Source organism: Pinus tabuliformis, chromosome 5_2, assembly GCF_031772625.1.
Source record: "Pinus tabuliformis cultivar Carrire ecotype Pingquan chromosome 5_2, CPIR1, whole genome shotgun sequence".
NCBI classification, from domain to species: Eukaryota; Viridiplantae; Streptophyta; class Pinopsida; order Pinales; family Pinaceae; genus Pinus; species Pinus tabuliformis.
This window is the reverse complement of record NC_142306.1, coordinates 22638603-22710691: the sequence shown is the minus strand read 5'-3', so window position 1 is coordinate 22710691 and position 72089 is coordinate 22638603. Positions and strand designations below refer to the sequence as shown.

General features: G+C 43.5%; 3 pseudogenes; all 3 read left to right on the top strand.

Moving 5' to 3' along the window:
• The first annotated feature begins 23734 nt into the window (after nt 1-23734).
• Nucleotides 23735-25386, top strand: LOC149157410 (18S ribosomal RNA; annotated as a pseudogene).
• A 9671-nt stretch (nt 25387-35057) lies between these two features.
• On the top strand, nt 35058-36177 carry LOC149157409 (25S ribosomal RNA; annotated as a pseudogene).
• LOC149157408 (25S ribosomal RNA) lies at nt 36178-37696 on the top strand (annotated as a pseudogene).
• The last annotated feature ends 34393 nt before the right edge of the window (nt 37697-72089 follow it).

The following is a 72089-nucleotide window of genomic DNA, read 5'->3' as shown; positions in this document are numbered from 1 at the left end:
TGCCGGGTAGGTGTGCAGGTGACACGGGTGGGTGCCCAAGTTGGGAAAATGGCACGATGAGCTGAATAAGTGCATTCAGGGGTAAATGAAGAGTTGGGCAGAATGTGCGACGACCGTTCAGAGGTGATGACGAGGCTGGGCAACCGAGTTTGCCTAATTTGAAAAATTAGCTAAGTGTAAATTTGGGGTTTCCTCCAAGATTTAGCTTATACATGAAAATTATATATATTGATATATGGGCAGACTCACATTTGGGAGTTGCTCCTCCCTTTATACTATTGTGCATTTCTATGTGTTAATGCTGTTATGATGAATGCTCATGGTTTTCGTCTTATATAAAGGATAAGTTAATACTTGGTAATGAAAAATAAACTAAGTACAAATGTTAGGCGTAGTCCACGACTGTGAGTACTGGTGAAAATGAAAGCTTCGGTGGTGCTGCACCTCGCTATAGTGCGGTTGGAAGATTACTGCCAGTGTAGGGACATGACAGTTTCATTCGTTTAGATGCCCATGTTAACTCGTTCAGGCGGGTCATTTGAGGGTGTCTGTGTCAACTCATTCGGGCGGGTCGTTTGAGGGTGTCTGTGTAAACTCGCTCGGGCGGGTAATTTGAGGGTGTCCGTGTAAACTTGTTCAGGCGGGTTGTTTGAGCGGGTCAGGCGAGGACGTCTGTGTAAACTCATTCGGGCGGGTCAGGTGAGGGTTTCTGTGTAAACTCATTTTGTCGAGTCGTTCAGTGTGAGGGAACACTAGGCACATGAGCTCGTATAAAAAAATCTAAGTTGTGACCCAGGGTGCACTTTGTTCACATTAGTGAAACTCGTTTACCCAGCTCTCCCTTGTCCCTTCACTTCAGTAGTGTGGGTGCCGATGTAAACTCGTTCAGGCGGGTCGTTTAAGGGCATCCGTGTCAACTCGTTCGGGTGGGTCGGGTGAGGGCATCCATGTAAACTTGTTCGGGTGGTTCAAGCGAGGGTCTCCATGTAAGCTCATTCAGTTGGGTCATTCAGTATGAGGGCGCGCCCGAGTACATGAGCTCGTATCAAAAATGCTAGTTGTGACCCAGGGTTGGCTTTGTGCACGTTCATGCAACATGTTTGCTTGGCTCTCCCTTGTGCCTTTGTTTCAGTCATGTGGACGCCCATGTAAACTCATTCAGGTGGGTTGTTTGAGGGCATCCGTGTTAACTCATTCAGGCAGGTCATTTGAGGGTGTTCGTGTAAACTGGTTTAGGCAGGTCATTTGGGTGGGTCATTTGAGGGCGTTCATGTAAACTCATTCAGGTGGGTTGGGTGAGGGCATCCATTTAAATTTGTTTGGTCGGGTCGGGTGAGGGCGTCTATGCAAACTCGTTCAGGCGGGTCGAGCGGGTCGGCCGAGGGTGTCCGTGTAAACTCGAACAGTCAGATCGTTCAGTGTGAGGTTGCGACCAGGCACATGAACCCGTATCAAAAATGCTAAGTTGTGATCCAGGGTGAAATTTGCACATGTTCGTGCAGCTCGTTTGCTCGACTCTACCTTGTGCCTTCATTTCGGTTGTGTGTGGAAATCCATGTAAACTCATTCAGGCCAATCGTTTGAGGGCTCCCATGTAAACTCATTCGGGTGGGTCATTTGAGGGCATTCATGTAAACTCGTTTGGGTGAGTTGTTTGTGGGCCGCTATGTAAACTCGTTTGGGCGGGTCGTTTGGCTCACGTGTTAACTCGTTTGACCGAGTCATTTTAGGGCGCCCGTGTAAACTCGTTCGAAAGGGTCATTTGAGGGCGTTCGTGTAAATGTGTTCAGGTGGGTCGTTGGAGGGAGCCCATGTAAACTCATTTGGCTAGGTCATTTAGTGTGAGGGCACACCCAACCACACGAGCCTGTATCAAAATTGCTAAGTTGTGACCTGGGGTGGGCTTTGTGCACGTTTGTGTAGCTCGTTTGCCTGTCTCTCCCTTGTGCCTTCGTTTTGGTCGTGTGTGAGCACCCATGTAATCTCTATTGGGTCAAGTCATGTCATGTCGTGTGAGGGCACCCATGAAAACTCATTCGGTTGGGTCGGGTCGGGTCTTGTGAGGGTGCCCATGTAAACTCCTTTGGGCACGGTCTTGCTTTTTGCGTGAATAGTTGGTTGGTAATTGAGATGTTTGTTCGTTTTTTCCTGAAGGATGGCCTTGGGTCATTCATAGGGTGGTTTATTCTTATCTACTCTCCATCCCCACTAAGTAGTAGACGAGAGGTAATGTTGGCCATGCTCGTCTTGGTCCCTGGGTCGGATTTTCGTGTGAAAGGTGGGTTGGTAATTGAGTTGTTTTTTCAGGCTTTCCTGAAGAATGGCCTTGGTTCATTTGTAGGGTGGTTGATTTTCATATTCTCTCCATCCCCACTCAGTAGAACATGAGTGGTAATGTTGGCCATGCTCGTCTTGGGAGGCATATATGAACAATTCCCCTTCTGCTCTCCAAGTTCTTTGAGTTGTATGGGCTATTATGGTGTGGCTCTCAGACTCATCATGGTCCCTTGTGCCCATCCAAATGATACAAGTGATAGGTTTTCTTTTCGTGTGAAAGGTGGGTTGGTAATTGAGTTGTTTTTTTGGGTTTTCCTGAAGAATGGGCTTAAGTCATTTGTAGGGTGGTCGATTTTCATCTTCTCTCCATCCCCACTCGGTAACACATGAGCGGTAATGTTGGCCATGCTCATCCTTGGAGGCATATGTGAACAATTCCCCTTCCGCTCTCCAAGTTCTTGGAGTTGTATGGGATATTGTGGTGTGGCTCCCAGGCTCATCTTGGTCCCTCTTGCCCATCCAAATGATACAAGTGACATGTTTGCTTTCCATGTGAAAGGTGAGTTGGTAATTGAGTTGTTTTCTTGGGCTTGACTGAACAACTGCCTTGGGTCATTTGTAGGCTGGCTGATTTTCATCTTCTCTCCATCCACATTCGGTAGCACATGAGTGGTAATGTTGGCCATGCTCATCCCGGGAGGAATATGTGAACAATTCCCCTTCTACTCTCTAAGTTCTTGGAGTTGTATGGGTTGTTGTAGTGTGGCTCCCTGGCTCGTCCTTGTCCCCTCGTGCCCATCCAAATGATACAAGCGATAGGTTTTCTTTTCGTGTGAAAGGTGGGTTGGTAACTGAGTTTTTTTTTGGGTTTGCCTGAATAGTGGCCTTGGGTCATTTTTAGGGTGGATAATTTTCATCTTCTCTCCATCCCCACTTGGTGGCACATGAGCGGTAATGTTGGCCATGCTCATCCCGAGAGGCATATGTGAACAATTCCCCTTCTGCTCTCTAAGTTCTTGGAGTTGTATGGGTTATTTTTGTGTGGCTCTCGGGCTCATCCTGGTCCCTCATGCTCATCCAAATGATACAAGTGATAGGCTTTCTTTTCTTGTGAAAGGTGGGTTAGTAATTGAGTTGTTTTTTTGGGTATTCCTAAAGGAATCCCTTGGGTCATTTGTACAGTGGCCGATTTTCATCTTCTCTCCATCCCCACTTAGTAGCACATGAGTGGTAATGTTGGCCATGCTCATCTCGAGAGGCATATGTAAACAATTCCGCTTCTACCCTCCAAGTTCTTGGAGTTGTATGGGTTGTCGTGGTGTGGCTCCCAGGCTCGTCCTAGTCCCTCATGCACATCCAAATGATATAAGTGATAGGTTTTCATTTTGTGTTAAAGGTGGGTTTGTAATTGAGTTTTCTTTTTTTGGATTTCCTGAAGGATGGCCTTGGTTCATTTGTGGGGTGGCTGATTTTCATCTTCTCTCCATCCCTACTCAGTAGCACATGAGCGGTAATGTTGGCCATGCTCATCCCGGGAGGCATATGTGAACAATTCCCCTTCTACTCTCCAAGTTCTTGGAGTTGTATGGGTTGTTCTGGTGTAGCTCAGAGGCAAATCTTGGTCCCTTGTACCCATCCAAATGATACAAGTGACAAGTTTTCTTTCCATGTGAAAGGTGGGTTGGTAATTGAGTTGTTTTATTTAGCTTTCCTGAACGATGGCCTTGCGTCATTTGTAGGGTGGCCGATTTTCATCTTCTCTCCATCCCCACTCAATAGCACAAGAGCGGTAATGTTGGCCATGCTCATCCCGGGAGGCATATGTGAACAATTCCCCTTCTACTCTCTAAGTTCTTTGAGTTGTATGGGTTGTTGTGGTGTGGCTCCCTGGCTCATCCTGGTCCCCTCGTGCCTGTTGTGGAGGTAAATCCCCTCTGCGGATAGAGGCAATCCCTACTAGCCCAAATGGGGTCTAGAAATAATCAAACAACGCTAACACGCAGGTTCCTAATTGCAAATCAAAGACCGATGATGAGGGCCTTCCTGGATTCCAACGCTAGTACTTGTAGAAGAGTCGTCGCTCCCATTCCTTTGCTTCGGCTAGTCACAATCCCCACGATCCTCATGAACAGACACCTGCACATGCAAAGAATGACACAAACACAAGCATAACACAAACACAAGCATAAAATCCAATAGATGCAACTATATATCAGTCAGAAAGGATATAACTCAATCATCATTACAAAGACAATAAGAGTGGAACCATAATGATAGTCGTCTATTATTGATAAACAAAGAAGAATACAACCATAGTTCTGATGTCAAATCCTTCTTAAGAGGGTCCAGCCAGCATGTTCCTCAAGCATTCACCCTTGAAGATAGATCTCCCAAAACAAATCTCTCTCACTCACAAGTTTCACACAAGATCAAAACACTTCACAACCTTCCTCAAGCTCTCAAAAAATCCCACACTTGTCACACCAACTACCTATCAAGCTCACAACACTATCAGCAACACTCCAAAGACTAAGAATTCCAAACTAGCCACTCATAGCAATGGTGAAGGCTTAAATAGGAGAAGGAGTCTCCATGAATGGTGGGAAGATGAGCTTATCTCCAAGGAAGGTAGCTCAAATGACGGAACAGTCATGCCAAAGAAGGGAGGGTGACATAAACAAGGCCAACAACCAGGTCTGGAGTCATCTGGAAGGCCGACTGTTAGAACAAACTCACCTAGACTGGATCATCGTGGGTACATAACTGTACTGGAGCGCTGACATCGCCACTTCATAACGGAAAAGGTCAGGTCATCGCGATCAAATAAAAGCAACAGTCGCACTGTCTCATGAAATCCGACCATCACGGGAATCACATGTACTTCCGCGATGGAAGCACGTGTGGTCTGTTTTGGAGCACTCATCAACGCGTTTATTTTGACAACAGTCGCGATGATGCAGAAACTTTGGCAAAGTGGGTCATTTGGTAACAACAGAGAGCATGAGCATGAATGACTTGGACTCATGACACAGTAGGAAGACTGGGATGAAGACAGTGACAAATTACTGTGTAACAGATGCCCCCTAAAGTATGAAGCCCGAGAGAGTGGGAGGGGTGAAATGCTTTATGAAACTGACTGAACTGGAACACCACCGGGAAGAACCTGCACGCAAGTACAACTGATATCTCCGATAAGGAATTACATGTAGTCTAGGCATGGGCACAGCCATCCAAAAGACATACGAAATAGGTCTGTGGTGTGGATGCAGGCACCCAGCTAATGAGACCATGATGGCAATAAAGGTATGGTCACAGCCATCCATGAAGACTCAGGCATGGTCGCAGCCATCCATTAATGGGTCATGTAATCATAAAAACAATCCATGCAGCCCGAACACGTGTATGCTGAGTTCGGGGTCTTGAACCCATCCGATCATAGTACAAATCCTACCATGCGAATAGAGGTGCTGAGGTTGAGCATGATAGAATATCACTTGATTACCGGTCAATGGTGAAAACCATTAGCAAGCGCGAGAGAAACCACCAATAATGCCAATGGCTCTCAAGGTACTGCCCAGTACAATCCACAAAGTGTGAAAAAGGGAGCTAAAGTTGAACACTCGTGGAATCACCCAATCGATGACTAATAATGAAAGTCGACTGTTAGGCGCGAAGAACTTGCAATTGAGGCATGCAAGCTCTAAGGTACCAAAGGGGGTCTCTAGGTCAAACTCCTCGATAATGAGCTGATGTCGACAGGAAGTGACCTTGATCGAAGGTGGGCCATAATGTTTCCCAAATCATCGACACGAGACAGAGAAGGATAAGATGTTTGGTGTGAGGTATCAGAGGGAGGTTGGGTATTCTGTAGAGGTCAACTTTTCTTGAACATATTGGCGGCACGACAGTGGAATTGGCAGTATTTGACATTAAATGATCAGGGGTCATGGTGACAAGGCAATGAGCAGATGAGAGGTCAAACAGGATAACCCAAACCCACGGAGGAAAGTGTAAAAACAAGATGAAATGTTCCCACCTAGACATGAATGTAAACAAGTGCCACGTTCAAGAGTGACATACTGCCGTCACGACAACGATTTTGGTTCCATTTTCCCCACCATTTCTGGCAAGTACCCTGATTATTTTTGATGGCAAGCTTGACGGGGATAGCATATTCTTGAAAGGCGTCATTTCGATGGAATCCGATGTCATTAAGTTTTAACGAGTCTGACAAAGGAAGAACTTGGCATCTTTTCCTATTTAGAGAGTTTGAAAATACAACAGAAAAGTAAACTCTAGGGGGGGTCCTTTTTCATAGAGTTGTGTCTCTCGAGCCCGAAAAAGTATAAAACAATGCTCGAAAGAACTGCCTGACCAATATGATCAAGGAGTACTTTTCGTAAGTAGTAACTTCGACCCGAAAAAGTAAAAAAGTAGCCAGAAGCATGTCGTTTCGTAGCCAATAACGAGTCTGAAACGACAAAAATCCGGCGATCTTTTTAAGTTTAAACGGTCGAAAAAAGAGCTTAAAGGCGACCGCCTCTCGGTTCTTTTAACGAGTTGAGAGGGAAACTCGGCTATATTTTCATGTTTCATGTCGGAAAAGAGCTTAAAGACGACTTTTCGGGACCAAGTGCGTATAAAACTGTCATAATTCCACCATCTGAGATCCTGCACAAAGAACACTGCACACGTAAACCCGTTCAAGATAATACAAACAATGCGCATAAAAACATAGTGAAAAACCATATTTTGACCATGCATATAGTAAAAACCATGATAAAAGCCAACATTTATGGAAAATAATATTTAATTTCACAAAATTACCATAAATAGGGGGGGTTAAACAATATTTTTTACCATTGTTACCATTGAGCCATTGTGGAGCGACTTGGAGCATTGAGGTTGGCGAACGAAATTCGGCCTCGTACATGCATCATTCGTCCCAAAACTAGTTCCAGGTAGACACACATTGCCCTAAGCTCTGATTTGATGTCTTTTTTACTGCATTTGACGGTGGAATGTGATTATTTGGGTGGTTTTTCCAATTACGTTCTGATCTCGGTCATCGCAGGTTTCGCTATCGGGTCCGCGATGACCGATTAAAAATTACACAAGCCGTGCCTGGATCAATGCGGAAAAGTGATGTACTTCCACACTGACCCAGGAAAAATAACACAGGCGCCCATTATCAGCGCGACTGTTTTAAAAATAGTCGCGATGACACCGCGCGACAAATTTTTAGTAAAATTTACGTTTGAAACTGTGCAAGCAGGGCACTAATGAGATTTTTGGTCATACAGTGATAATGGCGTTCGTCTGGCAAGAACGAGCTCATGATAACGATGATATAGCGGCTTTTGCTGATGTCGGGTGCTAGAACACATTGCGGGGGTGTGGATTACTCAAATTTTTCTTAACTCCACGCTTACGGGAACAACCTGACCTTTTGGAGCTACTCATCAGGGCTTGGAATCCCACGGATGGGAAATTTGTCATCCGAGGCCGGGATATTGAGTTCGATTCTACAGACATCTAGTTTTTGACCGGGTTGTCCCGTCGACGTGAGAGGCCCATTCTGGAGGGCCAGCGAGCCGAGGGTGATACTTTAGATATGCTGATGGCTCAGGTGTGCCCATAGGCACGAAAGTCGAGGAGCGCAAAAGTGGCAATCCCTACAGTGGAGGACATCATCCTTCATGTGATGCTCTTCATGGTGACATGGGTAGCAGGCTCCCAAGCCCAACACAAGGCCTTGAAGACTCATCTCCGACTAGCCCTCGAATGCCTAAATCCCACCATGTTTAACTGGGCAGGGGCAGTAGCGGCAAGCATGAAGAGGCAACTAACCAATTGTCGTCGCGGTGAGACGAAACAGTTTGGTTATGGATCGATCTTACTCTCGCTCATGCTGGAGTAGGTGCCGGCACTGTAGTTGCAGGACATGGCTTTGGACCCACCCAGGCCACGCGAGACGAGGGCCACACGATGGGCCCACGTCATGCCACGAGGAGGTGGCGGCCGACCAGTGGCATGGGGGACATTTTTCTGAGAGTGGTTGGAGCGACAGACGATCTTCGTGGAGGATTGGCCGTATGCCGGCTTGGACTTCCGCGGAGATCCTGACATGCTGCTGCCTGCTGGAGAGTAGTGGGATGATGGTGGTAAGACACTTGATCTCATTTTTTGATTTTTTATTTTTATGATGTTTTTGATTTTTTCATGTACATGTCCTAATGACGAACGCTATGGTATGCAGATGTAGGATCGGTAAGACCCCTTGGACTGGCTCCAGAGGCGCGGAGGGATGCGCAGGGCGTCGGAGGTCTAGCCTTGGCTCCTCCGGGAGATGACACGATGGAGACAGTGATCCGAAACCTTGAGGGCCTGCTAACATGGATTCCAGACTACATGGAGATAGAGGAGGTCCCCATAGCATCCCAGATCCATACAGTAGGAGTAGAACCCAGGATGCACCAGCTGTTGAGGCGGGTGGCATGAGCGGCTGTGCAGTATATGGAGCACAACCCGCTGCAGTAGATACCTAGGTCTTTATTTCCTACTGGTGATTTTTTTAGAGATATGTGTCTCAGATGTACAGAGAACACAGACTCTATTTAGACATGTACACTTATTTTTGAGCGCCTCGATGCGCCACATGATATATATATATATATATATTGTGTTTTATGTGCTTGCTTGTATGATGTTTTGATTATATGTTATGCAAATGTCTGTCCAATACATGATTAGCCAATGCATCAGATAACATGTTCAATCGTCATGGAATATGCTGATATGTAATGAAATCAAAATTCCTCTCTAACAATTTTGACACGTAAATACAACCTTAAAATGGGATGGTCTCTAACGGAATATCGCCCATTGAGCTGGTGGACGACAAGTTGAGAGTCCAGGTTCACAACCAATGTACGAATATTGAGATTAATTGCCTCGGCCAGTAATTCAATCACAACACTATATTCAGCCACATTGTTTGTGGTGCAACCTAAACACACACCTTGAAGTTCTATCAACTCACCGTGAGGATCATAGATGACCCACGCCGTAGAAGACAAATTGCGAGTGCTGCGGCAAGCACCTTCAGCGAAACCAATGTAAGGTGCACCAGACATCTGCACAAGAAGCAAAAGACACAATAAGTGGCAATCATGTCTTCACACCAAGCCAAAAACATGAAAACACACACACACAACACACCTGCTAAATCACACGCATGTACAAACCGAAGTGCAAGGAATTCACGCATAGTACCTTTTCAAGTACAGCCTGTTTCGGGGCTTATCGAGAGGATTACCTTTGTAGTCAATTAGCTCATATGCCCCTTTCTGCAAAACTCTCTTTACAATATAAGGGCCTAGCCACATGGGCTTGAGTTTGCCTGCCCCCAGCTTATCATTCGCTTGGTCATATAGCAGGACTAAATCTCCCTCAACAAAGGAACGAGGGTGGATGGTATGGTCGAAGTGAGTTTTCACTCTCTTCTTCTGTGCTTTGATAGCTAGAGAGGCTAGTCGATGGGTCTCGTCCAGCCGTTATAGGTAAAGAAGGCGTTCCTCTACTAGAGTAGTGTTGGGAAGTAACTCGACGACCAATTTTAACGAAGGGATCTCGCATTCGATAGGAAGGATAGCCTCTAGTCTATAAACTAATTGAAATGGAGTGAAATCGGTGGCATCCTTCACAGAGGTTCAATAGGCCCACAAGGTGGGGAACAACATCAAATGCCAATTAGACTTATGCATGCCAACGGTACGTTGAAGCGTCATAACCAAAACCTTGTTGACGGCTTCAACTTGGCCATTAGACTGAGGATAGTATGGAGTCAAACTATCATGTCGTAAGCCTAGTTGGGTTGTTAGTTGGGTCATCATGTGATTACAGAAATGCTTCCTGTGATCCGTGATGATGGCCTGAGGAACTCCTAACCGTAAAATAACATGGTTGAACAAAAATTGCACCGCTGTGTGACCGTCTTCAGTTAATGTGGGCATTGCCTCGGCCCATTTTTTAAAGTAACCGACGACAACGATAATATACCCATGCCCCCCGGCCAAGTGAGGGTTACAGGTCATATAATCAATGCCCCATTTTGCAAAAGGGCCAACGGTAACAATAGGGTGCAACGGAGCGGGAGGTACACGCATCTTCCACTGGTATATCTGGCACTCATGATAAGAATGGACGACAAGAATGCAATCCTTAAAAATGGAGGGCCAGAAATAACAGGCGCGGAGGATTTTTTGAGCAGTGGCATATCCAGACATGTGACCACCACAGGCGCCAAAATGGCAGTCATTCAAAACTCACTCAACTTCCTCGAGAGTTAGACATCGGCGGAGGACGGAGTCAGTGCAGAGACAGTACAGGGTGTCCCCAATAATACGATAGGGCTGAGACTGATGACGGATCCGTCGCCGAGCATCCTTGGACACAGCGTGACGGAAATAGGACGTCTATAGATATACAATGATATCCCCATACCATGGATCGAGGGTGCTAATGAGGAATAGAGTTTTGTTCTGGATATGGTCCTCTGACTAAGAGGGCGCAGTAGGGGATGGCAAAGAGTAAAGTAACTCAGCAAAGACCAGGGACTTCTTAGACTTGGCAGTGGTGAATTCCAAGTCAAACTCTTGGAGGATGACGATCCACTTTGAGTACTTGCTCCCCAGCAACTGACATGACAAAATGTACGTCATCGGTTTGCAATCAAAAATCACGGTTGTAGTACGCAACAAGATATAATGCCGGAAATGTTGGACGACACAAACGGTGGCCAATGCCAACTTCTCGATGTAAGCATATTGAGTTTCCATATCTAAAAGGTTGCGGCTAAGGTAATATATGACATGCTTAGTGTCATTATCGTCATCTTGAATGAGAACCATGCCGATAGTGGTATCGGCGGCAGCCAAGTACAGAGTATAATCGCGATGGTAATTCGGGTGACACAATAATGGAGCAGAAACAAGGAGACCCTTGAGACGCTCGAAAGACTCTTGAGCGATGGCATCCTAATGAAAAGGGGTATCTCGCTTCAATAACCGTGTAAAGCCTTTAGCCACTTTGGCATAGTTCAAAACAAATCATCTTAAGAAATTTGCTTTGCCCTGCAAGCTCTGCAATTGCTGCAAAGAAGCAGGGGGAGGAAGATTCAGAATAGCCTCGACTTTAAGGGGATCCAAATGGATGCCCTCTCGGGAGATGATAAACCCGAGCAGTCTGCCTGACTCAACGCAGAAGACACATTTATGAGGATTAAGCCTGATGCGGTAGTGTCGACAGCGGAGAAATATTTCACGAAGATGAGTGGGGTGGTCCTGGCGTTTGACTGAATGAGCTGGTAGATCATCCAGGTATGGTTGTACAATGTGACGGATGTCATGGAAAGCATAGGACATTGCACGTTGGAAGGTAGCACCGGCATTCTTCAAACCGAAAGGGAGCTTTTTGTAAGAAAAAGTGCCCCAAGGACAGATAAAGGCAGTCTTATGCTGATCAGCGGGCGCAATATTGATCTGGTTATACCCAGAAAAATCGTCCATAAATGGATACATTTCGCTCCCAGCACACTCATCAATGAGCTGATCAATGAAGGGTGTGGGGAAGTTATCCTTAGGACAGGCCCGGTTAATGTCACGGTAATCAACACAGACTTGAATGGTACCCTGTTTTTTATTCACAGGGACGATATTGGAGACCCAATCCGTAAGTGGAATGGGGTAAATAAAGCCAGCCTTAAGAAGCTTTTCAAATTCTGCTTTAATGGTTGTAACCTTTCGGGGGTGCATGGGGCGTAGACGTTGGCGAACAGGCTTAGCACCCGAATACGTAGGTATCTCATGCACCACTATGCTAGGGTCAATGCCAGGCATTTCTTCGTAGGACCAGGTGAAGACGTCATGAAATTCATGAAAAAGGTCGGTATAGAGCTGAATTTCCTCTGGAGTGCAATTGACTCCAATGTGAATGTGCTCGACAATCCCTAGTTTCGCAGAGATGTCGATGGGTTGGGTCTACGTGATTTTTCCCATATTTCCTTCAGAGGACACTTGATAAACTTGAATAGGTGTTTGAAGGGGTTGAGATGGGAGACAAGGAGCAAACCGCTCGAGACAGGTGAGCATGTCCTGATGGGCAGGGAGAAACGAGGAACGATGGTGATAATCAGACCAAGTAGGTTCCTCGAGAGACATGGTCTCGATAATGGCTTCATCAGAAGGAAATATTTCCTTTAAAGGATCCGAAGAAGCGTCATCTCCAAGCCAAGGGGAATGAACATACGAGTTGGGAGCCTTGCTCGAAGCAACAGGTTCAGGAGGGGGAGCCGATGCAACAATGATTTCAATGTAGTTGAGCTCGACAGGACTCAATGGCATCATATCGCCCCAAGATTCTATCTGATCAGTGGGGGGAAGAACCCATGGATCAGAGCGAACGAAAATCATATTAATAGGAGCGAGGTTAGGAGGTGGGAGGGAAAAGGCACCCATCAGGGCAGGATCTTTAAAAAGTCCAGCTCCCACACTCTCATATTATTTGGAGGTATTCTCCACAAAAGTCACGTTGCCTTCGGAAGAGGAGGCAAAGAAGGAGAGATGGTCTACGGTGAGAATCTTCCCCTGATGAGGGAAACAAATGACACAAAAAAGAGACAAAGCCACAGCTTGCATGGAGTATGTCCAACTACATCCGAGGAGGAGGTTGTAGGTAAGATTAGCATCAACAACTTCAACTTCCACTTCGACTATATTCCCTTCCAAATAAATGGGCAAACATTGGAGTATACCATAAGGGCAAGACTCTCTTCTGTCAAAGGCTTCCAAGGTTGTAGGAGACTGGCTCAACGTCGGAGAACCAATAGCCTTCCAACAGGCAACAGACATGATGCAAGTTGAAACACCTTCATCAATGACTATATGATGAATCATTTTGTTGTTGATAATGACTTCTATGAGGAAGGCGATTTGGTGAGGTAGTCTCGGCATATGGCTTTCCAGGTCAAAAGTAATCAGATCTGAGTCGGCCGGGTCTATGCCATCGATGGCCGATAGCAAGGACTTCCTCTGGGAGGGGCAGCTCTAGAGTACTTCTAAGGCGTACATAGCAGACGGAGCCTGAGCTAAGTCCTCAACAATGCTATAGTGCTGGGTAGCACGAGCATTAGGGTTGTAAGAAGATTTTCGGAGTACACCTTTTGGAGGGGGTCGGATGGGCGCCTTAGTGATAGGTCTCTCAATATGGAGCGGACCAGAACTGGACGGAGGAGCGCTGGAGGGGACCTCAAGCTCTTTCCCGGCATGCGACGGACACCCTTTTGCCTGAGTACTGATGTGGACGAGGATCGTACCATCCATAAATACTTGAGAGCCAAATGAATAAGAGGGTTGTGATGGATCAGCCACCATTTGTGTTTGGTGCGAGGGGAAAGGTTCTTTGAGCACATAGGAGTCCCGGGAGCACCTTTCAACAATCGACTAACTTCAAACCGCCTCGGGTAGTCTTTGGTATAGTGATCCTCGTCACAAATAAGACAAGGATACTTGGGCTTATGTTTGTCTCCTTCCTCGGGTGGAGGTTTAGGAGAGTCGTGTATGGGCTGCTCAGATTTATTCTTCGCTTTCCCGTTCTTCTTTCCTTTCGAGGCTTTATCCGCCATGGTGGACTGGATGGCATTGACCTCGGAAGTATTTTTGGAATTAGATACACCTTGAGAAGTGTTTTCGTTTAAAGCATTCGATTTTTTCTTCCCAGGGTTCATGGATGATTTCTTCGAAGACGAATTTACAGAGCCAATAACACCGTCAACAGATGGCTTTGGCCGAGCTTTGGATGTTCCGGGTCTTGGGGCATCAGGCAAATAATCATATAAGGTACCTGACTGAGAATAAACTAAGTCAAGGTACTGAGCGCGCGCAATAGCTTGCTCTTCAGTTACACAAGCTCCCATAGCAATGTCTCGTGGGATTGTGGGGACAAAGGAGGTCGTAAACCAATTGGTCAGGAGCTGATTAGGAATCCAGAACTTGATCAAATGACGATGCTGTCTCTATTCATGTATATGATCGGATATGTGTGTGGCCGTGTCCTGTTTAAGAGACATGAGGAGATGCGTTCCTGTCTGATACTGAATGGGCAACTGAAAGTGAGTTAGAAATGCCATTGCCAACGAGTTGAAATCTTGAAAGGATCCGCGATTGAACTCAATGTACCACTTAGCAGTCGAGCCAGTGAGAGTCCTTTGGAAAAGGCGGAGCCGGATGGAATTTTCAAGCCACAAATTTGATGAACACCAAAGGTGATAAGTCATAACATGGGCTTGAGGGTCTGTTCCAGCTTTGCCATCGAATTTGGGACAATCACCGGGTATCTTGGTTGGAACTGGTGGCCAGAATGGATTATGAAGGATAGAATCATTAGTCAATTTGGACACATCCAGTAGTTCCAATGTTACTAAGAAAGGTAACTGAGGATTGAAGGACATATGTGGCCGTGGATAAGGAATAGCACCAGGGTTCCAACCAGTTGTTGGTTGCCCCCATTGGTTTTGTCTGGACGGACCTGGCCCATAAGGGTTCTGTCCGTAGGGATTCTGTCCATAGGGGTTGTAGCCATAACCGGACGGTTGACTCTGGATTTTCCCCCCAGCACCCCATTGATTACCAACTTGGCCTGCAGGAGCAACATACTGTTGCTGGTAATTATGATAAGGAGTGACCTGCATTTGTTGATAATTTTGGTACGGGGCCAACTGAGCTTGCCCCTGGGGTTGCTGGTAACCATACGGTTGCTGAGCTCCATACTGAGCCTGGGGACCAGGATGCACTTGGTAAGAAGGTTGGGATTGAAACCCACCTTGCATCTGAAGACCAGTTTGAGTTTGGGGCCCAACCTGGGGCTAAAAAATAGGTTGAGCTTGAGAAGCAACCACCATTTGAGTGCTCGGTTGAGCAGGCCCAGAAGGATGTCCTTGAAAGGATGGAGATTGGGCCACCTGGTTGGAAGGTTGCCCTGGTTGAGTTTGGGATGGACCCATTTGCCCAAAAGGATTTCCTTGTTGGGTGTTAGGTTGTCCTTGTACAACCGAGGGTTGTCCTTGCAGGACAGATGGTTGAGCGGACTGGACGGTTGGTTGACCCTGGGGTCGACCAACTTGTCCAGATGGATGACTAGGCTGGGCAGTGGGTTGGCCTTGCTGCACGTAAGGTTGACTGCCCTGCCCAGAAGGGTACCCTTGCTGGATTCCAGGTTGCATATAAGGTTGTCCCACTTGTGAAGATGGGTAACCTTGCTGGACACCAGGTTTTGATATTGTTGGATGTAAGGTTGTCCCGGATTACCAGAAGGTTGAGCAAAATAATTAAAGGACAGACCACCAGAAACCGAAGGTTGTCCCTGAAAGGGTTGTCCTTGTGGGCCCCCAGGTTGCCCTGGATAAGACTTCCCGTAATACTGCTGCCCTTGAGAGGTTTGTACGTAATAAGGTTGGCCTTGATTAGGCGGTCCCTGAGGCTGTGTAGGCGTTGCTTGACCACCATGATAAGTGGTGGCACCCCAAGCAATGGATAATGGCACCGAGACCTCAACAGTAGGTTGAGATGGCAAGGGCCTGGAAAGATAAAGGTACTGCCCTATGGAATCGTACTAATAGAATGGACCTTGCGAGCTCGGATCCTAGACAACTTGCAAATACCAATCGTATGCCCCCCCTGCTGGAGTGGGACCAGAAGACGGTGGGGAACTTTGTGCAGGATGAACAACTCTCGGTGTATGTGCCGGCTGGCCACTATTTACTAGGGCATGAGACAGACCAGTAACAGAAGTCACAGCCGAAGATGTCGTAACAACACTAACAACCGGTGTCGAATACGCTACACAAACAGTCGGAATGGTCGGAACTGAAGTGATGGCTGTATTGTGAACTTGTGGAATAAAAGATCCTGTAGTGGGAGTGATGTGGTGATCCCACATGGTTCCTGAAGATGGGTTCCTAGATCCCATATTATCCCTCAAAGCCTTATAGCGTGAGGGTACCAGGGATGTGTCCAGGATAGGAGTTTTGATACTTTACAAAACAGGTGTCTCACTCGCTCTAGGAGATGTGTCATCCATGTCAAAGGAAGACATTGGGACCGAAACACCAGTAGGAGTAAAAGGAATATCGTCTTCGTAAGGCTCCCAAACAGGGTTCCAGTGAAGTTCGTAAGCCTTGTCGTATGGAGCGCGAGAGTTAATCAGTTGGATACTCAGAATAATAGGGAGAATATCACTCACAACCGGTACCTCAGGAGCAACAAAAGAAGGAGACCCTTGGTCACTCGGAACAGGAGACGGGATCGATGATTTCGCCAGGATGACAACTTCAAAATATCCTAGGGAAACTAATAAGAAATGACCCTACTCAAGCTAATGCAAACAAGATCTAACCGGGTAAATGTGAATCGTGGCCAAATAAATTTTAAGACGAAAGGACATAACTTGACCTTTTAATTTTTAAAGAGTCGAGAAAAGGACAAAAGATGACTCTAGTCACCTTCGAATGTTTAATGAGCCTGAAGTGACAAGTGCTCAGATGGACCTTTTCTTTTAGGGAGTCCAAAAAGGAACGAAAGTGACTACTCTGGAGAGCTAGGCAAGAGGGTTTACCAAACAAATCCATAGAAATGCATATACACCATGGCAGTCATATGTAAACCAAGGACTTTCCGTACGGCAGTCAATCTTCCTAAATGCTGTGTTCGGTGCATTACGCCTTGTAAGGCGGCAGACACGACTTCCTATGGATAAAGGATGATAACCTAGTGGGGTCTCCCCATATACTCGACGGTACGTGGGAGCTCAAATCTGTGTTAGACCACTATTGAGTCACGGAAGGAGGAATCACCCAACCTTGAGTGAAACAAAAGTGACTAGGTTTAACGACGCCGGAGCACGTCTCTAGCCTAGACCTCTAAACAGTGTGCGTTTTGTTCCAATGCGTTGTTAGATTCATCCAGTTCATTTTAAAGTTGATCTTATATTAGGTTTCAGTTTTCAGGCCTTACCGTATGTGATATCTCAAAATTCCCTAAATGCAAACTATATGACAAAATAGGTCATTTCATTCGATGAATGCTAATTACGAGAGGGTTTTAGAGGTTTCACGCAAACGAAATGATCACAAAATGACAAATAACTTCCCTAATGCAGCTAATGGAAATTAAAAAACTTTTTTTCGAGATCACTAATCACTAATCAAAATGAAAAGCTTCTAATTCTCATTAACTAATACAAAGCAAAAGAGATTTTTTCTTTTGTTGATGGCAAAGTGCATTAAACAAACTTTGAGAGACGATAAAAAACAAATGTGGAAAATCGGTTGACCCCAAACAATTGTGATCTATGTCTAGGTAGTGAAAAGAAATCGAAACATTGTCAAGATTGGTTCAACAACGATCACTTAAATAATCAACCAAAAGCAGGCAAAGGGGAAGGCTCAATCAAACTAATCAGCAAGCAGCAAACAAACCTTTGCAAACAAGCAATCAAGCAAAGCTGATCCAGCAAACTTTGAATAATAAAACTAGGTCGCCAAGGAAAAAGGCAAGATTCGCTCAAAAAAACCCACAAGAGAGTGCTTCAACCTCCAGACATTGAAAAACAAGTCATAAACCAAGTGAGAACAGTAGGGGATAGCAAGACTAACAGGTTCGGGAGGCAGAATTGATGAAATTCAATTCTACAGGAATCAGCGCGGGTGATACACAGCAACAAAGCGCTGATAAAGAACTATGCGTAGCAACAATGCGATGCTAGCGCGGAAGTACACACCTTTCCCACGATGGTCCGATTTACAGAACCGTTGCGTCTATTAGGTGTGATAACGTGATGAACAGGAGATCACAGAAAGGGTTGCGCGATGACAGTGCGACTATTTAATTATAAAACACGATGATGTTCAAAGACAGCCACAATCAAGCCAAAAAACTCCCAAACCAAGACGGTCAATATTTAAACAAACAAAGCATCTCCCAGACTAAACCAGGAAACCAAGAAATAGAGAACTAATCCCAAATTTTTTGAAAAGAGACCGAAAGAAAACTCAAGGCAAGTTCCAAGCCGTTCATCTCGTAAACCAAACCGGAGATGGACTGAAGTGGCATTGATCTACTTCGCTAATGCGAAGCAATAACGTTTCGAAGGCTATCTGGCCGTACTTCAAGCTCCATCTAAAGTTTACAAATCAAACAACAAGACAAAACAAACAACAAGGCAAAAAGCCGGCTCCCCAATGGAGTCGCCAAATTGTTGTGGAGATAAATCCCCTTTGCGGACAGAGGCAACCCCTACTAGCCAAAATGGGGTCTAGCAACAATCAAACAACGCTAACACATAGGTTCCTAATTGCAAATCAAAGACTGATGATGAGGACCTACCTGGATACCAACGCTAGTACTTGTAGAAGAGTCGTCGCTCCCGTTCCTTTGCTCCGGCCGGTCACAATCCCCACGATCCTCGTGAATAGACACCTGCACATGCAGAGAATGACACAAACACAAGCATAAAATCCAATAGATGCAACTATATATCAGTCAGAAAGGATATAACTCAATCATCATTACAAAGACAATAAGAGTGGAACCATAATGATAGTCGTCTATTATTGATAAACAAAGAAGAATACAACCATAGTTCTGACATCAAATCCTTCTCAAGAGGGTCCAGCCAGCATGTTCGTCAAGCATTCACCCTTGAGGATAGATCTCCCAAAACAAATCTCTCTCACTCACAAGTTTCACACAAGATCAAAAAACTTCACAACCTGCCTCAAGCTCTCAGACAATCCCACACTTGTCACAGAAGCTACCTATCAAGCTCACAACACTATCAGCAACACTCCAAAGACTAAGAATTCCAAACTAGCTGCTCATAGCAATGGTGAAGGCTTAAATAGGAGAAGGAGTCTCCATGAATGGTGGGAAGATGAGCTTACCTCCAAGGAAGGTAGCTCAAATGACGGAACAATCATGCCAGAGAAGGGAGGGTGACATAAATAAGGCCAACAACTAGGTCTAGAGTCATCTGGAAGGCCGGCTGTTAGAACAAACTCGCCCAGACTGGATCATCGCAGGTACATAATTGTACTGGAGCACTGACATCACCACTTCATAACGGAAAAGGTCATGTCATCGCAATCAAATAAAAGCAACAGTCGCGCTGTCTCATGAAATCCGACCATCGTGGGAACCACGTGTACTTCCACAATGGAAGCATGTGTGGTCTGTTTTGGAGCACTCATCAGTGCATTTATTTTGACAACAGTCGCGATGATGCAGAAACTCTGGCAAAGTGGGTCATTTTGCAACATTAGAGAGAATGAGCATGAATGACTTGGACTCATGAGATAGTAGGAAGACTGGGATGAAGACAGTGACAAATTACTGTGTAAAAGTGCCCATCCAAATGATACAAGTGACAGGTTTTCTTTTCGTGTGAAAGGTGGGTTGGTAACTGAATTGTTTTTCAGGTTTTCCTAAATAATGGGCTTGGGTCATTTGTAGGGTGGCCAGTTTTCATCTTATCTCCATCCCCACTTGGTAGCACATGAGCGGTAATGTTGGCCATGCTCATCCTGAGAGGAATATGTGAACAATTTCCCTTATGCTCTCCATGTTCTTGGAGTTGTATGGGTTATTGTGGTGTGGTTCCCGGGCCCGTCCTGGTCCCTCATGCTCATCCAAATGATACAAGTGATAGGTTTTCTTTTCTTGTGAAAGGTGGGTTGGTAATTAAGTTGGCTTTTTGGGTTTGCCTGAAGGATGGCCTTGGGTCATTTGTAGGGTGGCCGATTTTCATCTTCTCTCCATCCCCACTCAGTAGCACATGAGCGGTAATGTTGGCCCTAATCATCTCGGGAGGCATATGTAAACAATTCACCTTCTACTCTCCAAGTTCTTGGAGTTGTATGGGTTGTTGTGGTGTGGCTCTCAGGCTCGTTTTGGTCCCTCGTGCCCATCCAAATGATACAAGTGATAGGTTTTCTTTTCGTGTTAAAGGTGGGCTGGTAATTGAGTTGTTTTTTTGGGTTTGTCTAAAGGATGGCCTTGGGTCATTTGTAGGGTGGTTGATTTTCATTTTCTCTCCATCGACACTTGGTAGCACATGAGTGGTAATGTTGGCCATGCTCGTCTCGGGAGGCATATGTGAACAATTCCCTTTCCACTCTCCATGTTCTTGGAGTTGTATGAGCTATTGTGGTGTGGCTCCCAGGGTCATATTGGTCCCTCCTGCCCATCAAAATGATAGAAGTGACAATTTTTCTTTCCGTGTGAAAGGTGGGTTGGTAATTGAGTTGTTTTATCGAGCTTGCCTAAATGATGGCCTTGGGTCATTTGTAGGGTGACTGATTTTCATCTTCTCTCCACCCCCACTCAGTAGCACATGAGTGGTAATGTTAGCCATGCTCATCCCGGGAGGCATATGTGAACAATTCCCCTTTTTCTATCTAAGTTCTTGGAGTTGTATGGGTTGTTATGGTGTGGCTCCCTGGCTTGTCTTGGTCCCCTCGTGTCCATTCAAATGATACAAGTGACAGGTTTTCTTTTCATGTTAAATGTGGGTTGGTAATTGAGTTGTTTTTTTTGGGTTTTCCTAAACAATGGCCTTGGGTTGTTTGTAGGGTGGCCGATTTTCATCTTCTCTCCATCCCCACTTTGTAGCACATGAGTATTAATGTTGGTCATGCTCATCCCAGGAGGCATATGTAAACAATTCCCCTTCTTCTCTCTAAGTTCTTGGAGTTGTATGGATTGTTGTGGTGTTTCTCCCTGGGACGTCCTGGTCCCCTCCTGCCCATCCAAATGATACAAGTGACTTGTTTTCTTTTCGTGTGAAAGGTGGGTTTGTAATTGAGTTGTTTTTTCAGGTTTGCCTGAACGATGGCCTTGGGTCGTTCGTAGGGTGGCCGAATTTCATATTCTCTCCATCCCCACTCGGTAGCACATGAGCGGTTATGTTGGCCATGCTCATCCTAGAGGCATATGTGAACAACTCCCCTTCTGCTCTCTAAGCTCTTGGAGTTGTATGGGTTGTTGTGGTGTGGCTCCCTAGCTCGCCCTGGTCCCTCGTGCCCATCAAAATATTACAAGTGATAGGTTTTCTTTCCGTGTGAAAGGTGGGTTGGTAATTGAGTTGTTTTGTCGGGTTTGCCTGAATGATAGCCTTGGGTCATTTGTAGGGTGGCTGATTTTCATCTTCTCTCCATCCCCACTCTGTAGCACAAGAGCGGTAATGTTGGCCATGCTCGTCCCCATCCCTCTTGCGCATCTGAATGATAAAAATGTTAAAGTTTGCTTGGCACTCCTTTGAGCCTTCATTGTTGTGGTCCTTAGCTGGAAACCCGAAAAATCCATCATGCCTATGTCACTATCGTGCCCCTGAGTTGTTGCAAATAGAAAATTTTGATTGGGCTAGGTAGCCCTATGTGGCTCCATTGAAATTGGCTCCTCATTATATTGTTCACCTCCTCCCTATTTGGTGGGGAGGGTTTTGCTTTTCATGTGAAAGGTGGGTAGGTAATAGAGTTGGTTTTTCAGGTTTGCCTCAAGAATGGCCTTGGGTGGTTTCTAGGGTGGATGCTTTTCATCTTCTCTCCATACCCACTCAGTAGCACATGAGTGGTAATGTTGGCCATGTTTGTCTCGGGAGGCATATGAGAAAAATTCCCCTCCTCTAAGTTGTTAGAGTTGTATGGGCTATTGTGATGTGGCTCCCTATGACAGCTAGCCTCTTCATCTTTTGGTTGTTTTTGGTGTTGGTTTCTTGTGCTTGTACTATTTTTGTGTTGGAATTTTTGGTTGAGATGCATTCATTTAAGAGGAACGTGGAATGGTTTTTCTTGTAAACGACCTACCCTCCCTCTTACTTGCTTTTTCTGTCGGGCGATGTGAGGCACTACTCTCCTTATTGTAAAGTTAAGGGTTGGCATTCCTTTCAAAGTACACATAATTCGTGGTTGCGTTGGATTTGAGGTTTTGATAGATGTGTTGGCCCATATGTTTGATCAAGTGGTCGACTTTTTCCTTGTATCTCACATGCGTGGCAAGCGTTTTTGGTTGGAAATGTTAAGTCAAATGTTTATGGGCATTTCTTGTTTCAATTTTCTATGTGCTCATGGTCCAATGGGGAGGAGGATTGCTACATCGATGGTAGGGGCTATCTAGAAGAAGGATTTCAAGGTGGAACACTTTGACCTCCCTCCTCTATGTGGAGGTGCTCGTAGGTGAAAATTATTCATTGTCCAGTTGGTAAAGCTGTAAGTAATCTCCTAGGTTTCCTGTATGTAGGGTGCATGGGGTGCGTAGCTACCCGATCCCTCGTCCTATTTGGATATGTTCTTGTATTGTGTAGCGAGCCTCTTGATTTCATTTATTTCCTTATTTTGCCTTCACATCATGGTTTCCACAGGCGGTCAAGTGATCGAGGTTCACCATTGTTACTGTCTGGGTCGACTCTTAGGTGGCCTCGGTGCAGGGCGGGGAGGGTTGGGTTACATTTTTAAGAGAGGTTGTGCACTCGGTTGGTCTTGTTTTATTTCCTTCCATTTCCTTTGCATTACAGCTGCCATAGGCAATCATGCAATCTAGGTCCATTTTTGCTGCTATCCGAGTGGACTCCTAGGTGGCCTCTTTGTGGGGAGGGTAGGGTTGGGGGGCATTTCTAGGGGAGGTTGCAGGCTCGGTTTGTCTTGTATTATTTCCTTCCGTTGCCTTTGTGTAGAGGCTACCGTAAGCGATCATATGATTGAGGTCCACTATTACTATTGTCATGGTGGACTCTAAGGTGGCATCGGTGCGAGGCGGGGAAGTTTGTATGGCCTCTCTATGATAGGATTTGTGGTCAATCGTCCTCTTTTTATTTCCTTCCTTTTCCTTTGCATCGAGGCTGCCACAAGTGATCAAGAGTTCGAGGTCCATCGTTGTTGCTTTCTGGGTGGATTCCTAGGTGGCCTCGGTGCAGGGCGGGGAGGGTTGAGGCTCATTTATAATATAGAGGTTGTGTGGTTGGTTGTTCTCAATTTATTTCCTTTGCATCAAGGCTACCACAGGCGATCGAGAGATCGAGGTCCACTGTTGCTACTGTCGGGTGGACTCCTAAGTGGCCTCGGTGTAGGGTGTGGAGTCTTTTGGAGGCATTTCTAAGGGAGTGGGTGAGTGATCGTTCCTTTTCTTGTTGGTTGGGGCATGGTTGCAAACTCTAAAGTGGCCTTGGTGCATTGTGGCTCGGCAGGTCTACCCATGTCCTTGGCATGTCGCATGTGCTTCCTTCTTGGGATGCAATAGGTGCAAGGCATAAAAGTTTTACATGATATTTTGATATCTCTTTGACTTGATGGGTGTTCAGGTTGGCTCTTGGTAAGAGAGCATTTGGAATGTTCTTTGAAGTGGGAGGGTGCTACCTGGTTGATCCTGCCAGTAGTCATATGATTGTCTCAACGATTAAGCCATGCATGTCTAAGTATGAACTAATTCAGACTGTGAAACTGCGGATGGATCATTAAATCAGTTAAAGATGTTACGTGCACCAAGTCCCGAATATTTGGAAGGGATGCATCTTTTAGATAAAAGGCCGGTCCGGGCTTGCCTGCTTCTCTGGTGAATCATGATAACTCGACAGATCGCACAGCCCTTGTGTTGGTGATGCTTCATTCAAATTTCTACCCCATAAAATTTCGATGGTAGGATAGAGGCCTACCATGGTGGTGATGGGTGATGGATAATTAGATTTTGATTCTGGAGAGGGAGCTTGAGAAACGACTACCACATTCAAGGAAGGCAGCAGGCACGCAAATTACACAATCTTGACATGGGGAGGTAGTGACAATAAATAACAATACTGGGCTCATCGAGTCTGGTAATTGCGATGAGTACAATCTATATCCCTTAATGAGGATCCATTGAAGTGCAAGTTTGGTTCGAGCAGCCATGATAATACCAGCTCCAATAGCGTATATTTAAGTTGTTGTAGATAAAAATCTCGTAGTTGGATCTTGGGTCATAAATGTCGGTTCGCCTACTTAGTGTGCACCTGCCCTTTCATCCCTTTTGTCGGCGACATGCTCCTGGCCTTAATTGGCTAGGTTGCAGCTCCAGCACTGTTACTTTGAAAAAATTATAGTGCTCAAAACAAGCTTATTCTCTGAATACATTAGCATGGAATAACGTGATAGGAGTCTGGTCCTATTGTGTTGGCCTTTGGGACTAGAGAAATGATTAATAAGGACTGTCGGGGGCATTCGTATTTCATTGTCAAAGGTGAAATTCTTGGATTTATGAAAGATGGACCATTGCAAAATAATTTTCCAAGGATGTTTTCTTTAATCAAGAATGAAAGTTGTGTGCTCGAAGCTGATCAGATACCATCCTAGTCTCAACCATAAACGATGCCGATCAGGGATCAATGGATGTTTCTCTAAGGACTCCACCAACACCTTCTGTGAAATCAGAGTGTTTGGCTTCTGGGGGGAGTATGGTCACAAGGCTAAAACTTAAAGGAATTGATGGAAGGGCACTATGAGGAGTGGAGCCTGCAGCTTAATTGGAGTCTATTTAATTCTGATAATGAATGAGACCTCAGCCTGCTAACTATCTACGAGGAGGTTCCCCTTCACGACCAGCTTCTTAGAGGGACTATGGCCATTTAGGCCATGGAAGTTTTGAAACAATAAGAGATCTATGATTCCCTTACATGTTCTGGGCCGCATGCATGCTACACTGATGTAGCCAATGAGTTTTTCTTCCTGGTTCGAGAGGATCGGGAAATATTCTCAAATTGCATCATGATGGGGATAGACCATTGAAATTATTGGTCTTCAATGAGGAATTCCTAGTAAGTGCATGTCATCAACTCATGTTGACTATGTCCCTACCCTTTTTACACACATCCCATTGCTCCTACTGACTAAATGATCCTATGAAGTGTTCAAATTGCGTCGACGATGGTGGTTCACTGTTGTCAACATTGTGAGAAGTTCATTGAACCTTATCATTTAGAGGAAGGAGAAGTCATAACAAGGTTACCATAGGTGAACCTATGGTAGGATCATTGGTAGCAGGGGTTTTCCTTTTTGGTTCGGGTTGGTTGGGTTTCGATTGCAATGTGGGACTGTGTGGTGTGTCTCTAGGGGAGTGGGTTTGGTGTTTTGACAGAACATTGTTGGTTGCTTGTCTTTAGGTAATGCTTGTTTTTTTGTGTGTGTGCTTGCAAGCCATGCTTGTGCTTGTCCCACCCATCCTTTGTTTTTCTTTCCCCCAATGTGTTTCCTCGGTCTGAGCTCCATTGAGATCAAAATTTTCCCCGTGAATGGGCATGAGGGTGGCAATCTAATCTCGTGCCTTTGCCGTTGAGGGAATTCCTCCTCCTCTCATGAGCCACTCCCCTTTTAAGTAAAAAAGAAGTAGCGAGTTGTATCTTTGTTCCTCCCTTTGGATTGTGGGTTTTTTGTGGGACTTGGTCATTTCTTTGTTTCATGGTGTGCACTTTGCAGACATCCCTCTCTTTAGTGGCCTTGCACCAGTGATGTATTTGTGGCTCGTGGCTTTCTCCAACATTGAGTATTGGCACGTGACAACTCCTCTTTTGATTTTGATTCTTCACCCCTGTTGACTTTGTCGCTGCAAAGCTTGTTCAGTGTTTTGTACATGGAGGGGTGCAATAGTAGGGTGGGTTTGTTATTAGTAGTCTATTTGTTGTTTGAAGCCTTGTGTTGGGTTGGGGGGTTGTTTACCTCTCAGTAACATGCTCTAGACACTGGTCTCATCACGGCCCTTGTCTTTTCTAGTGGTCAAGTTTAGGTTGTGATTCATTTTCTTGGTTGTTTGATTGTTGTTTGTTATTTTGTAAGCTAGAAATGGTGTTGTGTCGTAATGTATGTGGGAGGGTGTGAAGGGGTGAGATGCTTTTTGATTGGGTGCCTTGTTTGATTTCTTTTTGGTTATTGTACATCTACTCAGCATGCTCTTGAGTGTCTCTCTTTTCTTGGGATATTTGTTTCTTTGGTGTTTTTCTATTCCCTTCTTCCTTTTTCCCCTAGCTTTATGGAGAAGAGGTGGGATTGTTGTGGATTGGTGTTCGAAAAGGACGACAAGCAGTGCAAGTTCCTGGGGTGGTCACCCTAGTCCTTCTCGATCATTGTCCCCTACAGTTGACCCCTTTTTGTGAAGGAACGGGGTTTGGGAAGCTTGTTCTCTATTTGAGCCTCCCCTTGTGGGCCAGTAGCCATGTTTAATATCTCTTTCTTTCATGTTGTTTTCTTCCCTTCTTTCTTTTGGCCCCTAGCTTTATGGAGAAAACATGGGATTGTTGTGGATTGGTGTTCAGGAAGGACGAAAAGCAGTGTGAGTTCTCGGGGTGGCCACCCTAGTCCTTCTTGATTGTCGTCCCCTATAGTTCCCCCCCTTTTTGTGAAGGCACAGGGTTGGGGAAGCTTGTTCTTTGTTTGAGCCTACCCTTGTGAGCTGGTAGAAACGTTTGATATCTCTCTTTCTTTCATGTTGCTTTCTTCCCTTCTTCCTTTTGACCCCTAGATTTATGGAGAAAAGGTGGGATTGTTGTGGATTGGTGTTTGGGAAGGACGAAACACAGTGTGAGATCCTAGGGTGACCACCCTAGTCCTTCTCGATTGTCGTCCACTACAGTTCCCCCCTTTTTTCCAACACATGGGTTTAGGGAAGCTTGTTCTCTATTTGAAGCCTCCCCTTGTGAAGGACCTCCTCAGCGATGGACCTGGGCCAAGTCCCTTGGAAGGGGGCACTTGAGAGGGTGATAGTGCTATCGGGCGGGGACCCTGTCGCATCACGAGGCATTGTCGGTGAGTCAAGTTATTTGGGAATGCTACCTTAATTGGGTGGTAAATTCCATCCAAGGCTAAATACGGGTGAGAGACCGACAACAAACAAGTATTGTGAGGGAAAGATGAAAAGGAGTTTGAAAAGAGAGTTAAAGAGTGATTGAAATTGTCGAGAGGGAAGTGGATGGAGGATTTCGATGCATCTCGATTAGATGTGGAACGGCTCAAGCTGGCCTGCTTCTTGACTTGAGGTGAAAACCAACATGGGCTGCTACATCGTCACAAGCGTGGGCAGATTACTGCCTATCGGTTTTCCATTGCAGTGGTCGAGGAAAAAAGCATGCACCCTTGTGGCTGGCCATGTGCACTTGCGCGCTCATGGTGTTAGTTGGTAGGCTTTCAATTTGACCCGTCTTGAAACACAGACCAAGGAGTCTAACATGTGTGTGAGTCAGTGAGTTTGAAAATCTGCGAGGTGCAAGGAAGTTGTTGGGCCTCAAAATAGTCCTTATTCTCACTCCATTATTCACCAATACCTTCACATTACTTCCATATTACCTTCATGTCACCTCCATTCCACCTCCACATCATTAAATTTACCTCATAATTGAGTTATAACTATGCTTTTCCAAAATTTATTAATTCTAAACATTTTAAAATGGATTTATGGTTAACCTTTAGAAAATAATATGCTTATACTTATACCTAACAATTAGAATGAGTTTGTTGACATGTGTAGGTACAAAGGAAGCTTCCAAGGCATCTTTATGTGGAACTCTATGTTCAAATTCGAATTTGAGAAGATCATGGACCTCATGGAGAAGATCATGGACCTCATGGAGGAGACCACGGAGGATAGGGTTATGTGTCACCATTGGTTGAGGAATATGTGGGTCAAGGAGGGAATAGTGGGTCTACATTTATGAGTTTGATATCATAGTTTTTGTATAAATAAGGGTATATCCTCCATTCCAAAAGGGAGGACTCTTGGAGCATGTATCAAACTTATGATGGAATAGAATAAAGCTTCATTTTACATAAATTTCCATTCTATAGTTTTAGATATAAGTTGTCTTAATGTAGTATATGGAATAATGTGTCACTTTGTTCTTAAGAGAATTGAGCTCACTCTAAAAGGATCAAAGAAACATTTTATTTCATAATAGATCTTATTTCATTTAATTGCTTAGATGTTTGAGGGTTTGTTTGTGATTGATGAATGAGTTTTAAATTAAAATCTTATCAGCATATGAGGGGACAACCAAGGGTCTAAGTTAGGATCTCTCTCCATTTGATTTACATGATAATTGAAATTCATTCTTTTGCTTTTAAGTTTCAAGTTATTTCGTTTCTTATGCTTATGAATGAATCTTAGTTTAGTTTCTATCAGTATATGAGGGGAAAATCAAGGGACTAAGTTAGTCTCTCTCTCTATTTGAATCTAAACAACAATTAAAATTAATTCTCTTGTCTTTATTTCAAGTTTTGGTTTTATGTAATCAATGATTTCTTTTCAATCTATAATACTATACGGAAGGACAACTAGGACCTCCTCAATTAGGAGCCTCTTACCTTGCATATTATATTGAATCAGAAATCATTTAGTTAGACATAGAGTTAGTTGCCTACTCCTGTATATATTTTGTTGGCATTATCACAAGCTTATGAGTATCCCTAGTTGATAATTTAATGAAAGAAATTTAAGCAATTAAATTGCCCAACATTTTGGTGCCATTGCCGGGGATGGTGCCAAGGGATTAGGCATTAGGAATTTAATTCGGTACCAGTATTTTTCTTTGGAAAACTTGTGAAACCTGGTGACAGCAAGATCTTCATAAAGGGGTTCAAGTTTGAGGTTTCTGATGTTTTAGTATTTAGCTAGTTTTAAATTTAGTCTTTTTAAAACCCCCCTTTTCTTACTAATCCATCTACGGATGAGAAAATTGAAGATGTTGAACAAGTAATTGTAGAGAGCAAGGACAATATTGAGGATTGGTTTCAAAAGAATCTTGCGCCAACTCCAAGAATAAGACAGGTTACTCACATGTTTGCAAATCATAAGGTAAAAATTTTAAATCTTGCTGTGAGCATTTTCGAATTTTTAGTCCTTAGATGGCTTCACTGGAAGCATGATTTTACCTAAAAAAAGTCTTTCAAGTTAAAAGTAGAATAGATTAAAAAATAAATAAAATGAGATCTCATAGAGTTTCCTTTAGTTTTGTTTTCAAAAAATAAAAATAATAAAAAAATCATCCACATTTCTCATAAATAAATTTAGGTAAGAGCTGCTTCATCATGACATTTCTATATCTTGTTTCTGTATCACGGGTAAGCTAGGAGTTTGATTATTGGAAATATTTGTCTTCCAAGAATCTAAACACCCCCACGACATTGTAGAAAGAGTATAGACAATGCGAGGTTTTGTCGTAAATCTTGATTGTATTATCCATCCACGCTAACTTGCATAAATAAAAACTAATCAAGCGATTAGTATGCTCTCTTCCTGTGCTTTGCGCAATCAGGAAGATCAAAAAATCTATTGATTTATTTCAAATAAAAATACTCTTGCTGGAAAATTGATCTACAATATGACAATAAAGGATTTTGTGAATAAGCAAAAGATCATCTTAATTTTTATTTTATTTTTTTAATTTAGTTTTAATTTTGGTTTAAATAAAAATAAATAATTTCCCCACATAATAATAATATATATCATATATATATCTATATCTATATATATATATATATATATATATATATATATATATATATATATATATATATATCTTTTTGAAAACTAACCATTTTTTTTTAGATAAGTTCAATTTCATTTTTTATTTATTTTTTATTAAAAAATAAAAAAAATATTAATTCAAACTAATAAAACAAATAAAACACAACAAAGATGTACAAATCGAACATTGAACCCTTTGAGAGTTTTAGGGTAGCACGAAGTATGTATGTACAAATCCAACTGGACATGACATGCGTTGGAATGCGCGAAGCCGCCCACCCTTAGAAAACTCAAGATTGCATCAAAAGTTTCAATATAAAAATTTAAATTGATGAATTGAAGGTTAACAATTGTTTAATGCCAAAAATAAATCACGACCTCTTCCAGTGAAGTACTTTTAGTATCAAGAGCCAAAACAACGCGTCTTTGAAATTTTTTATCTGATACACGCATTAGATAAAGTAAATTATCCTCATTATCTACAAGCCCATAAAGAGCAAATGTTGCCATCTCCTTGAGTAGGGCATCTGAAAATTGGAGCATTTTAGAAAGAGAACAAACAACACCACGATTGAACAATGTAGACCTCGCATTCAGGATATAGAAAAGAGCTGCACAAGAGGATGCAATTGACTCACAACGTGCTGCACAATGTTGCATAATTCAACAACAATGGAACTTATTTGGTGTTTGTACATAACCAGTACTTGCGGCGCTCAATCTTGATACTAAACGGTTCGCATTATTTTTACTCTCTAACAACACATTGATCCATTCATGCACAATTAATTCCATCATTTATCCTATCTTTCTTCTTGACTACAGTTTCGCCTAATGGGTGAAACATTAAGCATTCCGCTCCTGAACTCTATGAATGTTTCCCTTTATTTCGGCGGCATGGTATAATGATATAACAAAAAAACAAATGTACACCCAGCATACACATCCACGTGGGTGAATGCAGACAAATATAGAACGCCATCATTCAAAAGTACATCAAATCCTAGGGATGATGATCCTCCTAGCAAATATTCTTATTCTAACTGAGATCCTGGAGAGATCATAGGAAATCATAAATTTCAAGGATTTTTCTCTGATTAAGTTTAGCGAGTGCATGAAAAATTGCGGGTAGTTGAAACTGTTGTTTTCCCCACTCACTTTGTTGATTATATGTCTATGAATGTACTACAATTTTATCAATAATTCTATTCTTTAGAATTTCCAGATCTACCAGATCCAACTTCCATGTAGTGTTTGCAACACTTTTAAGATTTGCCAGATCTACCTTCCACGCAAATGTTGCAGCAAGCTTCAGATTTGCAATACATTCCATATCTACCTTCCACACTATCTTTGCAACTCGTTTCAGTGTTGCAACACGTTCTAGTATTAGAAAATTCATCAACACAGTGTTTTCATCAGCCTTCAGATCTGCCACATCCTTCAATGCAACAGCAGCCAGCTCCAACAATGCATTTTTTTTTCCTTCGTGCTTCTGTTTTGTCAAAGCCATCAACACATTTTTTTCACAATCAGGTTGTTGAGTTATCTTCTGATCCAAATTTTTTACATATGACTCCTTTTTCTACTGCACAAACTCTCTCTGACAAGGTAATTTTTTTCTTTGGGTGTTGATTGATTTAAGAAAAAAAAAACACGTTGATGAGTTTGGAATAAAATCCATGAAAAACTTCATTTTAGTGTTAGTTTATTTTCAGAATTTTTCTTTATTAGCTTTTAATAAATAAAATTTTGTTTATTTTACAATTTCAAAAAAGCTCAACTTAAATAATAAATTAAAAAAAATGATATATTTTTTAATTTGTTGTTTAAAAAAAAAAAACTAAATAAATAGAAAAAAATCAACATAAATAATACTAAAAATAAATTAAAAAAAAAGTCTATATCTTCATTTATTTATTACTTTTGATAATTTCTTTTTAAATTTTTTGTTAAAAAAAAAATCACAAAATTCACGCAGATTTGAAAATAAAAAATGGAATACTTGAAAACAAATTTCGAAAATCGATTTACCAAACATTTGGAGGATTCTGTAGATGATGATTATCTTGTTTCGATAGCTTCAATTTGGCATTAAACTCATAACATCTTTCTGTTGAATTCTTTTATGTGACATACTAATATGCAGAACACAACAGATCTTTTTAATGTCAATCTTTTTGCCGAGCACATTTCATGAGTTATTTGACACAAACAGGGAGTATTACTTTTCATGGTTATTTTTAAGAATGGATTGATACTAATATCATGAATTGAGTTCATTTCAACACTTTCATTTTTCTTAAATCTGTTTTATTTGGTATGAAATTTTTGTGTAAGAATCATGAAGGAAATGCACAATTCTTCTTGAACACACTTATGTTTTCTTTCTCCCAATTTTTTTTTACAAGTTACAGGATAATAAAGTGATCATTAAGGAGATTACATTGTGACGACAATTAGTCTTCCAAATACTAAATTCATGAAAAATTCTAAAGACAAATCCATGTCCACAACCACTACCTTGCACCTCCCTTTTTGAAAAAGATTTTGAATTCCACCAATTGTAAATCCATAAAGCATGACATTTCCATATCCATTTTTCATAGCAAGAGTTCTTATTCCTTCACCAAGCATTTCCTTTCATCCATTCCTAACCCACAAAATAAAACCAAGAAGCTCACTTACAAACTTATTGCCATTCTAATTTTCCTTGTCATTTCCTTTCCTTTTCATTTCCACCAATAAAACCCTGCTTCTATGTATATCATTGAGTCAAAGACCTAGAATCTAATTATCTTTGTAAAAACACTTAGAGCCTTGCATGCCTTAATAGCAAGTACTCGTGCCAATGAACAATGGGAGTGCATTAATATCCCTTTTTCGTTGGATCTTGTAGGTTACTCGATCACAACAAACTTATTCATACCTACAAAGATGTGTTAGGCATCTTGACTCCCATTGGAATCAATGGTGAGAGCTCTCATGTTGACAAGTGGCATTCATTAATGGCCACTAAGTCAACAAATTCTTTCTATGTTTGACACCAGCGCATTTATTCACATAGTAAGATTTGTGCCATCGATCGTTGAAGACTTGAAGACCCATATTTTGTAGCAGATGAAGTCGATTTCCTTTCATTGTTTTTCAGTTTGTCAAGTCAATAAATAAGGCTGGGGAGAAATGTAACTTCTATATTTTGTATACCTTCCAAGCCTTATACATTTTCAGACGCATTTAGCAGCAGATTCCGAGCAATCAGTAGAAGATTCAACAACAGATTTAGCAGCAGATGCAGCAACAATAAAAGATTCACTTTTTCGATTTCATCAACCATTTTCACAACCAAGTAAAGAAGACTATGAACAACATTTTTGCAGCCACACGTGCACAACTCTCATCCATTTTTGAAAGGGTAAGTTAAGGTATGATATTTTCTAACTTTTAACCATTTAATTCCTTTAAAAGTTAGAATAATAATTTTTGGAAAAACTTCACTTCCTTTCCTCATTTCACATAAATGCCAAAACCATCTATTTAAGGGGAGGGATACATTTACATACATGCTTTGTCACATTCATATAACATCCATATTCATATATCACATTCTAAAACCCGCTTACCTTCAAAATATATTCACTATTACATGAGCATACAAATGGATTTGTCAAAAGTATTTAAAAGTTAATTGGATGCCAACACAACCATGGTTGTTACACAAGAACCAACCATGATGCTTTCCAACAAAAATACTCTACAATAAAAATCACATTATCAATATGCAAAGATCATACATTAAAATTGAATGCAACAAAAAAAATATGGTTGAAACACAAGAACCAACCAAGTTGCAGTTCATGAAAAAAACTTTGCAAAAGTTAAGTAAATGATATCATGCAAAGTTTAAGCCAAAGCTCAAGTATCAAAAAGTAATATAATATATTGCATGAGGACATGCAATACCTTCAATTTGGGGGTATGTTGGGCCTAAAAATAGTCCTTATTCTCACTCCATTATTCACCAATACCTTCACATTACTTCCATATTACCTTCATGTCACCTCCATTCCACCTACACGTCATTACATTTACCTCATCATTGGGTTATAACTATGCTTTTCCAAAGTTTATCAATTCTTAACATTTTAAAGTAGATTTATGGTTAAACTATAAAAAATAATATTCTTATACTTATACCTAACAATTAGAATGAGTTTGTTGACATGTGTAGGTACAAAGGAAGCTTCCAAGGCATCTTTATGTGGCACTCTATTTTCAAATTCGAATTTGAGAAGATCATGGACCTCATGGAGAATATCATGGACCTCATGGAGGAGATCATGGAGGATAGCGTTATGTGTCACCATTGGTTGAGAAATATGTGGGTCAAAGGAGGGAATAGTGGGTCTACATTTGTGAGTTTGTTATCATAGTTTTTGTATAAATAGGAGTACCTCCTCCATTCCAAAAAGGAGGACTCTTGGAGCATGTATCCAACTTATGATGGAATAGAATAAAGCTTCATTTTACATAAATTTCCATTCTATAGTTTTAGATATAAGTTGTCTTAATGTAGTATATGGAATAATTTGTCACTTTTTTCTTAAGAGAATTGAGCTCACTCTAAAAGGATCAAAGAAACATTTTATTTCATAATAGATCTTATTTCATTTAATTGCTTAGATTTTTGAGGGTTTGTTTGTGATTGATGAATGAGTTTTAAATTAAAATCTTATCAACATATGAGGGGACAACCAAGGGTCTAAGTTAGGATCTCTCTCCATTTGATTTGCATGATAATTGAAATTCATTCTTTTTCTTTCAAGTTTCAAGTTATTTCATTTCTTATGCTTATGAATGATTCTTAGTTTAGTTTGGATCAGTATATGAGGGGAAAATCAAGGGACTAAGTTAGTCTCTCTCTCTATTTGCATCTAAACAACAATTAAAATTCATTCTCTTGTCTTTATTTCAAGTTTTGGTTTTATGTAATCAATGATTTCTTTTCAATCTATAATGCTATAAGGAAGGACAACCAAGACCTCCTCAATTAGGAGCCTCTTCCCTTGCATATCATATTGAATTAGAAACAATTTAGTTAGACGTAGAGTTAGTTGCCTACTCCCGCATATATTTTGTTCGCATCATCATAAGCTTACGAGTATCCCTGGTTGATAATTTAATGAAAGCAATTTAAGCAATTAAATTTCCCAGCAGAAGCTGACGGGTGAGACCCCCTCTATCGGGTGAGACCGACCTTGAGCTTACGTGAAGGGTTCGAGTGCAAGCACACCTGCCGGAGGCTCATAGCGATACTGACATGAAAATCATTCGTCTGACTTGGGTATAGGGGTGAAAGACTAATCGAGCCATCTAGTAGCTGGTTTCCTTTGAAGTTTCCCTCAAGATAGCTAGAGCTCACACGCGAGTTTTATTGGGTAAAGCAAATGATTAGAGGCATCGGCGGCGTAACACCCTCGACCTATTCTCAAACTTTAAATAGGTAAGAGGGTGCAGCTACTCCATAGAGCTGCGCTGTGGAATCGAGAGCTCCAAGTGGGCCATTTTTGGTAAGCAGAACTAGCGTTGTGAGATGAACCAAAAGTCAAGTTACGTTGCTGAATTGCATGCTAACCTAGATCCCACAAAAGGTGTTGGTTGATTAATATAGTAGGACGGTGGTCATGGAAGTCAAAATCTGTTAAGGAGTGTGTAACAACTCACCTGCCAAATCAACTAGCCTCCAAAATGGATGGTGCTCAAACGCACAACCTATACTCGATCGTCAGAGCAATTGCCTGGCTCCGATGAGTAGGAGGACACGGGGTCATTGAGAAAACTTAGACGTGAGCTTGGGTGGATCGGCCCCCAGTGCAGATCTTGGTGGTAGTAGCAAATATTCAAATGAGAACTTCGAAGACTGAAGTGTGGAAAGGTTCCACGTGAACACCACTTGGACATGGGTTAGTTGATATGTAGAGATGGGGAAGCCTTGTATCAAGGGTGCACTCTACATAAGAATCAAAAGGGAATCAGGTTAATATTCCCAAACCAGGACATGGTGGTGAGTGGCAACATTAGGAAATCTGGAGACGTTGTCGAAGGCCCTAGGAAGAGTTATCTTTTATTTTTAATAGCTTGCCCACCCTGGAATTGGTTCACTTGGAGATAGGGTCCAGCACTTGGAATAGCACTGCACATCTTGCAGTGTCTAGTGCGAACTCAGTGGCCCTTGAAAATCTGGAGGATTGAGTACCGTTCATGCTCGGTCATACTCATAACCACATCAAGTCTCCAAGGTGAACACCCTCTGGTCAATAGAACAATGTAGGTAAGGGAAGTCAGTAAAACGAATCCGTAACTTCAGGAAAAGGATTGGCTCTGAGGGTTGGGCCTAGGGGTCTACACCCTCAACTCATGGGCTATCGGAAATCTACTTGAGCTTCTCTCACGGCAAGGGTAGGCAGTCACGTTCCGATTGGGCTACGGGCATAGAATGCCCCTTGCAGGCGGCTTTTCCTTAGGCGTCGAATAGTCGACTCAAAATTGGTATGGACAAGGGGAATCTGACTATTTAATTAAAACAAAGCATTATGATGGTCCCTGCGGATGCTAATGCAATGTGATTTCTGCCTAGTGCTCTGAATGTTAGAGTGAAGAAATTAAACCAAGCACGAGTAATTGGCCGGAGTAGCCATGACTCTCTTAAGGTAGCCAAATTCCTCGTCATCTAATTAGTGATGCACATGAATGGATTAACGAGATTCCCACTATCCCTATATACTATCTAGTGAAACCACAACTAAGGGGACGAGCTTGGGAGAATCAACGGGGAGAGAAGACCTTGTTGAGCTTGACTCTAGTCTGACTTTGTGAAATGACTTGAGAGGTGTAGAATAAGTGGGGGCTATTTTCGGTGCAAGTGAAATACCACTACTTTTAACATTATTTTACTTATTCCATGGGGTGGAGACGGTGCACTGCTCTTGTTTTTGGCCTTAAGGCACGTTTCGACGGGTCAATCTGGGCAAAAGACATTGTCAGGTGGGGAGTTTGGCTGGGGTGGCACATCTATTAAAAGATAACACAGGTGACCTAAGATGAGCTCAACGAGAACAGAAATCTCATGTGGAACAAAAGGGTAAAAGCTCATTTTATTTTGATTTTCAGTATGAATACAAACCATGAAAGTGTGGCCTATCGATCCTTTAGATTTTTAGAATTTGAAGCTAGAGGTGTCAGAAAAGTTACCACAAGGATAACTGGCTTGTGGTAGCCAAGTGTTCATAGCGACGTTGCTTTTTTATCCTTCAATGTCGACTCTTCCTATCATTGTGAAGCAGAATTCACTAAGTGTTGAATTGTTCACCCACCAATAGGGAACGTGAGCTAGGTTTAGACCATTGTGAGACAGGTTAGCTTTACCCTACTAATGAATCACACCGCAATAGTAATTCAACTTAGTACAAGAGGAATCACTGATTCACACAATTGGTCATCGTGCTTGGTTGAAAAGCTAGGGGCACAAAGCTACTGTGTGTTGGATTATGACTAAACACCTCTAAGTCAAAATCCACACTAGAAGTGGTGCATGTCACTCTTCGACTATATCTTGACCCACAGTAGGGGCGTCAATTTGTTGCCCCTAGGGGCCCGTGTCATTTGCAAACTACAACCATGAAGCATCTCAGTTGGGTAGCTTTGAAGTTCAATTCCAAATGGTCATTGAGAAGAATCCTTTGCAAACAACTCAAATACGCGATAGGGTATTGTAAGTGGGAAAGTGGCCTTGCTACCACGATCTGCTAAGATTCAACCCTTGGTCACCTTGATTCAGAGCTTCAATCTTGTCACAAACAAGTCCAGAAAACCCTCCCACTCTCACACCTTTGAATCTTCCTCCAGATGACAATTTATTATTGCTTGGGGTTGGGAAATTTGGGGTTTCCACACTATGATAGAAAAGGAGCCAAAGCACAAGAAAATTGGGGATTCCATGTCATGCTCTGGCGCCCAAAATTTTGGGGTTTCCATGTGGCACCCTGGTGCCCAAAATTTTGGGTTTCCATGTTGTGACGAAAAAGGTGCCCAAGAATGGGAAAAATTAGGGTTTCCATGCCACACCCCAACGCCCAAAATTTGGGGTTTCCACCCGGCGCCTAAAATTTGGGGCTTCCGCCCAATGCAAAATAATTTAGGGTTTCCATGTTCTGCACAAAATTTGGGGTTTCCACTCGACGCCTAAAATTTGGGGCTTCCACCCAGCGCAAAAAAATTTGGGGTTTCCATGTCGCGCCCAAAATTTGGGGTTTCCATGTCACACCCAAAATTTGGGGTTTCCACTTGGCGCCTAAAATTTGGGGCATCCACCCGATGCAAAAAATTTTGGGTTTCCATGTCGCAACCAAAATTTGGGGTTTCCAAGTCACGCCCCAGTGCCCAAACCTTGGGAAACTTGGGGTTTCCATGTTGCACTACGACTAAAACTGGTAGTGCCCAAGCTTGCAGAAACTTGGGGTTTCCATGTCGCACCATGACTAAAATTGACAGCACCCAAGCCTGCAGAAACTTAGGGTTTCCATGTCACGACTTGGCACCTGAGTCTGGGAAACCTGGGGTTTCCATGTCGTGCGATAGCCAAAACCGGTGATGCCCAAGTCTGGGGAAACTTGGGGTTTCCATGTCCCACCCTTGATGGAACCGCGAGTCTCCACATTTTATGGCACAATGTAAACGTGAGGTTTTCAATAATGCCCCAACGCGGGGAACTTGGGGCTTCCATGATGATGCAAACCAGCTTACAAGTCTAGGGAACTTGGGGTGTTTCAAAATCGCTACCCAAGTCTGGGGAACTCGCGGTTTCTATGTTGCGGCGCAGCGGGAACCACCGACGGAAACCACCCAAGTCTGGGAAACCTAGGATTTCCATATCGTGGTACACCCTGAATTGCCCGAGAATCTATGGAAATTCAAATTTCCATGTCATGGGGCGATGGAAAGCCGCATGATGGAAACTTGTACCCAACTTAGTGGACACACGAGGTTTCCATTTCACGTCACGACAAAAATTGCTACCCAAGTCTGGGAAACACGGGGTTCCCATGTCGCTCGCGTCATGGCTAAAACTGTTTCCCAAGTCTGGGGAGATTCGAGTTTCCATGTCTTCGCATGATAGGGAATAACCCCCTGAGTTTGGGGAGCTTCAGATTTCCTTGTCATCACGGGACAGGGAACCACTGTCCAAGTCTACTAAACACGGGGTTTTCCATTCTGTGGCATGACTGAATCCACCCAATTATGGGAAACTCAGGGTCTTCCATGTCCTGACACGATAGAAACCGTGACCTCGGTGCAGGGAACTCAAGTTTCCATGCAACGGAATGACAAAGAACCACCCAAGCTTGCAGAACCTGGGTGCATCTATTTCGTGGCATGAGGGAAACCGCCTAATTCTAGGAACCTCTAGCGTATACATCTCCTGCCCAGGTGAAAACCATGGCCCTGGTGCGGGGAACTTGGGTTTCCATGTCGCAATACAACTGAAATGGGCCAAGTTTATGGAACTCATGGTTTCCATGTTGCAGAACGATGAAGAACCGCCCATGTCTGGCGAACTCAGGGTTTCCATTTCACAGCGGGGTGGAAACCACTTGCCTGGTCTATCTCTGGAACTTGGGGATTCCATGCCTCATTGCAACGGGAGCCGTCCAAGTGCGGGGAAATCAGGGTTTCCCTACCCCACTATGATGACAGCTACCCAAGTGTCTAAAATCTAGGGTTTCCATGTCCCATCATGTCTGCGACCTCTACGACATACGGGAAGGGGCCTGCAGTGTCAGGTATTCGAGTTGAGAGTGCCCAAGAGAGTCGAAAGACTGAACCCATAGTACAGGTGCCCATGTTTGGTTATATGTGACTCAGGTGAGTTTTCGGTAATATGCAAAGACTTGGCACGAAATTTGCTTATGTGCAACGATGATGGCACACTCATAGTGGGCTCACCGTGTTAGGCAAGGCACACGCCCCTTGATACATGCACGATGGGCGAGTCACCGGTGGAAGGTGTGCCAACAACCCTTGTTGGGTGCCCGGATGAAAGAGGTGACCATCTCTGGATGAGTTAGGACACAGGAAGGTGTGCAAGGTGCGGCAACGGGTGTAATCGGCTAAGTGTTGGAGCTGACCCTTGTTATCCTCGAGAGAAACGACCCTTAGGCGAAAGGAAGCATATAAGTAAGGAGGATGGCATTCGACGAAGGGACATTGAAATCAGGCTTCCACATCGTAGAACAAGTGCGAAGGAAGGAGTTGGGTGAAAACAGAAGGAAGAGAAGGACGTGGGTAAGAGGGCTGCACCGGCAGGCAGATTAGAGTGGGTTGGTTAGACTTGGTAGTGTGGACAGGCAGAGTGGGGCGAGTTACCGACCGGGTAGACAGGCTACACTATGTGTGGGCCATGTACCCTCACTATGGACCACACCAATGGGCAGAGTTTGGGTGCCACAGAACAAAAAGTCAGGTGGATAGGTTCAAAGTTCAGGTGTGGAGTTGTGTCGTGTAGGCCGCGGGTAATGCAGCACGACCACACGACACGAAAGGTTGAAAGAATAATTGAAGAAGATAAATTGATGGTAAGTTATTTTCACTGCATAGTTAAGAAAACTTATTGGAAAATTGACTGAGTGTTGAAGTAGGTGCATACCATGTACTCAAGTATTGGTAAAAGGAAAAAGTATGGCAGTGCCACACCCATTTATGTGTGGTTAAAATACTACCACTAGGATAGGAGCATGAAATGGGGTCCCACAGTCCCTCCTCAACAAAAGCCGCCAAATTCTGGGGAACCCGGGGATTCCATGTCCCGCCTTGTCGAAAGCCTCCCAAGTGTAGGAAATTTGGGGTTTCCATGTCTCGTCGTAATGGAAATCACCCCAGGTGCAGTAATCTTGGTGTACATTGAGTCTGCAACCACACATCAAGAAAAAGGCTTGGTTGGTCAAGAGAGTCAAGGTTTCCTCATTGGTAAAGGATCTCACTAAGGATCAAAGGTTGGAGTCTCTTCTAGAGCTAGTCCACCAAGGACTATCAAAAGTTGAAAGAAGGACACAATGCCGGGGAACGAAGTGCCAAAGAAACAAAGTGCAAAGAGGAGGAAGGACTTGACTTGTGCTTGGAGGATATTCTTGTCAAGGGTCTAGGGCTTCATAATGACCAATAAGAAGCTTCAATAAGAGAAATTTACGAAAGGGTTTTCCCCTCTGAGAGCGAGAGCTTTTGCCCTAGTAGAGAGCCAACATCTTGTGCTCTTGTTCTTATGTTTTTGGCACCAGTTTGATGAAGTAAACACACATGCATTAATAAGAACAGAAGAAGATTAAGATAATAAGATAAATTGTAAAAGAGCTTCACAAATTGTTATCAAGTCTAGATGAATCCCACTATACCCCATTTCCCTAGATTCTTCAATGCAGTATCAGAGCTAAGGTGACACATCAAGGAAAGGGAATCTCAAGAACATCCACAAGGTTGAAGCATCAAGCCAAGAAGTCTCAATCACATCAAGGACAAGAAGGTCTACCATCTATTATTCATCATGGAAGACTACAAAGCAAGAAGAAATGCCTTGTATAAAGGCACCTACAAGAAGAATAAATCAAAGAGGGACCTACATCAAGCTACACCATCTTGAAAAATGAAAGGCACTAAGATTCAGTCATCAAGCAAGTCCATTTGAAGAAAGCAACTTGAAGAACATCAAGATATGAAGAAGGCAAGCCATCAAGTCTTCAAGAAGAAGGCAAGTTCACTACATCTCAAACTCTATCAAGTAAGTATATGTCCCCTTCTGAGTATACCTCAATGTCTTTTTTCAAGGAAAGTAACAAATTGGTTGGGACCACTACATGTCCAAAGTCCAATGATTTGGATTCCAAGAATATGGATGTTACAAAAGGGATTGTCCTAAACTTAAGAAGGACAACAACAATAAGAGAAAAATGGAGGAAGCTCATGTAACTCAAGAATTGAAAGAAGATGACAAAAAACAAAAGAAGGAAGATCCTCCCATGACTAAGTCAACCTCTTTGCTTGAAGTCTTCTTTCAAAGTTTTGAGTAGTATAGGAGCATATAGAAATAGAATATATTGCATGGTTAATGATATATTCTAGGATATAGGAGCATGATCTAGATATAGCTCAAGATATTCACATAGAAGGAGCATACGTATTATAGGTTCTCATCCATAATGAAAAAATGATTGGTCATGATCAAAATTCTTAGAAGGCCTCCATCATCAAATGAAGAAACATTTTCAAGGTAAGGGTCTTCAAGATCCTCTGATAGAATCTTCAAATAAGGTTCGTACATAAGGGGGTAGATGTCTCATTGGGAGTCCCATTTATAGTATTCAAGAAAGGATGATATACAGGCAAGAGCAAATGAGGCAAGAAAGGCTACACCAATCGAGGAGAACTATCAAATAAAGTAGAGATGATAAAAGCATAATCAAGATGAGGTATGTATGCGTCAAAGTTTAAGTCATGTCATCATATATATTGGGTCATGGGAAAATTTCTATAATCATGATAAATAATAAAAGGATCTCTTTTTCCAATGATTTGCTTGGAGGCATGTACTAGAATGGACTAAAGTTCAACATGAAGAAGTGCTCTCATAAGGAGTATAAGGTGGTTGACTAATCAATCCAAGAAGAAGAAAATGAAGAAAGATATCAAGCATGTGAATAACATCATGGTCACAAAGAATAACTATTTGACAAGATTCCTCAACATCTCTCGAAAGAAGGCATGGCAAATCTGACAAAGGAAGAAAATGATCAAATGACCCTTGACATCTACGAAGGCCTTGGAGATAGTAAGGTGAAAATAACTAATTCAACTCTATAAATATGTCATGATGAAGAGGCCATCCAACAAAAGCACCATTTGATGTTAAAGCAATATCACGATGAAGTCATGAAGGGCCACTAAATCAAAGTATGGGAACAAGCAAGTACAACTAAGCATCCATGTGATAAGTATTATGAAGGATAGACAAGATGATAAAGGAGTAGCTAGATGACAAAAAATACCTGATATATATCAAGAGGCCACTTTCCATGAAGGGAGCAATGCAATGACAAACCAGGAGGGAAAGTGATCGATGGCCAGTAACCTGCCAAGAAGAAGTTCAAACAAAGACTTCATGACTTCGAAGGAAAGATGGAGATCAAGCAGCTGAAGGACCCATGAAGAAGATGTTGTTGATGAATGGACAAGTCCCTAGCTAAGAGGGAGTTCTAACAAGTTCCCAACTACAGAGGAGCTTGGGCAAGTTCCTTGTCAGAAGAAACTTGGGCATGTCTTCCTCAATCAAGGGGAGGAGATAGACACAACATTCTTATCTTCACTTGGCAAGAAAGAATGGGAGGATTGGGTAACCATATGGCATCTGATGCTCTTTGAGGATGTGTAGGGCATCCAAGACAAGAGTAGGCAAGAGGAGCGATATTCTTTGAGTGTTGGGAACATAGCACAAGAATTTTCCTAGAAGGTCATACTCAGGGAACACCTGGGTAGGTATGTACCTTGAGAGACAATGACTAAGGTGTTTATAAGCCATTGGCCATGCCAACATTGTGTTGTGATCTTATTAGAGATAAAGTTGTTAGTCAAGGCCTTTCTATGAACAATGTTAGCTAGTATGATGCTATAATAGATGGGTTGCCAATCTGGTTTCTCTTATGTGAATTATTCAAGATAGAAAAATAGCCAAACACCTTGTAATGATTTATGAATACCTCCCTAGTTAAGAGGGGGTGTTTAAGAAAGTGTAACTAGGTTTGGTATTTATAAATGTACTTTTGATATTTGTATTTATTCAAGAAAAGAAATATATATATATATATATATATATATATATATATATATATATATATATATATATATATATATATATATATATATATATATTTATCATTGAGTTTCTTGCTCCTTGAAATAGGCCTAGCACATGTTAAAGTGTTATAGGTGAGTCAACGAGTCAAAAGAAAATGTTGAGGACCTTAAGGGCATGTTACACCAGGTATATTTATGTTAGAGTCAAAGATATTCCTACCCTCATGCCTTAGTTTGGGTTGTGCGTGCATTCAAACCCAGAATTTCGTTCGGGGGGCTGGGTCGTGTTGTGTCATGCCGTGTGTGGGTGCTCGAGCACACGTGGCCGTGCCGAAAATGCTAAGTCCTGACTGCCCATGTGTCTCTTGCATGTTCATGCGGCTTGTTTTCTCGATTCTCCCTCATGCCTTTATTTAGGTTGTGCACCCATGGAAACCCCAAATTTCATTTGGGTGAGTCGGGTCATGCCGTGCTGTGTGTAGGTGCCCAGGCACATGTGGCCATATCAAAAATTCTATGGTATGACCGTGGGTGGGCTTTTTGCATGTTCGTGTGGCCTGTTTGCCCGACTCTCCCTTGTGCCTTCATTTCGGTCGTGCGTTGGAGCCCATGTAAACTCGTTCGGGTGGGTTGTTTTCCCGTGTAAACTCATTTGGGTGGGTCATTTACCCGTGTAAACTCGTTCAGGAGGGTTGTTTGTCATGTAAACATGTTCGGGCAGATCATTTGAGGGCGCCCATGTAAACTTGTTTGGGCGAGTCATTTTCCATGTAAACTCGTTTAGGCGGGTCATTTGAGGGCACCCGTGTAAACTCATTTGGGAGGGTCGTTTTCCATGTAAAATCATTTGGGCGAGTCGTTTGAGGGTCATTTGCTGTGTAAACTCATTCAGGTGGGTCGTTTGCCATGTAAACTCATTCGAGCGGGTCGTTTGAGGGTGCCCGTGTAAACTCGTTCATAAGGTCATTTTCCATGTAAACTCATTCGGGTGAGTCATTTGAGGGTGGCCATGTAAACTCGTTCGAGTGAGTCATTTGAGGGCACCCATGTAAACTCATTTGGTGGATCGTTTGAGGGCACCCATGTAAATGCATTCGGGTAGGTCATTTGAGGGCAGCTATGTAAACTCGTTCAGGCAGGTTGTTTAAGGGCAGCCATGTAAACTCGTTTGGGCAAGTCATTTGAGGGAGGTCGTGTAAACTCGTTCGGGTGAGTCGTTTTCCATGTAAACTCATTTAGGTGGGTTATTTGCCATGTCAAATCATTGAGGAGGGTCGTTTGAGGGCACCTGCATAAACTCGTTCAATCATGTCATTTAGTGTGAGGGCACGCCCCGGCACATGAGCTCGTATAAAAAATTCTAAGTTGTGACCTAGGGTGGGCTTTGTGCACGTTCGTGAAGCTTTTTTGCTAGGCTCTCCCTTGTGCCTTCATTTTAGTAGTGTGGGCACCCATGTAAACTTGCTCGGGCAGGTCATTTGAGGGCATCCGTGTAAGGGTCATTTGAGGGTGTTCGTGTAAACTCGTTCAAGCGGGTCATTCGAGGGCATTCATGTAAACTCATTCAGGTGGGTTTTATGAGGGCATCTGTGTAAACTCATTTGGGCGGGTCGTTTGAGGGCATCTATGTCAACGTGTTCAGGCGGGTCATTTGGGCGGGTCATTTGAGGGCATTCATGTCAACTTGTTCGGGTGGGTCGTTTGAGGGAGTTTGTGTAAACTCATTCGGGCAGGTCATTAGGGTGGTTCAGGCAAGGGCGTCCATGTAAACTCGTTCAGGCGGGTCAGGCGAGGGCATTCATGTAAACTCGTTCGGGTGGGTTGTTTATTGTGAGGGCATGCCTGAGCACCTGAGCCCGTACCAAAAATGCTAAGTTGTGACCTGGGGTGGGCTTTGTGCACGTTCATGCAGCTCGTTTGCCCAACTCTCCATTGTGCCTTTGTTTCAGTCGTGTGGGCTCCCATGTAAACTCAATCGAGCAAGTTGTTTGAGGGCGTCTGTGTCAACTCATTTGGGCAGGTCGTTTGAGGGCGTCCATGTAAACTCGTTTATGTGGGTCATTTGGGCAGGTCATTCAGGAGGTTCGTTTGAGGGCGTCTGTGTAAACCGATTTGGGTGGGTCATTCAGGTGGGTCTTTTGAGGGCATTCATGTAAACTCATTTAGGTAGATCGAGGGAGGCCATTCATGTAAACTCATTCGGGTGGGTCGGGCAAGGGCGTCCATGTAAACTCATTCAGTTGGGTCATTCTGTGTGAGGGCGCACCCAGGCACATGAGCCTATATAAAAAATGTTAAGTTTTGACCCGGGGTGGGCTTTGTATATGTTCATGCAGCTCATTTGCCTGGCTCTCCCTTGTCACTTCGTTTCAGTCATGTGGGTGCCCATGTTAACTCGCTCAGGCGGGTCGTTCGGGTGGGTCGTTTGAGGGCGTCTATGTGAAATCATTCGAGCGGGTCGTTTGAGGGCATTGTGTAAACTCATTCGGGTGGGTCGTTTGAGGGCATCCTTGTAAACTCGTTAGGGTGGGTCATTTGGGTCGAGTGAGGGCAGTCATGTAAACTCGTTCGGGCAGGCCAGGCGAGGGCATCCGTGTAAACTTGTTCGGGCAGGTTGGGTGAGGGTGTCCATGTAAACTCATTCAGTCAGGTTGTTCAGTGTGAGGGTGCATCCGGGCACACAAGCCCACATCAAAAATGATAAGTTGTGACCTAGGGTGGGCTTTGTGCACATTTGTGTAGCTCGTTTTCTTGGCTCTCCCTTGTCCCTTCATTTCAGTTGTGTGGGCACCCATGTAAACTCGTTTGGGTGGGTCGTTTGAGGTCGTCCTTGTCAACTTGTTCGGGCGGATCGTTCAGGTGGGTCATTTTAGGGCATTTGTGTAAACTTGTTCAGGCGGGTCAGGCGAGGGCGTCTGCGTAATATTGTGTGAGAGGGTTAGGTGAAGGCATCTGTGTAAACTTGTTCGAGCGGGTCAAGCGAGGGCGTCCGTGTAAACTCGTTTGGTCGGGTCATTCAGTGTGAGGGCGCACCCAGGCACACGAGCCCGTATCAAAAATGATAAGTTGTGACCCGAGGTGGGCTTTGTGCATGTCCAAGAAGCTCCTTTTTCCGACTCTCCCTTGTCCCTTCGTTTCGGTCATGTGGGTGCCCATGTAAACTTGTACAGGTGGGTCGTTTGAGGGCGTCCATGTCAATTCGTTTGGGCGGGGCATTTGAGGGTGTTCGTGTAAACTCGTTCGGGTGGGTCGGGCGAGGGTGTCTGTAAACTCATTCAGTTGGGTAGTCCAGTGTGACGGTGTGCCTGGGCACATGAGCCTGTATCAAAAATGATAAGTTGTGACCCAATATAGGCTTTGTGCACGTTCTTGTAGATCATTTTCCTAGCTCTCCCTTGTTCTTTCATTTTAGTCATGTGGGCACCCATGTTAACTCATTCGGGCAGGTCATTTGAGGGCATCTATGTCAGCTCATTTAGGCGAGTCATTCGGGTTGGTCATTTAAGGGCGTCTGTGTCAACTTGTTTGGGCAGGTAATTTGAGGGAATCCGTGTAAACTCATTCAAGCGAGTCATTCGGGCAAGCGCATCTGTGTAAACTTGTTCGGGTGGGTTGGGTAGGTCGAGCGAGGGCATTCATGTAAACTCATTTGGGTGGGTCATTCAGTTTGAGGGCACACCCGAGCACATGAGCTTCTATCAAAAATTCTAAGTCCTGACGCAGGGTGGGCTTTGTGCACGTTCGTGCAGCTCGTTTGCTCAGCTCTCCCTTGTGCCTTCATTTCGGTCATGTGGGCACCCATGTAAACTCATTCGGGCAGCTCGTTTGAGGGTGTGCATGTCAACTCGTTTAGGTGGGTCATTTAAGGGCATCCGTGTAAACTTGTTTGGGTGGGTCGTTCAGGAGGGTCATTTGAGGGCATCCGTGTAAACTAGTTAGGGTGGGTCGGGCGATGGCGTCCATGTAAACTCGTTCAGGCGGGTTAGGCAAGGGCGTCCATTTAAACTCATTCTATTGGGTCGTTCAGTGTGAGGGCAAGCTCGGGCACGTGATCCCATATAAAAAATGCTAAGTTGTGACCTTGGGCTTTTTGCATGTTCGTGTAGCTTGTTTTCCTCGCTCTCCCTTGTCCCTTCATTTTTGTGAGGACTACGAGCTGCAGGGTGTGCAGATGGGCGAGCTGCGACCACAGTGGAAAGTCACATGAGTGAAAAATGTAAAATGTTGAGCGTGGTATGCATATATCATAGGAGCTATCCCGGGCAACCTGAGGGGTGGACGAGCCAACATGCGATGGGGGCGACCAGACGCTATCTGGGTGGACCAATGTGTTAAAATGGAGCAAAGCTGATAGAAGAGTATTTGATGGGCAAGTCAGATGGGCATTTGAATGAGGGGTGTTCAAGTGTATAAATAAGTGGAGGATGAGTTAGATATGAGTCATTCATCCAACAAACTTAGACGTAAATCACTTGGACAAGCTAAGTGAGAAGTGTGAAGAAGTGCAAAGGTTCTACAATGCGGATGTGCCCGCATGACGGCTAGAATGGGTGAAGGTGTTCGTGCAGAGCTTAACAATGGGTGAACCAAGTAGGGCGTTTGTGCAGGGCTGAATGATGGGTGAACTAGGTAGGGCGTCCGTGCAAGGTTGAACGACAAGTGAACTAGGTAGGGCATTCGTGCAGGCCTGAACAACCAGTTGATAGTTCGTGCAAGATGACACAGTGAGGGCATCAGCCGAACAAAGGGTGGTTGTGTAGGCGGTACTACATGTGACCCACCGAACGAAGGGAGATTGAAATCGTGAATGAGAGTTCGGGTGAGAGGTGACACGGGTGTGTATGCCCCTGCCCAACGAAGGAACAGTTGGGCTGAACGATAATGTCAGGCAGGGTAACACAGTGAGGGTGTTTTCTGAATGAATGGAGAGCGATTCAGGTGAAGAAGTGTGATGGGTTATGAACAAAGAAGATCGATGTGAGGACATGTCGGGTAAGTGTGCACAGTGACACGGGTGGGCGCCCAAGTTGGGCAAACGACATGATGAGCTGAACGATTGCATTCAGGGGTGAACGAAGAGTTGGGCAGAACGTGCAACCACTATTCAGAGGTCCCAACGAGGCTGGGCAACCAATTTTGTCGAAATTGAAAATTTGGCTATGTAAATTTGGGGTTTCCTCTAAGGTTTAACTTGTACATGAAAATTATATATTGATATATGAGAAGACTCACATCGAGGAGTTTCCCCTCCCTTTATACTGTAGTGCATTTCTATGTGTTAATGTTGTTATGATGAATGTTCATGGTTTTCATCTTATATAAAGGATGAACTAATACTTGGTAATGAAAAATAAACTAAGTATGAATGTTAGGCGTAGTCCACGACCGTGGGTATTGGTGAAAAGAAAAAGGTTGGTGGTTCCGCACCTCGCTATAGTGCAGTTGGAAGATTATCGCCAGTGTAGGAGCATGACAGGTGGTATCGGAGCTGATGATCGGGTTGACGATGAAGTGCTAATCCCACTGCACTATTGTGATAGGTGGTATCAAAGCCGATGATCAGGAAGTTGATGAAGTTGACGATGAAGTTCTGATCCCACTGCACTATTGTGACAAGTGGTATCAGAGCTGATGAACTGAATCAAAGAACTGATTCTACGAAAGGCCGAAGACTTGAAGTTCAAGTTTTGCAGGTGACAGGTGGTATATCAGGGTGTTTTAGGAAATCTGAAGGGTGATTCAGGTATACAAGGAAAGTAGATGGCAGAGACAGTGGAAAGACCTATGGCAGGTGAATCTAGCCATAATGCAGGTGAAGCTTTCCAGTACAAAGTGTTGGAATAGATGAGTAGATGGAGTTCAGAATGGGCTTCAAAGAAGGTCATGAATATGAAGATTTGGGAATGTTGTGTGAAGATCAAAGAATAACTTGAATAACTCAAGGGCCAATACGAGGATGTTGTAGATATGACATCAATGGAGGAGGAACTTGAGATTGATCAAGTTGGACCAGGATTGTGCAGTTTGCAGACATGGGTGGATGAGGAAAATCACATGGAGGGGCCTCATGTTGAAGTAAGTATTATTGATAGTTGTGTTTGAGTTGAGAATTTGGTAGATGAACCATATCCAAGGAAGAGCAAAATCAGTTTGCCGATGCAAGGGAGGATCTTACCATGGATGTCTATGATGAGACCTTGTATGGAGAAGTAAGGACCATTGGCTATTGTAGGTCTTGTTGGGATTGTTTGTGACCTTATGATAGAAGGTACGAAGGCTCGTGACAAGGAAGGAACACGATGATCATTTTGGAGGATTGGGTCATGCTTTAGCCACATGGGGAATTGGCTAAGTGCCTGGCATGAATCATGGACAGTTTGGAGAAGGGCACACACTTGATTATGGTGATACTTGGGTGGACTTCTCATGGCTAAGACCAAGAGGAAGTATTAGTGGAACCTTTAGTGGGGGAGCCATGATGGAAGAAACTCATATATGATATGGTTGGGTGACTGAGTTCACAAGACCGAAGATTGCAGGCTTGGATGCGGATGACCGATTATTGTGATGGGTCTTTTTAGTTGAAAAACATGGGCAAGTTAGTCATGGACATCATGTTGGAGATATGGAGCATGGCAGTCTTACGTAGGGACATTATGTAGAAGAACTTGTAGAGGTGTCACTTATGGGTATCCAATGAGGAGTGCTAAGGAAGGGATGTTGTGCAGGTAGATTTGCTGGTGTGACATGGAGATTTTTTACTTATGAGATGATGGAGAGGTTGTACACTCTTATACAACAAGGCCATGGACTGCTTGGAGTTGTGAGTAGGCTATGGAGCATTCCTACTACATGGAGAGCTGAGGCATCTTGCAGAGACCTTTGGGCCAAGACTTGTATGCTTGGTGGATGATGATTGGAGATAACTCAGGGAGCTCATGATGACATGAGGTTGTGACTTTTGGGGACTTCATATATGGTGGACTTGGAGGATACGATGCATTAAGGAGCTGAGGTCAGGGACTTTGATGCAGGATAGGGTGCATATTTTTGAGTACATGTATGGGTGTACTTGGAAGAGTGACTTGATGAGGAGGATCGATATGAGACGCTTTTGAGTGATGGAGTTACAAAGATGATGATGCCTTGGTGACAACATTAACCACTTTTGACACATGGGGACTGATTGATCTATGATCATGGGCAGCACATGGACAACATGTTGCAGATGGGATGAGGACTAATTCATGGACCTGGACATGGCTTTTATGGAAATGGATTCTTGATCGAGTTGATGTTGCAATGGGAGTCCGAGAAACGACTGATGATGGCATGAGGATGTGCATTCTCATGATTTGTGCAAGACAGTTGGATTAGCTACCCGACTAGTTCAAGTCATGAGGGACATCAGTGTACAGAGACGTGTTGACATTATGTTGGAGTATCATGGCAACAATTCACATGATGATGATACATGATGAGGTAGACACGATATGTTGCAGTGAGCATGTGGCTTAATATGGAAGGGCTAGCCTTCCACGATGGGAGTGGCATGTAGAGATTGCGATGAATGTGGTTGATGATCATGGATTGAGGAGACATTCCGATGTATGACATACTGATGGGCTATATGCCTTGATATGGAGATGTTGGTGACATATTTTTGCCAGGATGAGAGATTTTCAAGGATGACAATGATTTCTAGTGGGGGAGAATGTGAGGTCCATGAGGTACAGAGCACGCGGATACGTGAGCTGTGGCTATGGTGGAAAGTCATGTGAGTGAAAAATGTGAAGGTTGAGCATGGTATGTATATATCGTATGAGCGGTCCCGGGCAACCCGAGGGGTAGGAGAGCCAACATGCGATGGGGGTGGCCACATGATATGTGGGTGGAATGACGTGTTAAAATGGAGCAAAGTTGACAGAAGAGCATTTGATGGGCAGGTCGGCTGGGCATTTGAACGAGGGGAATTCAAGCATATAAATAAGTGGAGGATGAGTTGGAGATGAGTCATTCAACCAACGGACTTGGAAGAAGATAACTTGGACGAGCTAAGTGAGAAGTGCGAAGAAGTGTGAAGGTTCTGCAGTGCGGATGTGCCTACACGATGGGCAGAATGGGTGAAGGCGTTCGTGCAAAGCTAAATGATGGGTGAACCAGGTAGGGCATTCATGCAGGGTTTAATGACGAGTGAACCAGGTAGGGAATTCATGCAAGGCTAAATGATGAGTGAACTGGGTAGGGCATTTGTGCAGGGCTAAATGGCCAGTTGATAGTTCGTGCAGGATGACATGTTGTGGGCATCAGCCAAACAAAGGGTGGTTGAACTAGAGGTCATGAATGTGAGTTTTTGTAGGTAGTACTACATGTGGCCCACTAAACGAAGGGAGGTCGAAATTGTGAACGAGAGTTCAGGGGAGAGGCAAAACGGGTGTGTGTGCACCCGTCGAATGAAGGAACGGTTGGGCTGAACAATAATGTCAAGCAGGGTAACATGGTGAGGGTGTTTGTTGAACAAATTGAGAGCGAGTCGGGTGAAGAAGTGTGACAGGTTGTGAACGAAGCCGATCAATGTGTGGACGTGTCGGGTAGGCATGCACGGTGACACGGGTGGGCACCGAAGTTGGGAAAACAGTACGACGAGATGAACGATTGCATTCAGGGGTGAACGAAGAGTTGGGTAGAATGTGCGGCAACTGTTCAAAGGTTCCGACGAGGTTGGGCAACCGAGTTTTCCAAAATTGAAAAATTAGCTATGTGTAAATTTGGGGTTTCCTCCAAGATTTAACTTGTACATGAAAACTATATATTGATATACCGATAGACTCACATCAGGGAGTTGCCCCTCCCTTTATACTATTGTGAATTTCTCTGTGTTAATGTTGCTATGATTAATGTTCATGGTTTTCATCTTGTATAAAGGATAAACTAATACTTGGTACTAAAAAAAAAGAACTAAGTACGAATGTTAGGCGTAGTCCACGACCATGAGTATTGGTGGAAAGAAAAGGATCGATGGTGCCACACCTTGCTATAGTGCGGTTGGATGATTACTGCTACTATAGGGGCATGAAAATTTCGGTTGTGTCGGCACCCATGTAAACCAGTTCAAGCGGGTTGTTTGAGGGCGTCTGTGTCAACTCATTCAGGTGGGTCATTTGAGGGCATTTGTGTAAATTTGTTCGGGCAGGTCATTTGAGGGAATCCGTCTAAACTTGTTCAGGCGGGTCATTTGAGGGCATCCATGTAAACTCATTCGGGTGGGTCATTCGGGTGGGTCGTTTGAGGGCGTCTGTTTAAACTCATTAGGGCAGGTCTATCAGGTTAGGCGAGGGCATTCGTGTAAACTCGTTCGGGCGGGCCAGGCGAGGGCATCCATGTAAACCCTTTCTAGTGGGTCAGGAGAGGTTATCCATGTAAACTCCTTTAGTCGAGTCGTTCAGTACAAGGGCACATCCAAGCACATGAGCCCATATAAAAAATGCTATGTTGTGACCTGGGGTGGGCTTTGTGCATGTTCGTATAGCTCGTTTGCTCGACTCTCCCTTATCCCTTCTTTTTGGTCGTGTGGGCACCCATGTAAACTCATTCGAGAAGGTCATTTGAGGGCGTCCATGTCTACTCATTTGGGTGGGTATTTTAGGTAGGTCATTTGAGGGCATCCATGTAAACTTGTTCGGGCGGGTTAGGTGAGGGGATGTGTGTAAACTCGTTTGGCCAGGTCGGGTGAGGGTGTCTATGTAAACTTGTTCAGTGGGGTCGTTCAGTGTCAGGGCATGCCCGGGCACATGAGCCCGTATCAAAAATGCTAAGTTGTGACTCGGGGTGGGCTCTGTGCACGTTCGTCTAGCTCATTTGCCTGGATCTCCCTTGTACCTTCATTTTGGTCGTGTGGGCACCCATGTAAATGCATTTGGGAGGGTCGTTTGGGGGCATCCATGTTAACTCATTCAGGTGGGTTGTTCAGGCAGTCGTTCGGGTGGGTCATTTGGGTAGGTCACTTGAAGGTCTCAATGTAAACTCGTTCAGGTGGGTCGAGTGAGGGCATCCGTGTAAACTCGTTTGGGTAGGTCGAGTGAGGGCGTCCATGTAAACTCATTCAGCCAGGTCGTTCAATGTGAAGGCATGCTTGCGCACATGAGCCCATCTCAAAAATGCTAAGTTATGACCCGGGGTGGGCTTTGTGCACGTTTTTGTAGCTCGTTTGCCCGACTCTCCCTTGTCCCTTCGTTTCGGTCATGTGGGTGCCCATCTAAACTCATTCAAGTGGGTCATTTGAAGGCATCCGTGTCAAATCATTCAGGTGGGTCATTTGAGGGCTGTGATGCAGGAAAGTGTTCCCTCTATGTACAAAGGCGGCCCCTCTAGCCCTAGAGTGGGTATAGTCACAAACAAGGACAGATCAACAATAGCTTTCCTTAAACAATCATAGTTAGAGGCCTACCTCAACTGGTGGTCGATGGAGTTCCATTGTGCTTCTCCAGCTTCCGCTTCCTTCTCCTAATGAGTGATCAACCTGAAACAATGCAAAGGAAATACAGCAAAGCACGTAACCGGAAAACAACAATGATCTATTTACTCACAAAGTCAAGAAGTCATAAGCTATCAAGTACATTACATACAAGACATAGGAAAACAACATTTATTGTATTAGTAATGAAATAAGAGTAAGCTTACAACTAAAGTCTTGATGTCACAAGCCCTCTCAGAAGGGTCCAACTAGCACGTTCCTCAAGCATTCACTCTTTGAAGATGGATCTCCCAACATGCAAGTCTCTCTCACTCATAAGTTTTACACAAGATTAAGGGCACTTCACAACCTTCCACAAGCTATCAACAATCCCACACTTGTCACACTCACACCAGCTATCTAGCAAACCCAAAAACACTAACAACACTACTCAACTAGACAACTATCAGAAACTCAGAATGCATAGCAATGGTGAGATTTTAAATAGGAGAAGGAGTCTCCATGAAAGGTGGAAGAGTGATATTATCTTCAAGGAAGGTAGCACAAATGACGGAACAACCATGCCAGAGAAAGGAGGGCGATACAAACTATTCCAACAACCAGTTCTGGAGTCATCTGGAATGCCGACTGTTGGAACAAATTTTGCCCAATCTGGATCATTGCAGGGGCATAACTGATCTGTAGCACTGACATTGCTATTGAGTAATGCATCCAATCAGGTCATCGCTAAATATTACAAGTAACCTCGTGTTGGGACGTGAAATCGGACCATCGCGGGAATCGGGTGTACTTCCACACTGGCAGTGCATCTGGACTATTTAGGAGTGCCCTTCGGCACGTATATTTAGTCCATAGTCATGACGAGGCAGATAAGTTAGGAAAAGTGGGTCATTTGGCAACATCAGAGAGCATTTGTCTAATGTGAGCATGTTTGATTTGGACACATGACATAGTAGGAGGACTGGAGTGAAAACAATGACAAATTACTGTGTAACAGATTCCCCCTAAAGTATTGTTATAGACATTTTTGTGCCTTACAGCTCTAAGCATGAAATGTCCATAAACCAAGGGATCCAAAGTCCCTAAAAGTGTTGTTCCTGCCCCTAAAGGAACAAGGTCAGCAAACTACAACTTCTCCCAGAAGTTTTCCACCGGAAACTGCTCAGAATCAGTCAAACCGGGATCATTTCAGCTGCTCCACTAGCTACCTGTGTTGCATAGCACCCCAGTACACTAGCTAGGTGCGTTTCAACGCACCTAAATGCACTACCAGGGTGTGTTGAGTGGGAAATGACAAATGGCAGTGCCATTCCGCGAGGTGTAAAGACAATGGAAGCTTCCAGAATCTTCCTCCATGACACTTGCCTCGCTGAGTTCGACCAAGGATGAGTAAGAGGATCTCAGCCTCCAAGTGGAAGCAAGAACTGATAGAGAAAGGACACTAGTCAGATGACAAGCTCACTCATCCTCTTTGCATACATCTATATATGGATCCCTCATCCCAGAGATCCGGAGGCTGGAATTTTGTACATTGCAGAGAATTGCTGTTGGTTTTGAGATTGAGATCAGTGCATTAGGTGATTTATGCTTTGTTGGAGGTGAAGAAGGGATTCCTTTGCTGGGAGGTTGATGCTGGATCGAGACTCACTTGGTTGTATCTCCTCCTGGATCTTCTTGTTATATCAATAAAACTATTTGAGTTTCTCCTACATGCTTGTGTATCATTGATGTTTGTTGCATTAGTATGTTTAGCTTAAATCTGATCCTAAGCTATTTATGAATATAAATCCATGTCTTTGTGTAGTTTTCCTCTTGTGTGATCTTGTAAGAACTTGGTGAAGCTGGGAAAGTAAGGGAGCAGGTAGCTGGAAGCTGTCAAATAGGAGAGAGATTGGATCAAAGGACTAGCGCAAGACACATGTTGGTTCATCCTACTCCTCTTCATTTATAGTTCATAAAGAAGAATACAAAAGTAGTTTTCTCTGTTTGTTGCTAAGGCACTGTCACACCTTAGGTGGATAGGGTCGTTCTGAATAGGCACTTTTCCCCACAACAAAATGGCGACTCCACTGGGGAAGATTGTCTAATTAGTTTATTTTAGCTTCTCTTGATGTTTGTTTCATAGACTTAGAAGTAGCAATCGAACTGCATTTTCCATTTTCAAATGCAAAGTAGATACCTGCTACTTCAATCCACTCACTGGATTTGTTTATGATTTGAACAGTGAATTCACAAATGATCTGATTGCCCTTTGTGATAGCTCTTAGTCCTCCTTTAAAATCATCCCTCTGATTGTACCTTACTGATTGCTTTTACTCGGCCAAAAACCATAGATTAAACTGCAAACCATGACCTAGAACCCGGATAGAAGTCTTGTTTCTGCCCCAGCGCAGGCTCTGTGAAGAGACTCTGCATTTCAATGCAGGTCCCAAGAGGGCTACCTGCACTGCAATTCAGTTTCTCTGTGCAACAGGTGCGCTGATCAGCCTTGCCCTGTGCAGCTGAGGTTCTTTGCTTCATTTTGTCCAGTTTTATCTCTGATTTTTGCAGCCTGTGACCAGTGTGTGTACCTATCTGAAAACTCCTTTTCTTTACCTTAATTCCACCTCCTTTGTACAAAAAGACTGTAGGTGTTTTTGTGTGTTTGTGGCATCATTTACAGTTTTCCATTGCAAAAGTGAAATAGTCACACTGTCGTCCTTTGATTTAGATCTGTCGTAACTGTCGATTTTGGTCTTAGGAGAAAGTTTATTTGCTGTTGAAAGTCAATTATATTTTTACTTTTTCCTTTGGTTTGAATTTGTCACTTTCTAGTGTCGAAACGAGTGTTTATTTCGAAAATCGTAAAGTGTCGTAATCTTCTCTACCCTTTTGATTTCGAAAAGAAGCTTGTTTGTGTTTGTCATTTGAAAGCGAATTCAAATTTGTACATCCACTTTCTTTTTAGGCATCAATATTAAGAAAGTGAAAAAAAAATACATGCACTTGTGCATTTGCATATTGATAGTTTGTATGGCTTGATTTAGGAAAAGTTCATTTAGAGTGTGCTCTTTTCTCTTTGATAAAAGATTGTATCTTTCTTTTCCCCTTGTAGCTAGGATTTTCATTGTTGAAAAGAGATAAAAGATTTGCTTATCATCTTTAGATTGCATTTAGGAATTACATCTACATCTCGTGGTGAACCCAAAAGGAAAACTTCTAAGAAAGATCAACATAAAATAAATTGAATGAATCTAACAACGCTTTGGAACTTAACGCACAACATAGAGGTCTATGCTAGAGACGTGTTCCGGTGTCGTAAAGCCTGATAACTGTTGTCCTCACTGATGGTTGGGTGATTCCTCCACTGTGAGACGATAAGTGCCAGTACAGATTTGTGCTCCCATGTACCGTCGAGTATATATTGGGAGACCCCTATAGGCTTAAAACCTTTTATCCATAGGAAGCCGTGTCGGCCGCCCTACTGATTGCAATGCACCAAACACAGCATTCGGGAAGATTGACTATCGTACCGTAAAACATATTCTATAGTTTTGTGATTGGTTTGGTACACCCTCTACCTAGATCTCCAGAGCAGTCCCTTTCGTTCCTTTTCAGACTCCTTAACGGAAAAGGTCCATCTGAGCACTTGTCACTTCAGGCTCATTAAAAATCGAAGGAGACTAGAGTCATCTTTTGTTTTTTCTCGACTCTTTAAAATTGAAAAAACAAGTTGTGTCTAAAGCATCTAAGAATTTATTTTAAACGGAATATTCATCACCCTTTTCCTACGTTGATCTTTTAGGTTGAGAAAATGGAGTCTACCAACCAAGGAATTCCCCTTGGTGGAAATCCTAGTCCCTTCTCCTCTTAGGGAGATGTTGGTGCACCCCATATGGCCACATTGTCGCTTCCAGGACTAACAATTGGCTTGCCGGTCTGGCTCTTCTCAACCAATGTCGTTCAGAACACCACTATTCCTGAACAATTGAATCGGCAATTAGACGAATCCAGAGTTACCCACCAACCTTCTACTTCCTCTAATTCTTCTTCTCCTCCTTCCTCTTCACTTGATGGGGCTGGCAAAGCCAAAAGCCAAGTTCCTAAGGAGAAGAAGGAAAAGAAGAAGAAAGAGAAGAAGAAGAAGGAGCCAAAAGCGAATGGGGGCAAACGAGTGTCGTCTAACGAAAATCCACACACTGCACTGACTAGGCCTAAATCGCCATGTGTCATATGCAAGGGAGACCACTTTCACAGAGATTGTCCTTGCATCCCCCAGATACTAAGGGACTGGTCTCACTGTTTGCACAATTCGGTGTTGTCAACCTCTAGTGATCATGTTGAAAGCACACCGTAAACTAGCGAAAGTGAAGCCCCAGGACAAAAAGGGAGAGCTAGATCTCCCTATAAACTGTGCGAAGGTGATCATGCCATCCACCGTTGTCCATTCTTAGATGAAGCTAAAAGAGTTTTGGATGATCGTCCGGTTTCACCGTTACGACTTCCTCCTGGATATAAAAAACTCTTGCCGAGTCCTTCGTTAGTTGAGAATCTAGCTGGCCCGCTCAAGTGGTCGGCTGAAGCTCCTGTCATTGAAGATGAACCAGCTGAATCTGTGCCAGACGAAAGTCAAAAGGTCGAGGTGGCAGTTGACCCATTCTTGCCTTTAGAGGTTTCATCTTCGAATGATACAGTCACTGAAGAAAACAAGGATGATGCCATCCAAATTCTCTTCATCAACACAGACTCCGACGAACACGGGGGCAATATACCCATTCCTTTACCGCAGGAAGGAAGTTCGTTAGAGCCGTACCCAGCTGTCTACTCGGTCCCACCTCCAAGCAACCTAGTTGTCTCCTTCGACTGGAATCAACTAGGCAGACCCCGTTTACCAGCAAGAATACCATTCAGAATTATCGTCCAAATATATAGAATGGTCATGGCTGGAACCATCATAGATGAGGGGGCTTCTGTGAGTATCCTTTCCTCTACTGCTTGGAAAGCGCTTGGTTCGCCATCGCTTTTGCCTGAAATGAGAAATCTGACAGGCTTTGATAAAGGAACCAATCGACCTTTAGGGATCCTTCCCAATGTGCCCATAACATTGAGGGGGAAGACAGTTCAAATGAACGTAATGGTGGTTCAAGGACCCTTGGATTACAACCTACTCCTTGGATGAGACTATATTTATTGCATGGGAGCCATCGTCTCCTCACTCTTTAGAGTAATGTGTTTTCTGCACGAAGGAAGAGTGGTCAAGCTCGTGGACCAGCTTTCATTTCCCAGATCACGCATAGCAAATAGTCATATACCATCCTTAAATGGTATCTTCACGCAAGAAGTGTCTCAACCCACGGTCCGTCCTCCCGATGAGTGCGAGTAATTCGGAGGGATACGACTGGACCCCAGGGGGCATGCGTCCTGGTCTGCTTCAGCAGGAAAACTTCGGGTATGGGGTAGGTTTCTGCGGGACAATATGACTAGTTTGTACCCCGTCCGTGATTGGAATAGGGGTTATTCTAGAATAATATTCTCTTGTCAAAGTTATGTGTTTGGCGCTCGTTGTCACTCACCTTTGTCTATGTCGGTAGACATCGCCAAGGAAGTGTTTCATTTGTAACGTGAATGAGACAATCTTTGGTAACTTGAAAGAGGTAGGCCTTTCCTGATAGAACAAATGTTTTGTCTGCAAATTGAGGGGTAACCTTGAAATCGTATTTTATACCTAGGGGCATGCAAACCTTTTGGAGTGCAAGCAAAGAGAGGTTATTTATCTGTTTTTGGGATTAGTAGTTTCCTAACTTGCATAAAGAAAGGATGTGGGGCAAAAATCTAAATGTTGTCGTTTTATATGAGACATTCTTATCATATGACTGGATAATCAAGTAGTTTTAGCGCATAGTTCAAGCTCGTTAAAAAATAAACATAAACCAAGCAAGTGTTTCAATCCGCGTTTAAGCTCGTTAAAAAATGAACTATCCTCCAGTAAATAACCACCGTGAATGTAGCATTATCAGCCATTAAAGCCTTGGTCGTGTTTGCACCGTCACCCCCACTTTTCCATTGGCCGATCATTCACCTCCATTTGATTGTTTACCCATTTTGAGGAATAGCTGCGAAGAGTGATTTCACTAGCCATCCTTGTGACACTGCCGTGATTGGAAATTTCCAAACCTTACCTGGAATCAGCTGCTACCCATTTTATCACTCGTTCCTCAAAAGACGAGTCTTCTTTAAGCTCTTTTCATCTGACTCGTAAAATATGAAAAGATTGCCGAGTTTTGGCCTTCCAGCTCGTTAAAGCGACTGGAAGTGCTATCCCTCCTCTAGATTTTAATCTTTTTGGACCTGAGGGATTATTGCACAAAAAGATCGAGCGCTTGTTTTGTTCGGCTCGTTAAAACTATCGAAAATTCATCCCTTCTGTATTGTTTTATACTTTTTCAGGCTTAAGGGATTAGATGACGAAAAAGGAATTCCGGAGTTAACTTTACGTACCTTTTCAGTCTCTCTAAAATTGAAAAGGACCGAGTTATCTTTGTCGTTAGTCTTGTTAAAAACATTAATAGCGACAAACTTGTCTTTAGACGAGAACGAGTTTCACTATCGCTAAGCTCGTTAAAACATAGGGATGGGTTTGCCCGAAGGGAAAATTATAGAACAAGCATATGTTATCCTCGTCAAGCTTGACAAAAATAAAGATGTACTGGTCAGCAATGACTAGGGAAAATTTGGGAAAAACTCAAAGAATATTTATTGGTAGCAAGTCACTCTCGAACATGACACTTCCACTCTGTGCCCGAGTCGGGTTGGGTTGTTTCATTCACCGGTCACATCACCATGGTCACGCAATACCATCCACATTTGGGGTAAATGCTACCAATCCATCACGTAAGTGTCGCCGATATGTTCAAGAGAAGTCATCCAGAGAAGTCACCTGTGTCCCATCCACTACCATACATTATACTTCATTCTTTCATGACCACTGCCCTGAACCATATATCATCAGATCATTTTCACCTCCATCAAAATCATTTGCTCCGTTTCGTGTCACTGATGTGGGATTCATTAAGGCCCTCCTTTGACGGATCGCTTCTTGTCGACATCAACTCATTATCCAAGAAGTTGATCTAGGAATACCCCCTTCAGTACTTTGAAGCTTGCATGCCTCAATGGCAAGTTTCTCACTTCCGGCGACAGGTATACATCAATGACCTTCGACCGAAATATTTTGCGTGGTGTTCGACGCCAAGTCCTTTATTCACACCACGTGAATTGTACTGCAGTACCTTGAGGGTCATCATCATTATCGGTGATTCCTCTCGCGCTTGTTAACAGTTTACATCATTGACTGGTAATCAAGCGATGTCTTTCCATGTTCGACTTCAGAACATTTCTCACATGGATCGACTTGTACTTCGAGTGAAGATCGGACGAGATTGAAGACCCCGGATCTAGTTTCATCCATCCGGGCTGCGATATATATTCAGGAAAATAAAGACATTGAAATGTACAACATTGCAGCACAGATAATCATCCGACCAAAAGGATGATGGCTCTATCAGAATCATCAGTCTACCATCAGACGATTGTCTGTCCTATGTACATGAAAATGAATTTATAAAGCTGAGCATGGGAATGCCCGCCTCAGCTAGATCATGAAAATAGTATGAAAATAATGTATTGTATTGTATCTTATTACAAGTCTCCTCCCAGCATTGAAAGAACTTCGGATCCTCCTAATAAAGAATTTCACCCGATAAACGGCCTCATACTTTAGGGGGCAACTGTTATAGACATTTTTGTTCCTTACAGCTCTAAGCATGAAATGTCCATAAACCAAGGGATCCAAAGTCCCTATAAGTGTTGTTCCTGCCCCTAAAGGAACAAGGTCAGCAAACTACAGCTTCTCCCAGAAGTTCTCCACAAGAAACTGCTCAGAATCAGTCAAACCGGGATCATTTCAGCTGCTCCACTAGCTACCTACGTTGCATAGCACCCTAGTACACTAGATATGTGCGTTGCAACGCACCTAAATGCACTACTAGGGTGCGTTGAGTGGGAAATGACAAATGGCAGTGCCATTCCGCGAGGTGTAAAGACAATGGAAGCTTCCAGAATCTTCCTCCATGACACTTGCCTCACTAAGTTCGACCAAGGATGAGTAAGAGGCTCTCAGCCTCCAAGTGGAAGCAAGAACTGACAGAGAAAGGACACTAGTTAGATGACAAGCTGACTCATCCTCTTTGCATACATCTATATATGGATCCCTCATCCTAGAGATCCGAAGGCTGGAATTTTGTACATTGCAGAGAATTGTTGTTGGTTTTGAGATAGAGATCAGTGCATTAGGTGATTTATGCTTTGTTGGAGGTGAAGAATGGATTCCTTTGTTGGGAGGTTGATGCTGGATCGGGACTCACTTGGTTGTATCTCCTCCTGGATCTTCTTGTTATATCAATAAAACTATTTGAGTTTGTCCTACATGCTTGTGTATCATTGATGTTTGTTGCATTAGTATGTTTAGATTAAATCTGATCCTAAGCTATTTATGAATATAAATCCATTTCTTTGTGTATTTTTCCTCTTCCGTGATCTTGCAGGAACTTGGTGAAGCTGGGAAAGTAAGGGAGCAGGTAGCTGGAAGCTGTCAAAGAGGAGAGAGATTGGATCAAAGGACTAGTGCAAGACACAGGTTGGTTCATCCTACTCCTCTTCATTTATAGTTCATAAAGAAGAATACAAAAGTAGTTTTCTCTGTTTGTTGCTAAGGCACTGTCACACCTTAGGTGGATAGGGTCGTTCTGAATAGACACTTTTCCCCACAACAAGTATGAAGCCCGAGAGAGTGGGAGGGGTGAAATGATTTATGAAACTGACTGAGCTGAAACACCATCTAGAAGAACTTGCATGCAAGTACAACTGATACCTATGATAATGAAGTACATGTAGTCTAGGCATGGGCGCAACCATCCAAAAGACATACGAAATAGGTCTGTGGTATGGATGCAGCCATCCATCTAATAAGACCATGATAATGATAAAGGCATGGTCGCATCCATCCATGAAGACTCAGGTATGGTCACAGCCATCCATCAATGAGTCATGTAATCATAAACCAATCCACGTAGCCCGAACGTATGTAATCTGAGTTCGAGGTCTTAAACACATCCGATCATAGTACAAATTCTAACATGTGAATAGATGTGTTGGGTTCGAGCATGATAGAAAATTTCTTGATCACCGGTCAATGACGAAAACTGTTAACAAGCATGAGAGAAACCACCAATAATGCCAATGGTTCTCAAGGTACTAGCTAGCACAATCCAAAAAGTGTGAAAAAAGGAGCTAAAGTTGAACACTCATGGAATCACCCAATCGATGACCAAGATTAAAGTCGACCATCAGGTGCGAAGAACTTTGCATTGAGGCATGCAAGCTCCAAGGTACCATAAGGGATCTCTAGATCAATCTCCTAGATAATGAGCTAATGTCAATAGGAGATGACCCATCGCAGGAGGGCCATAATGTTTCCCCCATCGATGACAAAAGATAAGGAACAAGCAGTAGATGGTGAAACAATGTATCAGAGGAGAAGGCAAGGGATGTAAACTATAGAAGGGTTATACTCTTGAACATATCGGCAACACGACTCCGAAGGGTGGCAGCATTGGGGTACTAAGGGATCAAAGGCTCGATGGAGACGGCATGAATCAGATGGAGTGAGGCTGAATGGTAACCCAAACCCACGAAAGGCCAAATGACGATGTGTGGATGTCCCAACTCAAAAAGAAACAAAAGTGTTGATGTTCAAGGGTGACAAGTCCAATGTCATTAGAGTTTAACGAGTCCGACATAGGTAAAAATACGAGTCTTTTTCATGTTTAGAGAGTTTGAAAAAGACACGGAAAAGAAAACTCTAGAGGGGTCCTTTTTCGTATATTTGTGTCTCTCGAGCCCGAAAAAGTATATAACGATACTCGAAAGAACTGCCCGACCATTACGATCGAGGACTAGTGACTTCAACCTAAAAAAGTAGAAAAGCGGTCGGAGTCACGTCGTTTCGTGACCAATAACGAGCTTGAAATGACAAAGGCCCGGCAATCTTTTCGTGTTTACACGGTCGGAAAAGAGCTTTAAAGGAAACCACCCCTTATTTCTTTTAACAAGTCAAGAGGAACAACTCGGCTATCTTTTCATTTTTTCAAGTCAGAAAAAAGCGTTAAAGATGACTTTTTGGATCAAGTGCACACAAAGCTATCATAACTCCACTACCTGTAGCTCTGCACAAAGCATGTTAAACGTAAACCCATTCGATATAAAATGAACAATATATGTAAAAACATAGTTAAAAAGCCAAATTTTGACTAACCATGTGACAAAAAATGAGAAAAAACCTACATTTATAAAATATAATTTTTTAATTCTAAAAAATTACTATAAAAAGGGGTTAATCCATCCATTTTTACCATTGTTACTGTTCATTCCACTGTGGAGCATTTTGGAGCACCAAAGTTGGCAAGATAATTTCAACCCCATTCGTTCACCATTCATCCTGAAACTTCATCCAGGTAGATAGAATTTGTCTTGCACTTCAATTCAATGTCTTTTTTATGCATTTTGAATGTTAGACATGTTAGTTTAGGTGGATTTTTGGACCGGGCTCCGTCGCTCGGTCATCGTGGGTATACCACTCGAGTCCACGATGACTGAAAAAATTTACAGATAACATTCTCCGATCATTACGAGAAAGTGATGTACTTCCTTGATGACCGCAAAAAACTAGAACTAGCAACTTCACATCATCGCGTCTGTTTTAACAATAGATGGGATGGCGATGCAAACTTACGTTTTTATGCAAATTACGCGTTGAATTTTGCAAATGAAGTGCTAACTTATTTTTTCTCATTATGAAAGACATAATGGCATTTGTCTAGGAAGAACGAACACATGATGATAATGATGTGGAAGCTTTTTCTGATGTTGGGTGCCGAAATGCATTACGGGCATGTGGATTGCTCAAATTCTTCCTTACTCCGCACCTTCGATCTCAACCTGATTTACTGGAGCTACTAATTTGAGCCTGGAATCCTACAGATGGGAAATTGTTTATCCGAGACTGAGATATCGAGTTTGATGCTACAAACATATATTTTTTGACCAGGCTATCCCGTCGTGGTGAGAGGTCCATTCTAGAGGGGCAGTGACCTGGGGGTGATCCCTTAGAGATGCTGATGGCTCAAGTGTGCCCATGGGCATGCCAAACGAGGAGCTGGAAGGTGGCAATCCTGACAGTGGAGGACGTAGTTCTTCGTGCTATGATATTCATGGTGACACAGGCAATGAGCTCCCAAACCCAACATGAGGCATTGAGGACCCATCTCTGGTTGGCTCTCGAATGTCTCAATCCAACCATGTTTAACTGGGCAGAAACAGTGACGGCGAATATGAAAAGGAAACTTACCAACTGCCGTCGAGGAGAGATGAAGTAGTTTGGCTATGGGTCAATCTTATTCTCGCTCATGCTGGAGCGGGTGCCGGAATTGCAGTTACAGGACATGGATTTGGATTTGCCTAGAACACGTGAGCCCAGGGCCACACAGTAGGCACACGTCATGCCACGAGGAGGTGGCGGATGACCAGTGTCGTGGGGGACACTGTTTCGAGAGTGGTTGGAGCACTAGACGATCTTCATTAAGGATTGGATGTATGCTTGCATGGACTTCCATAGAGATCCTGACATGCAGCTACCTGCTGGAGAGTAGTGGGATGATGGTGGTAAGACACTTGATCACTTTTTTTACATTTTATTTTTTATGATTTTTATGATTTTGCATGTATATGTCCTAATGACGAATGTTATGGTATGCAGATATAGGACTAGCGAGACCCGTCGGGCTGGCTCCAAAGGTGCAGACGGATGCGCAAGGCATGCATCACTAGCCTTGGCTCCCCCAGCTGATGATACGGTGGAGACAATGTCCCAGAACCTTGAGGGCCTTACACGAGGGATCCCAGATTACATGGGGATCGAGGAGGTCCCCATAGCGTTTCAGATCCACATAGTAGGAGTTGAACCCAAGGTGCACTGCATGTTGAGGCAGGTGGCACGAGTGGTGGTATGCTACAGGGAGCATAACCCACCGCAGTAAACGCCTAGGTTTTATTTCCTGCTGATGATTTTTTAGATACATGTGTCTCGGATGTACGGAGAACACAAACTCTATTTGGACATGTACACTTATTTTTTGAGTGCCTCGGTGTGCCACACGAGATATATATATATATATATATATATACATATTCCTATGGTTTATTATTGTGTTTTACATGCTTCTTATATGTTGTTTTGATTACATGTTATGCAAATGTCTGTCTAATACATGGTTAGCCAATGCACCAGTTAACGTGTTTAATATTCGTGGAATATGCTGATATGTGATGAAATCAAAATTCTTTTCTAACAATTTAACACATAAATACAACCTTAAAATCTAATGGTCTCTAACGGAATATCACCCATTGAGCTGGTGGACGACAAGGTGAGAGTCCAGGTTCACAACCAATGTACGAATACCAAGATTGATTGCCTTGGCCAATAACTCAATAACAGCACTATATTCAGTGACGTTCTTCGTGGTACAACCTAGAAAAACACCTTGAAGGTCTATCAACTCACCATGAGGATCGTAGTTCACCCATGCCGCAGAAGACAGGTTGCGGGTAGTGCGGCAGGCACCATTAGTGAAACCAACGTAAGGTGCACCAGACATTTGCACAAGAGGCAAAAGACACAATAAGCGATAATCATGCCTACACACCAAGCCAAAAACATGAAAACACACACACACCACACCTGCTAAAAACACACATATGTACAAATCAAAGTGTATGAAATTCACGCATAATAATTTTTCAAGTAAATCCCATTTCATGGCTTATCTAGAGGATTCCCTTCATAATCAATCAGTGCGTAGGCTCCTTTTTGCAAAACTCACTTTACAATATAATGCCCGTTCCACATGGGCTTGAATTTTCCTGCCCCTAGCTTATCATTCGCTTGATTGTAGAGCAGGACTAAATCTCCCTCAACAAAATAATGAGGATGGATAGTATGATCGAAGTGAGTTTTTACTCTTTTCTTCTGTGCTTCAATAGCTATAGAGGCTAGTCTACGAGTCTCATCCATCCGTTCTAGGAAAAGAAGGCATTCTTCTACCGGAGTAGTGTTGGGGAGTAATTCGATGGCTAATTTCAAAGAAGGGATCTCGCACTCGATGGGAAGGGTAGCCTCCAGTCTATAAACTAATTCAAATAGAGTGAAACTCGTGGCATCCTTCATAGAAGTTCGGTAGGCCCACAAGGTAGAGAACAACATCAAGTGCCAGTTAGACTTGTGTACGCCAATGCTGCGTTGAAGCATCATAACTAGAACCTTATTGATAGCTTCTACTTGGCCATTGGCCTGAGTATAGTATGGAGTCAAGCTATCATGCCGCAAGCCTAGCTAGGTTGTTAGCTCAGTCATCATGTTATTACGGAAATTCTTACCATGATCAGTGACGATAGCCTAAGGGACTCTGAACCGTGAGATAACATGATTAAAAAAAATTGCACCGCTGTGTGACCAGCTTTAGATAGTGTGGGCATCGCCTCAGACCATTTTGTGAAGTAATTAATGGCAATGATGATATACCCATGCCTGCTAGCCAAGCGAGGGTTACAAGTCATATAATCAATGCCCCATTTTGCAAAAGGGCCAACGGTAACAATAGGGTGCAATGGAGCGGGAGGCGCATGCATCTTCCATTGGTAGATTTGGCACTCGTGACAGGAGCAGACGACAAGAATGCAATCCTTAAATATGGAGGGCCAAAGTTAACCGACACGGATGATCTTTTGAGCAGTAGCATATCCAGACATGTGACCACCACAGGTGCTAGAATGGCAGTCATTTAAAACTCGCTCAGCTTCCTTGAATGTCAAGCATCGGTAGAGGACAGATTCGGCGCCGAGATGGTACAGGGTGTCCCCAATGATATTATAGGGCTGAGACTAATGACAAATCCATCGTTCAGTATCCTTAGACACACCGGGATGAAAAGAGGACGTCTGCAGATAGACAATGATATCCCCGTACCAGGGATCAAGGGTGCTGATTAAGAATAGAGTCTGATCCGGAATATGGTCCTCTAACCGAGAGGGCATGGTAAGAGATGGCAGAGAGCAAAGCAATTCAGAAAAGACAAGGGATTTCTTAGACTTGGCAGTGGTGAATTCCAAGTCAAACTCTTGGAGGATAACGATCCACTTCGAGTACTTGCCCACCAACAACTGACGTGACATGATGTACATCATCGGGTTGCAATCAGAAACCACCATCGTGGTGCGTGACAAGATATAATGGCGGAAACGTTGGACAACACAAACGGTGGCCAATGCCAACTTCTTGACATAAGCATATCGAGTTTCCGTATCTAATAAATTGCGGCTATGATAATAAATGACATGCTCGGTGTCATCGTCATCATCTTGAACGAGAACCATGCCAATAGTGGTACCGGTAGCGGCCAAACATAGAGTGTAGTCATGATGATAATTAGGAGGACGCAACAACAGAGCAGAAACAAGGAGAACCTAGAGGTGCTCGAAAGAATCTTGAGTAGCGGCATCCCACAGAAAAGAGGTATCCCGCTTCAATAACCACGTAAAACCTTTGGCCACTTCAGCATAGTTCGGAATGAATCGTCGTAAAAAATTTGCTTTGCCCTGCAAACTATGCAATTGCTGCAAAGAAGCAGGGGGAGGAAGATTCAGAATGGCCTCGACTTTAAGGGGATACAAATGGATACCCTCTCGGGAGACGATAAACCCAAGAAGTCTGCCTGACTCAACGCAGAAGACACACTTATGCAAATTAAGCCGAATGCGGTAGTTTCGACAACGAAGAAAGATTTCGCGAAGGTGAGTAGGGTGGTCCTGGTGTTTCACTGAATGAGCTGGAAGATCATCCAGGTAAGCTTGCACAATGTGTCGAATATCATGGAATGCATAAGACATTCCACCTTGGAAGGTAGCACCGGCATTTCTCAAACTGAAAGGGAGCTTTTTGTAGGCAAAAGTTCCCCACGGATAGATAAAGGCAGTCTTGTGCTGATCAACAGGTGCAATATTAATCTGGTTATAACCAGAACAACTGTCCATGAATGAATACATTTCACTCCCAGCACACTCATCAATGAGCTGGTCAATGAAGGGTGTGGGGAAGTTATCTTTGGGACATGCCTAGTTAATATCACGGTAATCAACACAGACTCTGATAGTGGCATGTTTTTTAGTCACAGGAACGATATTGGAGACCCAATCTGTGAGTGGGATGGGGTAAATGAAACCAGCTTTAAGAATCTCTTCAACTTCTGCTTTAATAGCCATAGCCTTTCAGGGGTGCACGAAGCGTAAACACTGCCGAACAGGCTTAACACCCAGATACATAGGTATCTTATTTGCCACGATGCTAGGATTGATGCCAGGAATTTCTTCATAAGACCAAGCAAACACATCACAAAATTCGCGAAAAAGATTAGTATAGAGTTGAAACTCCTTCAGACTACAAGTTACTCCGACATGGATATGCTTGACAACCCCTGGTTTAACAGATATGTCGATTGGCTAGGTTTGCGTGATGTTTCCCATGTTCCCTTCAGAAGACACTTGATAAATTTGAATGGGTGTCTAAAGGGGTTGGGATGGGAGACAAGAAGCAAACTACTCAAGACAGGTATGCATTTCCTGGTGGGCAGGGAGAAACGAGGAATGATGATGAAGATCAGACTAAGGGGGTTCCTCGAGCGACATGGTATCGATAATGGATTCATCAGAAGGAAATATTTCCTTTATAGGGTCTGAGGAAGTGTTGTCTCCAAGCCAAAGGGAATGAGCGTACGAGTCAAGAGCTCTGATCGAAGGAGCAGATTCAGAAGATGGAGCCGCACATTTTTGACATAGCTGAGCTCGATAGCACTCAACGGCATCTCATCGCCCCATGATTCTATCTAATCAGTGAGGGGAAGAACCCAAGGATCAGAACGAGCAGAAATCATATTAATAGGAGCGACGTTGGGAGGTGGGAGTGAAAAAACACCCATCAGGGCAGGATCTTTAAAAAGTCTAGCTCCCACACTCTCACATGGGATGTAGGTATGCTCCACAAATGGCATGTTGCCTTCGGAAGAGGAGGCGAAGAAAGACAGCTGGTATACTGTGACGATATTTCCCTAATGAGGGAAATGAATGACACAAAATAGAGATGAAGCGCGGCTCGCATGGCATATGTCCAGCTTCGTCCTAGAAGGAAGTTGTAAGTAAGATTGGCATCAACAACTTCAACTTCCATTTCGACCACCTTCCCTTCCAAAGTAATGGGAAAGCATTGGAGTATACCATAAGGGCGAGACTATCTCCCATCAAATGCTTCCAAGGTCATAGGAGCCTAGCTCAGATTTGGAGAACCAATAGCCTTCCAACAAGCAATAGACATTATGCAAGTTGAAGTGCCTTCATCAATGACCGTACGATGAATCGTTTTAGAATTGATGGTGACCTAGATAAGAAAGGAAATTTGGTGAGGTAGTCTCGATATATGGCTCTCTAGGTAAAAAGTGATTAGATCCGAGTTGGCCGGGCCAATGCCACCAATAGCCGATAGCAAGGACCTCCTCTGAGAGGGGAAGCTCTGGAGAACTTCTAGAGCAGACATAGCTGACAGAGCCTGGGCTAAGTCCTCAATGATGCTATAGTGTTGAGAAGCACGAGCATTAGGGTTGTAAGAAGATTTCCAGAGTACACCTTTAGAACGGGGTTGGATGGGCGTCTCAGTGCTAGGTATCTCAATATGGAGCGGACCAGAAGTGGACAGAGGAATGCTAGAGGGGACCTTAGGCTCTTTCCCCACAGGTGATGGATACTCTTTTGCCCAAGTACTAATGTGGATGGGAATCATCCCAGCCATAAACACTTGAGAACCGAAGGGAGAAGAGGATTGGGATGGATCAACCACCATTTTCTTTACTACGAGGGAAAAGGCTCTTTGAGAACGGCAGGAGTCCCGGGAGCACCTTTCAACAAACGACTAACTTCAGACTGTCTCGAGCAGTCTTTGGTATAGTGATCCTCGTTACAGATAAGGCAAGGATACCTAGGCTTGCGTTTGGCACCTTCCTCGGGTGGAGTTTTAGGGGAATCCTGCTTGGGTTGATTAGCTTTATTCTTTCCTTTTCCCTTATTTTTTCCTTTCGAGGCTTTATCCACCATGGTGGATTGGACGACGTTGACCTCGGAAGTATTACCAAAATTGGATACAGCTTGAGAAGTATTTTCATTCGGAGCATTCGAATTTTGCTTCCCAAGGTTCGTGGAAGATTTATTAGAAGGCCGATTAACAGAACCAATGATGCCATCAACACATGGTGTTGGCGGGGCTTTGGAAGTTCCGGGTCTCGGGGCATCAGGAAAATAATCATATAGCGTACCAGACTCGGAGTAAACCAAGTCAAGGTACTGAGCATGCGCAATAGCCTACTCCTCAGTTATACATGCCCCCATATCAATGTCCTATGCTATCAGACCGACAAATGAGGTCGTGAACCAGTCAGTCAAGAGCTAATAGGGAATCCAAAACTTAATCAAACGGTGACGCCGTCTCCATTCATGGATATGATCAGAGATATGTGTAGTCGTTGTTTGTTTCAAGGATGTCAGGAGGTGTGTGCCTGTTTCATATCGAATCGAAAACTGAAAATGATTTAAAAATTCCATAGCCAACGAGTTAAAATCCTGAAAAGATTTGCGAGCTAACTCAATATACCATTTAGCAACAGAGC